At 42.2% G+C, this 72,089-nt stretch overlaps 2 protein-coding genes across 2 annotated transcripts; both read right to left on the bottom strand.

Annotated features, from left to right (window-relative positions):
• Positions 1 to 22,563: 22,563 nt before the first annotated feature.
• LOC117702949 (uncharacterized) lies at positions 22,564 to 46,215 on the bottom strand. Its single transcript, XM_076930484.1, is given in 7 exon segments — positions 22,564 to 25,895; positions 25,897 to 25,932; positions 25,934 to 28,164; positions 36,324 to 36,422; positions 41,842 to 41,968; positions 42,888 to 42,940; positions 46,011 to 46,215. Coding segments are annotated over 6 exon segments (2,583 nt in total). The 5' UTR covers positions 42,921 to 42,940; positions 46,011 to 46,215; the 3' UTR covers positions 22,564 to 25,838.
• A 2,158-nt stretch (positions 46,216 to 48,373) lies between these two features.
• Positions 48,374 to 68,538, bottom strand: LOC117702985 (uncharacterized). The gene is given in 6 exon segments (XM_034494287.3): positions 48,374 to 52,456; positions 52,458 to 54,184; positions 61,143 to 61,241; positions 62,425 to 62,551; positions 63,380 to 63,432; positions 68,455 to 68,538. Coding segments are annotated over 5 exon segments (2,097 nt in total). The 5' UTR covers positions 63,413 to 63,432; positions 68,455 to 68,538; the 3' UTR covers positions 48,374 to 52,345.
• Between the last annotated feature and the right edge of the window lie 3,551 nt (positions 68,539 to 72,089).

Genomic DNA, 72,089 nt, shown 5'->3' with positions numbered 1-72,089 from the left:
CCAAAAGCCTGACAAATACAGAGGTGGATGCTCACAGCCAACCATTGGACTGAACTTGGGGTCTTCGTTAAAGGAGTTGGAGAAGGGACTGAAGGAGCTGAGATTTGCAGCCCTGTGGGGTAGGGGGAGCGGCAGTATCAACCATCCAGACCCCCCGGAGCTCCTGGAGACTGGACCACCAACCAAAGAGTACACATGTATGGCTCCAGCCACGTACGTGGCAGATGATGGCCTTGTTGGACATAAGTGGGAGGAGCAGCCCTTGGTCCTGTGGGGATTCGATGCCCCGTGTAGGGAAATGCCAGGGTGAGAAGGCAGGAGTAGGTGTCTGGGTCGGGGAGCACCCTTATAGAGGCGAGGGAAGGAGGATGGAATAGGGGGTTTCCAGAGAGGAGACCTGGAAAGGGGATAACATTTAAAATGTAAATAAAGAAAATATCCAATAAAGGAAAAAAAGAAAAATATGAAATTTGCAGGGGAAAAAGTATACATATGGTGATAGTTTCAATAGCATTTTTTATGACATAGTGTGAGATAGCACATACCATTAAGACTGGTGAGGAACATAAAGCTGAGAAATAACTTACAATTAAAAGAATGTTAAAGTTTAGGATATAATTTTTCAATAATTTTATGGTCCAGTATAAGATGTAAATGTGAGATCTTTTGTTCAAAGTTTAATACATTTTGATGGATCAGACTCACAAAACTTTAAGCTATATAGTCCCTCTAATGCTGGAGTCATTGTGAGGATGTTGGTCACATTCCTATGAACATATTGTACACATCTGTAGCTTAAGGTTCTCGCTGCTTTATTGAAGCATGTTCGTTAATGTAATGAATCATGCAAAATGGTACCAAGACTACCTAGAACAATTCTAATTTTTACTTTTAGAATTTTTAAGAAGTTGAGCAGTTAAAATGGGTATATTGAGCTTTGTTTAACAATCTATAACATCAGTAATAATACGAGGGGATAAGGTTTCTAAAATTACGCATGATGAAGTACTGAAATGGGGCAAAAGCTGGAAGATGAGGAGACACACTTTTTTACTTCTGGTCATTTAGCAGGTAGTTAGCTCTGGAAATTCTGTTATTAACACCATATTGAGCTCTTGAATTCATTCATGATTATTTTGGGACCAGAAACTGTCTACTATTCCATATTAAATGCATATTGACCCTTGGGTCATGTTTAAATTCTATCAGTCATTACTGACATACCTTTGTTATTATATTGTGTAGACTTATACATCCTTGCCATACCACCCCTTCTCTGTATGTCTCTTATCTGTGTATTTGCCTCTAACTCTCTCTCTTTTTTAACCTCCAATAAAAATGAATGTTATTGCAAAAAAAAAAAAAAAATTGAAACTGGAGAAAGCGTCTATGTCAGAAACATACCAAATTACTAGGGTATGTATTTTACTCTATGAAACAAGTGTTTTTTTCTAGGTCTCCAAAATCACATTTCTGTACAAGTCCTTCTGTATAGTTTAGCTACTTCCAATCTTCCTGAGAGGGCTATGGTTATGTCCCTGAATGTCAGGGCACCTGAAACGGAAATTCTGTGTTCTGATAATAATTTTTTAATATACTTTCATGATGAAAATTCCTTTGCAAGAAGTAGGAAACACTTGGGCATCAAAAATGTTGAGAATTGCTCTAGCCCACGCTTGGGGGCCAAAATGTCTCAGACCGCTCTGTCAGTGTTTGAACCCACACTGCCAAAAGCCTTGGGGACTAACTTGTTAGCCTGCACTGCCCCAAGCAGCTCCGGTCTGCGGGTCGGGGTTCAGCAAGAGAGAGGACAAACTCGAGGAATGGAGACCAGAGTGTGATTCAATCCTGTTTATTCTTCAGTCTCTCTTCTTCTCCAAGTCCCAAGTCTTGAGTTCCTAGTCCCTAGTTCCTAGTCCCTAATGCCTCCAAGTTCCAAGCTTCTTTCCAAGCTCCCTTCCAAGTACCTAATACTTAATAATCATTTTTTCTGAGTTCTCTAGTCCAAGTATCTTCTTCCTCAATGCCTAATTCCTACTCCAAGTTGTATTCTAAGTTGTGTCTGATTCTCTGTTCCAAGTTGTTCTCTAAGTTGTACTCTTCTGAGTGTCTAATGTCTACCAACTACTACTTCTTCTGTCTGCCTCTCGACTTTTTTATGTCTCACTTCTAAGCCACACCTTTAAGCCATGCCTTTAAGTCATGCCCTTAGGCCTTGTCTCTAAATCTGATCTCTAAGTCACACCCTTAAGTAACACACCTTTAAGTCTCACACACCCAAGGAAAGATCCTGGGTATCTAAGACAAGATGTTATCAGAGTGTGCTGAGCTGTTGCAGGCTAATGTAATCAAATCTCTTATCAGGGTATATGGCTCAAGATGGTTGCAAGGATGATAGCCGCCTTCTGTCGGCTCCCCACAACATAGCAAACAGGAAAGATGAAGACCAGCCTAAAACATGTATGGAAAAACAAGATCAGTAGTTTTTGTTTTCCTAAAGGATACTTGTATTCCTAAAGGATAAGGTATATGCACATATCTGACTTTATAATACTTATTGTTATAAAGTGTGGTGTGTGTGCCTGTGCACATGTGTGCATTCATGTAAATTCACATATCATGGTGCACCTGTGGAGGTCAAAGGACAGCTTTGAGAACTTGGATTTTTTTTTCTTCTACCATGTGGATTTCAAAGTTTGAACTCAGGGTCTCAGACTTGTCAGTAAGTACCTCTCTTCCTGCTGGCTGCCTATATGAATTTAAAAAATACTACTGATATAAACAAAATAATATATGACATGAGATAATGTGATAGTCCAATGGAGTTAATGTAATAGTACAATGCCTGGGAATGAAGAAACAACGGAACACTCTCTGTCCAATGAAGCATTATAACTCTATATACTGTGTGTATCACATACCTGTAATTTATGTTTTGATATGTGTCATTTTCATCATTCTTTCATTCTAAGAGGAATTTAATTCCTACAGGAACTAATTTTTTTTTTTTTTACAAAAGTACTTGAAAATCACTGTTATGGAGTTTGTGACCCTGGGAAAAGACCATAGATTCAATCCAATTAAAAGATTTATTTGATTAGCTGCTAGCAGGACAAGAGCCTTAAAGCCTAATCTCAGGCACGTCATGAAGGTGGGGTAGAGTGAAGGGCTTTTAAAGGGGAAAGGCACAAGTTGGCCTTCAATATCTATGAAAACAAGCAAAACCTGGTTTGTTCTGCCAAGTTAAATACTTGAAGGTGACTTAAAACAATATTTGGGTGTTTGTGTAAGCAAGTTATAGAAGCCAAAAAAGTACAGTTGTATTATAACAAGTAGGTAGTAGTCATAGCTGCATGTTTTTAGGTAGGGGTAACTGAGTTACTGGGACCTTAACTTCCAGGGACTGGAGTCAGAGACAAATGGCTAGTGAGTACCAAGACGGATACCTAGTATAAAATAGAGTTTCTCTAGCCATCACAATGTAACCTCAGAACACAGGAATGTATTAACATTACATGAATAATAAATATTCAAATTATTTTATACAAGAGATTGTCATAAGCAATACCTGTGATAGATATATTTACCAACCAGCTAGTCATACTATCTAGTTCTATTTATTGAATCTACAGCTGTAGTGACAATTTTGGAGTTTTGGTTTCTTTGAAAAATACAAAAATATTATAAGAATATGTTTTTGTTTTAATCCCAGGTTTTGGATATGGGGCTGCATCCGATTGTCCACAGCAGTGGACTATGATTTGCTTCATGCTGCAGATAGTTTCTGTAATTATGTAACACTTAGAATTCTGGGGACTTTCAGAGGTTATATAAATGTTAGGGCCCTAAGAGATGAAGTGGGTTGTTGTTTGCTGGTTTCGGTTTATTATGTAGTTGTGGACAAAGAAGAGACAAGAAGAAAAAGAGGAGAAGAACGAAGAAGAGGAGGAGGAAGAGGAGGAAGAGGAAGAAGAAGAAGAAGAAGAAGAAGAAGAAGAAGAAGAAGAAGAAGAAGAAGAAGAAGAAGAAGAAGAAGAAGAAATATCCTGACAGTAAAGATCAAACTCGCTCTGAGGAACTTGATGTCCCTAATCAGTAGGAAGTAGTCTAAAGATAAAGTTGCCCTCATTCTGATTGTGATTCCTTTTCCTTTATACAGGAATCTCTTTCCTTTTCTCTCTATCCTTTTTTCTCTCTTATCTAGTGTTAGTGGGTTGAACGGGTGGAAGAAATGAGAACCCACGAAGTAGCAACAGCTACATCCAGCCTGCCTTTTGACACTTAATCCCTTTGTGAGGTACTGGATGAGTGGAGCTGCATACAGTGTTATGTGCCCATTGTCCTAGCTACTCAAGAAGCCCAGGAATAAGGATCACTGGGAGTTTGAGGCCAATCTTGGCAACAGTAGGAGTCCATGTCTTTGAGGGGAAAAAAAGTAGCCAATGAAAGAAAACGTAGATAGCTGACTGTGATGTTCAGAGGTTGTGCCTTGGAGATATAATTGGGACTAGATAAGATTATTATGGTGAGACTTTATGTTTAAATACTGGTGGGTGTATAAGAAGAAAAGACCAGAAGATATGACATATCTTCTGTGGACACACTGTGTTAGTTGCCTTGTGGTTCTCAGACCTATCTAGAGATTCTATCAATATAAAGGTATTTATGAGATGTGGCCCTTACACCTTCACTCTCTAGAACTGTGAATCAAACCTCATTTCTTTATAAAGTATCTTCAGTATGATGGCATGTGCATTTATTTCCAGCTACTTGGAAGGCTGACACAGGAGGATTACAAGTTCAAGGTTAGCCTCAGCTATGGAGCAAGACCCTTTCACAAAGCAACAAAGTACAGTATTTCATTGTGGTAACAGGAAAACCAATACATCTGTCTTCTGAATGTAGGACCTCATCCTTCTTTTACAGGTAAGAGTTTATCTTGAACAAAATGCTGAGTCTTTCCCAATCAGGTGACTGTATTTCTGTCCATCATTGGGAATATGGGGAAATTTTCTGTTTGCAATTCCTCCACTTTTCACCAAAACTAGCTTTATTACAGAGCTGTACAGCCATCAACACAGAGAGGTCTGCAATGAGGGATACCACTGAAAACCAGCCTAGCCTCCTCACCCACAGATGACCTTTTCCCCTATTCTTCTTCCCTCAGGGATCTTTTGTCCAGATTTCTAAGACCTCCAAAGACAGACTTCAATCACACTGCAATACAGAACGACAAGTCTCTCAATGAATGGTGAGAGCTTACCTCTTCCTGAGGCTGATGTGGAAGACAGTGTTTGAGCCATATGGGAAAGAAAATATTCTGTTGGGGTCCACATTAGCCCCACGTTGGGGCGTCCAAAATAAATGTTGCAGCCCAGGCAAAATGTTGAGGCCCAGGCTGACCCACGTTTGGGCGGCCACTGTATCCCGGCCCAAGCTGCTGCTCCTGTCTGCGGGTCGGGGTTCAGCAAGAGCAAGGGTGAGGGCAGACTCAAAGAATGGAGACCAGACAGGGTGTGATTCAATCCCGTTTATTCTTCAGTCTCTCTTCCTCTAAGTGTCTCCTGTCTGATTCTCCCTCTATAGTCTGATTCTGATCTGTTCTGTCTCTGCCTTTTATATGTCTTACTTCTAAGCCACGCCTCTAAGTTACACCTTTAATCATGCCCTTAGGTCTTGTCTCTAACTCTGATCTCTATACTTCTAAGTCACACTCTTAAGTTACACACCTTTAATCTCACGCACCTTTAATCTCAAGGCATCTAAACCAAGATTATCGGAGTGTGCTCAGCTGTTGTAGGCTATTGTAATCCAAGTCTCATGTCAGGGTATATGGCTCAAGATGGCTGCAAAGCTGATAGGCGCTTGTTGAGGACCACACTAGTCCCACGTTGGGGTGGCCAAAAAATGTCTCGGCCTGAGCAAAATGTTGAGGCCCAGGCCGATCCACGTTTGGGCGGCCACTGTATCCCGGCCCAAGCTGCCTCTCCGGTCTTTAGGTCGGGGGTTCAGCAAGAGCGAGGGTGATGGCAGATTCTACCTATTGTCTGAGATTCGTCTCTGATGATCCCTCTATAGTCTCTGATCTCTGTCTATATTCTCTGATCTCTGGTTCTGTCTTCTATTGTCTCTCTAATGTCTTCTCTCTGCTGTGTCTCCCTAACGTCTTCTCTCTGCTGTGTCTCCCTAATGTCTGAATTCTGATCTGTTCTGTCTCTGCCTTTTATATGTCTCACTTCTAAGCCACGCCTCTAAGTTACACCTTTAATCATGCCTTTAGGTCTTGTCTCTAACCCTGATCTCTATACTTCTTAAGTCACATACCTTTAATCTCACACACCTTTAATCTCAAGGTATCTAAACCAAGATTAGATTATCAGAGTGTTCTCAGCTGTTGTAGGCTATTGTAATTTAAATCTCACGTCAGGGTATATGGCTCAAGATGGCTGCAAAGCTGATAGCCGCGTTCTGCTAAAAGTCGGCCCCCAACAGGTCCCCCTTTTTAAATTTTTTATTAAAAGGGAAGGCTGGGAAAACTTACGGAAACCGTGCCTGTCCTAGGTTGGAGCAAAGGACCCCAGCCTCCCTTTCCCGTCCTTGGATACTCAACAGCCATTGGTTGAGCTCCTGTCTTAGGGTGGTGAGGCCTCCCTTCTTTTAGGGGCAAGGGTCTCGGTATGCTCTCTTACCCATCACTGACTATCCGGCTTAGCACGTAAGTTAGGGAATATACCTCATTAGTCTTGATGACAGAGGTTTTACAATCCCTTACTTCCAGCCTGTAATAATGGACCTGTGTGGGTTTCATTTGAATAGCATCTCATACAAAAGCCATCAGTTTGTTGAACTGCATGGACCCAAAAGACAAGAGACTTAACAACGCCTGAATAGTTAGTATGACAGCAACACTCTTTTTAAAGGGCAACTATCAGAGGAGTAAAAAGTGTAAGCCTCTTCTATTCTGTTTATAAATGTCTTATATCAGAATCTAAATCTATAGAAATACAAAACTGATCATAGCTTTGATCTAAAGAAAACTAAGGAAATCCATGTTCCTGCTCTAGTCCATCTCAAACCCAAAAAACAACTATAGTAACTGTGGTAGTGGGTTTTCTCCTGCGTCAAAACAATCTAAATTCCCACTAAATCTAAGTCAGGGAATCAAGAGTCCAATAGAGCCACCCTGGAGATTCAGGTGGTGATGTCTCTTTCAGCACTGATAACTTCTCAGGTCAGGTTTACTCATTGATCTGTTCCAGTTTGAAGGCAATTGTGAAGCATCTTCATGTTTCCTGTGAAGAAAAAATATGCTCCTCAGGGGGTTTCTCCTCCCTGGATTTGTTATTGTTGTCTATTTGTTTAATCAGTCTCTCTGGCAGCCAACGTGCAGCATCTGCAGTTTGGGAATATATGCAAACAGAACCTCTTCCCCAGATAAGCACTGGATCTGGCCCATTCCAGGTTCCAGTTAATGGGTCTTTCCAGAGGACTGTTGCAAAATTCTTTTTGGTATCAGGATGCCAGAATCTATCTGCAGCAGATTTTCCTTCAGAATCCAAATTTTAAAAATTTAAAATGAAGAGTGTGTGATGAAGGATATTTCTGGAGGATCCCTTGGTAGGGTACCATTCCCCCTTTTTTAATTTTTTCAAATTGACATTTAATGGTTTGATGTGCTCTTTCTACCATACCTTGGCCCTGTGGATTATATGGAATACCCGTTTTATGTAGTATTCCCAATCTTTCACAAAATTGGTGGAAACTGGAGCTTGTATAACCTGGGCCATTGTCAGTTTTTATCTGTTTAGGCACACCCAATACAGTGATTGTAGCAAGCATATGAGCAATCACATGCTTGCTTGCTTCTCCAGTTTGTAATGCTGCATAAATGAAACCACTGTATGTGTCTACACATACATGTATATATTTTTGCTTGCCAAATTTATTATAATGAGTAACATCCATTTGCCAGATACTGTTTGGTATCAGTCCCTTTGGATTTACACCCAAATGAGGAACTGGTAAAAGTTTAACACATGATTGACATTGTTTGACAATTTGTCTAGCTTGTTCTCTGGTAATTTTAAACATACCTTTTAAAGTTTTAGAATTAAGGTGATGTAACTCATGAGCCTTTATGGCCTGATCCAAATTAGATTGCTGATCTGATAGAGTCACTGCAGCTATACGAGTAGCTAGTTCTACCTTGGTATTTCCTTCAGAGAGTGGACCTGGTAGCCCTGGCTAACCTGGAACTCACTCTGTAGACCAGGCTGGCCTTGAACTCAGAAATCCACCTGCCTCTGCCTCCCAAGTGCTGGGATTAAAGGCGTGTGCCACCACTGCCCGGCCTAATCCAAGTTAGATAATCCCTTCTTCACTTTTTCCTAATCCTTTCCCTGGGGGAAAATCCAGAGTTTATCATTTGAGCTGTGATTACTTCATTAGGGCTGCACATAATCAATCCCAACTGGGATAACAGATCTCTGCCCCAGAGATTAATGGGAAGGCCTGAGATGACATAGGGTTGTATATTTCCTGTATTTCCTTCTTTATCTTTCTACATTAGCACCTTAGAGCTTTGTAGTGGGTTTTGACTTTGGCCAATACCCCTTAAATTGGTTAAGGTTGGGGTCAGAGGCCAGGTAGCAGGCCAATCACTTTGTTTTAGGACAGTCACATCAGCTCCTGTATCAACCAAGCCTTGAAATGCCTTTCCATCCAGCCATAGTGTCATCATAGGTTTTTGTTTAACTATAGGCTGTACCCAGTATGCATCAGAGGAACCAAAACCTTGATCCCCTCTTTTAGGATTCTTATATTTGTGATTAGTAGGGTACAATGGAAGTAACAATAGTTGAGCTATCCTCTTTCCTGCAGGAATGGTGACTATATTCTGAATTGCCTGTGCCATTACCTTAATCTCACCCTGATAATCATTATCTAAAACTCCAGGAAAAATTTGTAGTCTGTGCCGCGCCGACCACCCTGACCAGCAGGGAAGAAAGACTAGCACACCAGTTCCTTCCAGTGACAGTTTTACTCAGGAATTGCCTTTCAGTTACAAGATCAAGGGGTGTGCCCCCGTGCCTCCCGTGAGTGCAGCTTAAGTAGCCTCCAGTGGCCTGCCCATCAGCCCATACTACGTTTTGCTCCACCATAGGTTCACACTCATGACGAGAGATCAGGCTACCGGCAAAGTGCAACCTCCTCACCAAATAAGGACTTTTTCCCCCAAGAGGGCTAAGGCAGTAGGCACCATCTTTAGGGCGCAGCAGAAGCTTTCCACAGTAGTCCCTGCATAGTAGCACTGCTTCTTCCCACTATCAGGCCAAACACATTTGGATAGAGTGGTCCAAACACTCCAGTGGGTAAGGCCTGAGGTCCCATTTCTGGGGTTAATACTGTGTGGGTGGCAGAACTGAGGTCCAGTCCTGCACTTCCTGGTGTTGCTCGACTAAGTTCAGAAAGGGATTGGTGTTTGCTGGTAGGACACCGACTGCTCCATAAGCCTGTTTGGGCTTGCATTGGTTCGGGGCCTGGAGATGGCCCCTGTTCCCGTTTCCCTGATTATGGGAAAGGGTGTTACCTTGTGCATCTTGTTTAGACCTACAATCACTAGCCCAATGCCTTCCACATTTGCAAATTGGGCAGAGCCCAGGCTGTTTTCTGGGCTGTCTCTGGCTTAATTCATTTTCTACCCTGCAATCTCTTGCAAAGTGTCCAGGCTTGCCACATTTAAAACATGCCTTTCTGTCTTTACTTGACAAAAAAATCTCTTACTGATTTTCCTTCCATAGCAGCCGCCATAGCTAAGCCCTGTTAGTAAGAGGGACCTATGTCAGAACAGAGTCTGATATACCCCGTAAGGTCTGTCTTTTTCCTATAAGGTCTAATGGCCGCTTGGCAGGCAGGATTAGCATTTTCATATGCAAGTTGTTTCACATAGTCTACACCTGCCTCTGCATTACCAAAAATCCTTCCTGCTGTTGTCATTAATTGATGAACAAAGTCAGAAAATCGCTCACCAGGCCCTTGCCTGACTGTTGTTAAAGATGCACCAGGGTCTCCCTTTACTGGAAGTTTACTCCAAGCCTTCATGGCTGCATTTTGAATTTGAGCAAATAAACCTGGGTCATATTGCATCTGGTTATCACTAGACACAAATTGCCCTTCTCCTACTAAGGCATCAAAGGACCAACCATTGCCTGCCTGAAATTTTCTCCTAGCTGTTTCTTTGCAATTCTCATGATACTCTGATTTCCAAATTAAATAGTCTCCACCACTAAGAACTGCTCTCGCTAACGTATTCCAATCACTAGGAGTTAGCCACTCCTCTGCGGCAGACTCTAAAATTGCAAGAGTACAAGGAGCAGTGGCACAGTATTGAGATACTGCATTTTTAATTCCTCAATAATTTGAAAATTAAAACCTGTGTGATGTCTCCAAGCAACTCCTTGATTGTCTCTAGTCTCGGATACAGGGAAAGGCTGAGGCTTTTCCCTCCTCTGGCTGATCTGTGGCTAATCTTAAGCTAGGTGATAGGGACTGCCTTTGGATTCCTGGTTGAGGAATGCAAGGAGCCAGGGGATTTTCACAGTTTACCTCTTGAGACATCTTTCCTGTCTTTATTTTTTGTAGCTGATTAATTAAGTCCTGATACTCTTTTTCTAGCTCTATTTGTTGTTTAAGAACAGATATTTTTCCTGTAATTCCCTTATGGGATCTATAACCAACATCTCCATTGGGGGAGCACTTGGAGGTGGAGGTGCATAGGGAGGGGGCATTTCAGCATCATAAAATTTGACTTCCTCTTTCTCTTGGTCAGCACAATCTGGTTCTGACAAATTGTCATCAACCTTTGGTTGTATTTTGGATTCTAACTTACGCTTCCTTTTATTTTGAACAAAAAAGACAGCATTCAAGAACAAAAGCAGAAAATTAACACATGTGAGCAGCAAATAACAAAACCAAAACAGAGAGTTGAATTCAGGCTGACTAATTTCTTGTCCCATTTTCATTACCTTTCTCAACGTGGCAGATTCCTGTGATAATCAACAGATCCTTCTTCCAGTAAAGTCTGTCACTGGGTCTCTTGTTCTTGCTGTCCCACGTTCAGGCACCAAAATAATGTTGAGGCCCAAGCTCGAGTCCCTGTTCGGGCGCCAAAATAATGTTGGGGTCCACACTAGCCCCACGTTGGGGCGGTCAAAATAAATGTTGCAGCCCAGGCAAAATGTTGAGGCCCGGGCCGACCCACGTTTGGGCGGCCACTGTATCCCGGCCCAAGCTGCTGCTCTGGTCTGCGGGTCGGGGTTCAGCAAGAGCGAGGGTGAGGGCAGACTCAAAGAATGGAGACCAGACAGGGTGTGATTCAATCCCGTTTATTCTTCAGTCTCTCTTCCTCTAAGTGTCTCCTGTCTGATTCTCCCTCTATAGTCTGATGATGATCTGTTCTGTCTCTGCCTTTTATATGTCTTACTTCTAAGCCACGCCTCTAAGTTACACCTTTAATCATGCCCTTAGGTCTTGTCTCTAACTCTGATCTCTATACTTCTAAGTCATACTCTTAAGTCACACACCTTTGATCTCACACACCTTTAATCTTACACACCCAAGGTATCTAAACCAAGATTATCAGAGTGTGCTCAGCTGTTGTAGGCTATTGTAATCCAAGTCTCATGTCAGGGTATATGGCTCAAATGGCTGCAAAGCTGATAGCCGATTTCTGCTAAAAGTCGGCCCCCAACAATATTCAACACTAAATTCCACCCCCATCAGCCTGCAGTGTCTGATAGGGCCATCTCTGCTTCCCAGTATCATGCCTATAATAATGGAAGATCAAAAATTTCCCTTGAGGGACTGCATCTGTTGCTTACATACTCCTGAGAGACAATGTGGCCCATGAGTAGGTAACAAACAGTTGAGCCCAAGTGGTATAACAGAGGAGCAAAAGGAGTCATGCATCTGGTCAACATCATCCTTCATCATGGTGAGTATAACTGGGGAGCAGGGATAGTACAGGGTTGTCTTAGGAAGGAAGTCACAGATAGAAAGCATGATCATGATGACTGGAACATGTAGTTCAGTGATTATCTTCTCCTTGGCCCCTTCTCCCAAGTCTTTGTGCCAAAGGGTTAGTGATGGGGTTCAGGAGTCACCCTACAAACCACATGAACACCCACCTCAGTCAGACACATGGTTTTTTTGAACATACACCCAAAGACTGATTGACTAGGACCAGAGTGCAGAGTTAAAATCCTACAGGGTTTGTAAGCCAAAATCCACAAATATCTGTGACATGTTATTTCAAAATCAGGGTTTAGGGATAGTGGATTTCCTTAGGAACATGTCTTTGCTGTGCACTTATCCTGTTCCCATTGGTTAGGGTATTCAACTGTGGCAGGGGACTTGTCTTGTATAACATTCATGTCTCAACTTATCAACCAGGATGAAACTTGTGCAATACTCATTTCTTTACTTGCCAACCAGGATGTCAGTTACATACATGTATGTCTCTTTCTGCCAAGTAGGATGTCAGTTCCCAGGGAAGTCTTGGGAACTTAAATTTTACTTGACCCCTACTCAAAATGAAAGTATTATTCTAAGTAGGTGTAGGTGTCTCTCTTATGTTGGGGTCCATTCTGGGGCAGCTTATAAATGTAAATATCATAAAAGCTTATACACAGGTGCAGGAAGTGCTGCTGTGTGGTTGGTTCAGGTCCAAGCTTATTGTGGGTAACTATACAAAGAAGTTCTATTGACTTCTATCATGATAGATTTCCAAGGGCACAGAGCATAACAGAATATGTAATCAACTTGGGCATGAGCAAGTTTCCTAGTAACAGCAGAAACAACATATGAGCAAGTTTACTTATAATGTTTGTAACAGAGCAAAATGGTAGGATAGACAGGTAACAGTTACCTAGGCCTTCACATTTTATCTAGGTCTTAATATTTTACCTAGGTCTTAACAGCATGAAGGGGCCAGTCCTACAGACCCAAAACTACAGGATCTCCATGACACAGGGCAACAACAAGATATCTGGGAGGTTCCAGTATTGATAGAGTAGCAGAAACCAGAGACTTCATACCAGACCAATGAGTCATTGCAATGAACATTTGCAAGCAAATGTGGACAAAACGGCACACTGTAGCTTATACATGAGATTTTTTTCTTTGTTGTGTTGGGGGTAGTTTGCAAGGGTGGGTATTAGGAGAGGGAGAGATCAGTGGGATTGGATGCATGATGTGAAATACACAAAGAACCAATAAAATTAGAGTGATTTTGTGCATTGTGTAAAGGTTGTCTTTGTATTATTCAAATAATGATTTATGTGTCATCAGAGATCTGATTACAGGAGAGACTTTGGTATTTTAGAAAAGGCAGTTAACAGGTTCTGTGAGACAACAGGAGTAGACTCATGTCTTTGAGACCTAGTAAAAGCTATAGTTTGGGGTTAAAGGGCATGGAACATTTTTTTTTTCTTCTGTTTAGCAGGCTAGATTTACAGATTGAACAGAAATGTTTTTAGCATGCCCAGAAGTGCCTTTAAGTCTACATTTAGAAGAAAACCAAAGGGAATTTAAAACCCTGAGCTTGTGATTGAATTGTAAGCATCCAGTGTTCCATTTGCTTACCAGAATTCCATTATCAATATTACAATTTTGAAGTTTTGAAATCTTAGAATAATAATAGCACAGATGGGGGAAAGAAATCCAAAATATTTTCCATTTTTTTCAGATACCTTAACACACCACTTTCTTATACCTCTACAAGTTGCATTTATACACCTTAAATAATTTTCAGACCCTCAGAACGTATCTAAACTTTTACAGCCTCAGACCTTTATACACCTTAGAACACTCAGAACTTGGATATCACAGTTCCTGTGATAGACTTCAAACATTTTTCTTCCCATCTAATTTATAGAGACACTAGTTACTACTAAGAACTGTTACCGCAAAGCAAGTTTAAATAAAAAAAAATAGTAAGAAGCTACATCTGAAACCTGTTTATATTTTCATCTGAAGTCTGTTAGCAAGGCAAACCTGTCTGCCTTCTTTCGACAAGAGACCTAGTAGATCTAGAAAAACTCATGTTCAGTGTTTACATATGAGATGAACTAATAAGGTGGCTGCAACCCTGGGTGAAGGAGCTGGTGGCCTGCTGCTTCCAAGCTGACAAACCTACAGTTAGCCTAGCTGTCGAGACCATCAGACATCCGAGAAGGATAAATTATAGCAGGAAGTACAATCCAAATGGCCTATGTACCAATTAAAATGACAGATTTACCCGCTACTTAGCTACCCACCCCATTAGGTTCCTGTGATGCCGATGGCTTCATTGGGGACACAGGTCCCAAGGCAAGATCAATCTTCAACTGCCAGGCCTGGCTAAGAGGCCTTCCTGAGGAGGAGGGACTTGAGAGATGACTTCATCTTGTCAATCAATTCTCCAGGTGTTTTCAATTCTCCATGTGTTTTCTGTTTGTTCACAGTTCAAAATAGTTGTTCCCTCAACCAGCCCCATCTCCTGGCAGTGGGCAAGGCATTGAGGCAGTTATGCCCAGTGGTTAGCATACCACAACCCAGTGGTATCCGTTGCCTTTGTGCCCTTTTCATTCATCTACATACAGGTTCAAAGGTTCGTGTAGGCCCAGGAGAACCAGGGCTGCTACCTCTAACAAGGCTTTTCTCAAAGGTCTTAAAAGCCATATCCATCTCAGAGGTCCATTCTATCTTATCTTCTTGGCCCCTGGTGGCCTCATATAATGGTTTGGCTATCTCTGTGAACCTTGGCCTGGCTCTGGCTAACTCAGTCCTCTCACATCACTCCAGAACTCATGCCAAATATAATGGCTCTGCCAAAATTCTGCTACAGGTACCAATTATCTGAATTATGTCTTTGTTTTGTAAAGTTTTGTGTTTGTATGTTTTGTTTTTGTTTGCTTTACCATTATGTGCTGGTTGATCGTAAGTCAACTTGACAAACTAGTGTTATTTGAAAGAAGGGTTCTTAAGAAAAAAACACCTCTGTAAGATCCAGCTGCAAGGCATTTTCTTAATTAATTACTAATGGGTAGAGCACAGCCCCTTGTGATTGGTGCCATCCTATATAAAACATTGAGGCCTAGGTGGAGTGTTAAGGCCTAGGTAACTGTTACCTGACTAGCCTTCCATTTTGTGCTGTTCCTAATTTCATAAGGAAACTTTCCCATATGTTGTTACTGCTATTACTAAGAATCTTCCTCATGCCCAAGTTGATTACATAATCTGTTATATTCTGTGTTCTTGGAAACCAATCACAACAGAAGTCATTTACAACTGCTTTGTGTAGTTGCCTACAATAACCATGGACCTGAACCAACCACTCAGCCGCACTTCCTGTACCAGTGTATAAGTTTTTATGGTATTTGCATTTAAAAGCTGCCCCTGGGATGGACCCCCCAACATAAAAGAGACACCTGCTCCTGTTTAAAATAAGACTTCCATTTTGAGTAGGGGTCACATAAATTTTAAGTTCCCATGACATCTCTGGGAACTGACAGCCTACTTGACAGAAATATGTATGTGGTTAACTGACATCCTGGTTGGCAAGTTAGGACGTGAATTTTAGACAAGACACATCCTGATTGACAAGTTAATATGTGAATATCATATAAGGTAAGTCCCCTGCCACAGATGAATACCCCAACCAATGGGAACAGGATAATTACACAACCAAGACGTGTTTCTAAGAAAATCCCCCATCCCTAAATCTTGATTGGTGAAATAACTTAGCACAGATGTTTGTAGTTTTTAGACTTAAAAGCCATGTAGAATCTTAACTCATGTCACAGGCAGGAGAGTTGTGTTGTGTGTCTGTCTTGATAAGCCAGGCAATAGAGACTGTGATTTCTCAATCAGCTTTCCAGGGTCAGGTGGTATTGCTCAGTCTTGTCAGGGGTGGCTTAACTGGTTAGCCGAGCTTGGTGTTTAACCAATCCTAGAAGAGTGAGTTCTGCTCTCATCCCCTCGAATTTGTATTAATAATCTAAAGGATGTATCTTTTGATTGGTAGTACAACTTTCAGCTAAGCGATATTCTTCTGAAAGAGACAACAGCAACATTTTGCTGGTTGTCTGTACCCTAACTGAATCTCATCAGTAGAGAAGAGGATGACCCAGTTCATCCAAAGGGTCTTGTCACTCAGTTTGTTGTTACCTTTTAGGCTACATCCGGGAACTGGGACTTATTTCTGCCTTTAAATCCATCTAAGTTTTATAACTTTTTCCTAATAAATAATGCCAACTGGATGGAGAAGGCAATCTTTTAAGCAGCAGTCTTTAATTCTTCTAATGAAGTCTTAGAAATCCTTGGTCAGTGTTGGACAAAGGGAAAGTCCATTCTATCCCGGCTACATTCCATCAGTGTTCCCCACAACAAAACCCCCACCTAGCTCAGCCTGGAAGCAGTTTCTCTACTCTTCACAGAATGATGAGTTTTGAGTTTTCTGATTACACAGGTTGTTCCGTGCGCCTCTCGTGTCCCCTTCGCCCGTGAAAAAGGACACGGAGGCAGTGATCGGGTATTACTACAAACGAGGCTTTACTTGTAACAGCAGAAGTGGAAAGACCGCAGAAGGGCCAAAGACAGGAAGAGGCACAGCTTAAATACACCCTAGAGTGACGTGTTCACTTCTGATTGGCTATTCACTCATCACCCAATATTACACCTCGGGATTGGCCAGTGACTTTGGCGGGCTTTTTTGCCTTTGCACCTGCACAGTTAATTGTTTACTAGTGGGAGGACAAGATGTCCGCACCATCTTGGAATGGCGAATGCTGACAGGCTCACTGTGGCTCCCAACATCTCCCCCTGTTTAAATTATTAATATGGAACAGCCTTTTGCCTATTAAGCTCAGCACCAATCAAGATTCGAACTCAAGCCCAATCAAGCAAACTCCATCTTGGGGGAATAAGCGATCAAGAGCTTACAGCCCGAAGATTCTCCCTTACCCTACCAGGTGTGATGGAAACAAGTCCTCTGGGTGCAAGGGCTAAGGGGAAGTAAAGAGGAATTGACACCCATCCATGTGCAATGGAGTATAGCTCCCAGGAGTACAAGGGCTGTCAACCTACTATTCAGGTACCACAGCTATTTAGGCAAGAGCTGGCTGGACTTAGACCTCTCATCAACACAGTGCAATGGGCTGAACCCTTGGGGTGCATCGACTGAGGGCCTCAGTCATCGGCTACTTTCTTAGCCTAGATAGTCAAATTTCAGGGGGAGATCCTTGCTCCAAGGCTGCGAGTGCTTGGGCGATAGCGACCTTGTCACATTTTTGTTGGGCTCTGAGCCTACAGACCAATCATCATGAACACTAATCCACAACATAGGGCTGCATCAAACAGGCCTATCCCCACCCTTTAAGAAAGAAAGAAAAGGCAGAAGAAATTCAAGAAGTAAAATCGCCAAGGGAAACAGGGTCCATCCGCGCTCCATCAAGGCTCGAAATCCGGATCTGCAATTGCTGCTGCATCTGGTCCAGCTCCCCAGTCCACTTCTCTTTTAAATAAGCAGAAAGATTATGGCTTTGAATAAATGTATCATTCATAAATCTCAGAGGTGTAATACCTAGATGTGGGATTGCTGACACGCAGCTCACCCGAACCACATCCGTGAGCTGCTCTACATGGGCTTGGAGCAAATCAACTCTCTGATTGACCAACAGGATGCCTGATATGCATCCACTTTCTGTAGAGTGGCCAAAGCCTCAGAGGTCTTTTCTGAAATTTGATTAACAACAGTAGCTGCTGTAACTCGATTAACCATGGCTGTGCTGGCTGTCACAGCCGCAGAGATTGCAACAGCAGCGTCAATGGCTGCAGTAATGCCAAAGTCTCTTTTATGTCTCAATAATGATGTAGTAGGGAGAGTTTCAGGATCAGCTTCTACTGGGATGGGCACAAAGGTAGGCACGTGCACAACCAAGGCTAGGTCTAGTGATCCATTCCAGCATTGTGCCAAAAGGCATGTAACATTCTTACAATCCAAGATATCAGAATTATTCTGAAAGGTGGATAACATAAAGAAAAATGGGGGGGGGGGGGGTCCACACACACCGACACCGGTTGTGCAGATGCATTCCTAAACACCTTATTAATTTTAATGTTATTCAAATAGCTAGAGATATTAGATCATGTAGCTGAAACATTTTGTACTTCATGAAATATACCATTTAACAAGACAAAGGCAGATATACCTTTTTTAACATTCTAAACAGTGGCTACAACACATAATTTAATTGTGTTGAAGTAGGGTAAACTCGAGAAAATACACATATGATTTAATTTAGGACTTGCATCCCTTTGAAAACATCAAACAGAGGTTTAAATCCTCCTATGGTAAGCTTAAGATGAGGTTTTAGCCAATTGATATCTCTTAACAACTTTTAAAAATCACTAAGAGCAAATCAAGATTAAAAGTAAACCATTTTCTTTTGCATGTACATTCACAAGCCAGAAGATGGCGTTAGATCCCCACCACAAATGGTTGTGAGCTACCATGTGGTTGCTGGGAGTTCAGCTTTTATAATTTAAATTAAGTCCAGCCTTTAATGGCTGAGCCATCTCTCTAGCCCCAACTATCTATTTTTATTAGAATTTTCTGTGTCACAATCTGATTAGGATATAACTGAGGTCTCAAATATTGAAAGACACTGTCTTTGAATCCTTTTTTGGAGTAACAAGTACTCTAAAAATTTTTAAAGCTCGTTATATTGGAGCAATGGCTTGCAGAAAAAACTTTTTTAGAGAAATCCACTAATAAAGTATCACACAATGAATAATACACACCAAAAGATTTAACCTCTTAATTTTTTGTATTAAAGCAGCAACAATATTTGTATATATAAAATGTAAAACAATTAACCATTTTCTGAAGCAATTATTTCTAACAAATATCGCTTCATGGGCTCTTAAAAATTATGAATAAATTTACTAACTGTAAATCTCAACCTTTACCAGAAATGTAAAGGGATGGTATAAAAACATCTTTTATATCTATAATAATTCTATAAGCATTTACTGAAATGGCAGCTGGAGTAGGCAAGTTAGGCTGTATAAATCTTAAATTTGAACTTTATTTTGGATTAATTTAATAACCAATCTTTTTTAGTCCAATGAATATATCGGATAAAAGCCAATCTTATTCTCTAATAATTGTTACATATATTAGAGGAATCCAAGGCATCTCATTTTTAACAACTTTGAATATAAAGGAATTAAAACAATTTGAACCATATTTTATCAGCAGGTACAGTTATACTCATGGAGGGAAGTAGGCATAATTTTAATGCCTCCAGCATAATCATAACTTTTAGCCCACAGACTGTTGTAAAGTCTTTGGGTCTTAGATTTATCCCTCTTCTCACAAGAAACAATGAAGTCTCCGTAAACACATTTCTAGGGCCTGGTCTAAAGACCCAGAACCAAAGGAATGCTTAGCACCTGGACTTCTGTAGCTCAGTCTGCATTGTCTTAATTCAAATGTAAATGCGCTTAACCTCCCTCTGCCTGCTCTCTGAGGCTTGGCTAGGCCGAATTGTGCATTTTGGCTTTAACTTTGAACCTTAAATTTAAACTGTAAACCTTAAAAGACGCGTGTTGTATCTTTTCTCTATCTAAAATCAACACCAAGTAGATTACCTTTATGCTGTAAAGTTTTGCTGCCACAAAACAAGGTGTAAAATTTAATGGAAAACTTGTAGCATTGTATAACTCAGGCTGCTGGCCGGTGTGCCCTGAGGACGGGCAACCAAGTAACACTCAATAGCTGTAAACAATGGCAGTGCTGCAGCATTTGAATGTACTGGCAAGGGAACAGGCTAAGATCTATGTCCCATAGTGGTATACTTATCGCCAAATCGAACATCAGTGTCAGGAGAATCAGGGTCGTCATCTTGCAATCTGGCTTCCTTCTTCACAATCTGTACCAGCCGCGTAGGGACCCAAATTGAATTGTTTTCACCTGTGGAATAAGCACAAACAGCTTCCCACCCCGGGCCACAACAGGCCCTCAGCCAATCTTGTAGCCTCCTGTTCCTACGAGGGACAATGGCTGTACGGCATTCAGCTGTGGCATTTTCAAAGATCATCTGTTCAATTAATGTCATTGCTTGCTCTAAGCTCGTTGGGCACTCCCCGTGTGCCCGCTGGGAGGCCGCTTCCCAGGGCAGACTGTCTCCCTCCTCTGGCGGTCTTTCGCGCCACCCTCCCTTGCTCTCACTCTGCCGGGCTGCAAGCCGCCACAGGTAGCAGAGCGCAGACGGTTCCCCAAAGATTCTGTCATAAAGGAGGATCCTTTTGTCCTCCGCTCTCTCTCCACCCGCAGGTGAAGGGTCCTTAAGCTTAATGAGCTCTGCAGTAGCCCTTGTTCCTTTTGAGTACTCTGTCTCTCCAAGCTCTCTGGCCTGATCCCCAGGCCCTTTGGCCTGATCCCCAGGCTCTTTGGCCTGATGCCGGCTAACACGCTCTGGTTCTGGTATGCTAGAGTGGCCCTTTTTCTCACAACACATAAGTTAAAAACAAATGCAATGCAAGCAAGAGGCTAGCTAGTGGAGCAGCAGCGGTGAGTTTAAATCCGCTTGCCACAAATGCTTCGACCCCAGGCATATCTTCCAGAGGTGTACCTTGATCCTGTAGTCTTTTAACCCACCCCAAAACTTGGGGGCCTCCACGTCGCCTTGAAACTCTCGGGTTTCGGCACCAGTTGTTCCACGTGCCTCTCGTGTCCCCTTCGCCCGTGAAAAAGGACACGGAGGCAGTGATCGGGTATTACTACAAACGAGGCTTTACTTGTAACAGCAGAAGCGGAAAGACCGCAGAAGGGCCAAAGACAGGAAGAGGCACAGCTTAAATACACCCTAGAGTGACGTGTTCACTTCTGATTGGCTGTTCACTCATCACCCAATATTACACCTCGGGATTGGCCAGTGACTTTGGCGGGCTTTTTTGCCTTTGCACCTGCACAGTTAATTGTTTACTAGTGGGAGGACAAGATGTCCGCACCATCTTGGAATGGCGAATGCTGACAGGCTCACTGTGGCTCCCAACAACAGGTCACTTGATGAAAAGATGACATAAATCAAGAAAGGAGTTAGAAATAAAATGTCATGTCAAGAACTGAGTACAGCATTAGTTACACCATACAACTTAAACTATGGTATTCAAGTTACACCACACAACATTATTATGCTATCAATTTAAAGTTGATTTCAATTTTTATTTATATTTAACCAAGATTAAACTATAAATATGTTTGGAACTAAGTTTCCTCACTGAGACTACTAGACCTTTTAATAGAGCTCTGGCACCCACCATTTTACCCAAATGTCCGACCATAATTTCATCAGTAATATTACAGCTGATGCATAAATGTTCCTAGACATGTTGGAACAGGACATACAACCTACAAGGTTTTACCCAAAATATTTCATCTGAATCTAATTGTCCTTGGATAGAAGATACAATAAGTAATGACTGGTAATATAGCTGGATAATTGAACACCTACTGTACACAATGCCCTGGATTAAATTAACACTGAAAACTTAATATAAAACAGAGCAAGGCCAAATCTCTATCTATACAAGATTCTCCTTAGGATATATACATTTGAAAAAAAAAAGAAGTTTGGAGGCCAATAACAAACTTCTAAATGTCATAAAATTCTGAATCATTTCCTTAAGAACATTTATGGTTCTGTAGTATAGATGACATTCCATCTTGGGTGATGTAGTAAGAGATAAAATGTCATGTCTACAACTTTTACTTATTTACTTGATAAGGGGTCTCAATACTGCCACAGTTGGATTTAAAGTCAGTATAAAACTAGACTTGCATCCAACTCTTGATCCTCTTGACTCAGCTTTATACTTACTTAGGATTTGAGTATGCATTTCCACCCCAACCCTAAAACAAATTCTTAATGGTATAACCTCCTCAAATATCTATATATACAGAAAAACAGGATCAACCTTGTAAATTGACAATTTTCAATATAGGTGAAGATATAGATGTGTCTTGTTGGCTATTCCAAGTTTTTCATATGGATAAAATTTTTCAAACATTTATCTTTATAAGTGGTTTCAATTTAGTTATTTTTGTTAATGTGTTATAGGGAGCCCACCAGAAAAGATCATTCAAACACAGTTTATTTCACAATGAAACTCTTTATTCCAGCCATCTCTAAGTACATTCATGTATTTAGAACCCAAGTATAGCCCCAGCACTAAGAAACCCTGCATCCTATTATCTGGTTCAGGAGCTACAGTGGGAGCTTTTGGACAAGCAGGTAGTTTAAAATTAGCCCGCAAAAAGCAGATAGCTGAAAAGAGAGGTTTAAACCCACAGGGCACTTAACAGAAGTTAGGCTAAATTAGCAGAGGCAATTTGAACTCCACTTTCTAAATAGAGTTGGACAATTTTCTACAATATTCTCCATCAGGGAAATTCTAGTCAAATTCTAGTCAAACCTGAAGTGGCCTTAGCAAGAATAATAAATGGAGGAGCCTATAAACTTTCTTTCTTTTTTTTTTTTTTTTTTTTTTTTTTTTTGTTTTTCAAGACAGGGTTTCTCTGTGTAGCCCTGGCTGTCCTGGAACTCACTCTGTAGACCAGGCTGGCCTCGAACTCAGAAATCTGCCGGCCTCTGCCTCCCAAGTGCTGGGATTAAAGGCGTGTGCCACCACTGCCCGGCGCCTATATACTTTCTTGACCTATCAAAAATATATACTTTATCTTCACATGTAAACAGAACGCATGAATTATAAGGTTTTACATTTTGAAATGTTTATGGGTTTCACCCCTTTAGAAAGTACTTATTCATAAATGTGTTTTCTAAAATGTCCACACAATACTTAAGGAATGGGGAACAACTCAAATCCTTTCATGTTCATCCATTAGATGTATCCAGAATGAAGTTATTTAAAATGTAGTCATGAGTAAAAGCATAAGATTTTCCTAAACTATCCAAAGTACAATTAACCTTTCATGTCAGTTATACTAATGCTAGTAAGAGGAGAAAAATTTAAAAGCTCTTTTACAGACCATGGGAACTTGTGGCAAGATTTTCTCTGTCCAATCTATTTAAATATTAGTGCAGCAGGAGGCCTGTGATTAGACAGGGAAAAGGGAGGCAGAGCTAAGAGTTGCAGAGAGAGGAACATAGGGAAAGAGGAAAAGAATCAAGATGGAAGACAGACAGAGAGAAGATCCTGAACCAGTGTGGCTTTAATAGCCATAAGTAGTTATGATTTCTTATAGGAATAGAATGATTGGGGTAACCTGTCTATTCTAGGTGGGCAGCTTGTACCATTTTCAATTAGCCTTGAAATTATTGTGTGGGTATCTTGTGCACTGAGAATTTACTGACATAAATCTGACTGGTTAACTATAAGCACTTCTTATTGATATAAAAGTGGGATTAATATTTTTACTCTCATATGGGCATTGTGCCTGTATAACTCATTTAGAAATACAAGGCTTAGACACAGTCCTTCTTAAACATTAAAAAAAACTGATTTGAGATGGTTGGCTTGTGAGTCAGGGGCCTATAGCAATTGCATGGCTCAGAGCTTACTGTTAGGGTGTTTTGGTGTTTTCTAGATTTTAATTAGAGATAGTGGAAAGGAATTAACAGACAACAGTTCAGATTGCTTTACATAGATAGTTGGTTTTCAAAAACGTCAGAAGTCCACAGAATTGATGTTACAAGCATTCCTGTATAAACATTCATTTTATTGGAGACCTGTCTGCTCCTGACAGCTTCCCTGTCTTGGATTCTAAGAAGAAATTGAGCATCTTTGGAGTTACTCCAGTTGTGGTGAGACAGCCACTAGGCAAGAATTGCCCCTTTTCATCTACAAATGAAATACTGTGCAGAAAAAAAAGACACACTTGCGGAATAGTCGACTGATTATATCTGCCAAGACAGAGTAATCAGCCCTCAGTAATTCTGCATCACTAAGGTCTGTCAGATGATTCTGGGCCAGAAAGCTGAAGATTTGATGCTCCAACGTTCTGTAGTATAGGGACTGTCCAGGTGTTTAGCGGTCTCTATAAATTGGCTAAGTTTTAGAAGCTATGCTTAGTGCTTCCTATAATTTCAGTTAACCCAGTCATTCTGGATTTCTGACGGGGTTGAAAACCTATAGTCTCATAGCCAATCCTGGCTATTTACTTTGAGAGAAAAGATCTGAGTGGATGGTTTTCAGCTGACATTCATTCTGAAGACAGGACATAAGCCAGGTTCAGAACTAAGTCTTTTAGTTGAGAAAGATGGCAAAGGTTCTATTTAGTTAACAAAAATGATGGACTGGGTATTAGGCCTATCTTGTACTTTAACAATTACAACATGGTAATATAGTTTGTGATCAATTTATATTTGAGAGAAAAGAGTCTTTTAATTGGATAGAAAGAGGGAAGTGTTGTGGATAGCCCCAGCCTTTTGTTTTCATGATATTTCCACTCCTGGGAGGGGCTGCAGAGGAGGAGTGAATCTTGTGAACCTTCTGTTCAATTGAATTTGTAAAATAAAGGCTAGAGCCAGTGATTGGGCAGTAGAAGGGGAGGTGGAGAAAAAGGCTTAGGGGAGGGGTCGGAAGAGGAGGAGTCAGAAGAGGAAGTTGCCAGGAGAGAGGCTACGTAGGCGAAGAAGAGCCGGAGGAGCCGTTGGAGCCATTGGTGGAAAGACGAGGAGGAGAAGAACGTGTCTTAAAAAACCGCAGGTTTTAAGGGATCTCATAGCTGAGGAATAGAGTAGTGCAATGGTAAATCTGCCCAATCTAGGCTTGCAGTTTATAATCATAAATATTGAGTTGTGTTTTCCTTGACCGGACTTGTTTGGGTCAGAGATTTACCACAACAAGCTTCAAGAGTATTGTTTCTACCAGGCAAATGAGTGTTGTGGCAGCTGACCTGGAGTGGGGGGGGGGATGGTGGACTGTCGCTTCGGGGGGGACTGGTATGGCAGTGAAGGGAACACAGGAGCTCCAGCCCTGCTGAAGAGTAGCCTGGTGGGACCACTTCTGGACAGAAAGATGGTGGCAGTAGCACAAGAAGCCTGCCATACTATTTTCAATATTTCTAGGAACTAACCAAATACTCTCAAGGATTTTATTATCTATTTATAACTCTGTTGCCATAACTTAGGCTGGTACTGTGCTGGCCATTAACAAATTATGCAAAAAAGAAAGTAAACATCCAGTCTAATTAATCATAGGACCCATGGAATGTTAATGGTGACAAGTCCAACATCTCAGTTCCAATAACTGTTCTTCCTAAATTGATTATTCTGGATGACTATTGATTGATAAATAAAATTTATACAACTAACAAGAGGAGAGGAAATCAAGAACATGATTACTACCTTGGATTTCTGACATAAAATTCTCAACAAAGTATCTTCTCTGAACAACCAACTTTCCATCTTCTTATCCCAAAGAGTTTCTTGACATTAACAGTATATATATGAAGACACCAATGTTCACCATATCCAGGGTAGATTAAAGTTCCCACATTATTTTAAGTCATAGTATTCCCAATATGAGCACCCTGATGTTCAGTAAAATTTTCATGCAATGGCTTGTCCACCTTCCTTACATGCATAAGACTCCTGGCTATTACAGATTTTCTGATGTTGTATAAACTCACTACTTACAATAAAGACTTTTCCTGATTCTTCTCATTCACATGGTTTCAAACCTTAATGGACTCTCTGAAGAGCTTGAATTCCATAAATGTTCCTATATTCCTTGCATTCATAGTGTTTGAAACCAGGATGTGTTCCTTTATGTTAAAGAAGGCCTGAGCTCAAATTGAAGTACTTTCTACATTCTTTACAGTGATAGGGGGTTTCCTAAAGTATGAATTCTAATATGTCCAAGAAAATTGGTTATGATGTTGAAAGGACTCCCCATATTCATTACATTGAAAGGGATTCTCACTAGTATGGCTTCCCTGAGGAATGCTAAGATCTAGTCCATGAACAAAGTCCACTCCACCTTCCATGCACTGAAAGAGTTTTACATCCATATGAATTCTCTTATGTTTGTTGAGTTGGGACTTAAATCTGAAGCTTGACCCACACTGCTGACATTCAAATGATTTCTCTCCAGTATGGATGCTCTGGTGTCGAGTGAGGTATGCCAGAACAACGAAGGCCTTTCCACATTCCTGACACTTAAAAGGTTTCTCATCAGAATGAATTTTCCGATGGTGTAACAGGCTTGAGTGGTGAATAAAAGCTTTCCCACATTCTTTACATTCATATGATTTCACACCAGCATGAATGGCCAGATGTTGAATGAGGGTGGATTCACGCTTGAAGGACTTCCCACATACCTTGCATTCAAAGGGTCTTGTACTTGTATGAACAATTTGATGGTTATTAAGCTCACTGGGAAGATGAAAAGCCTTTCCACATTCTTTACACTCATAAGGTCTCTCACCACTATGAGATTTCTGATGACGAATGAGAAGTGTATTAAGTCTGTAAAACTTCCCACATTCTTTACATTGGAAGGGTTTCTTCCCCGTGTGAATACTCTGGTGATCAGTAAAATTGGACCTTTGACGAAAGCATTTCCCACATTCCTTGCACTGATAGGGTTTTTCATTAGTATGAATTGTGTGGTGTTTACTAAGTTGGTACTTACTTCTGAAGGCTGACCCACAGAGCTTACACTTGAAAGGTTTCTCTTCAGTGTGAGTTTTCTGATGCTCGGAAAGGTGTATCTGAAGTCGGAAGACCTTCCCACATATATTGCATTCAAAGTGTTTCTCTTCCATGTGAGTTTTCTGGTGCTCAGAAAGGTATACCTGAAGACGAAAAGCCTTCCCACATACATTACATTCAAAGGGTTTTTCACCAGTATGAATACTCTGGTGCTGAACAAGGTGTGTGGCAGTTCTGAATTTCTTGCCACAATCCTTGCACTCAAATGACTTCTCTCCAGTATGGATGCTCTGGTGCCTAGTGAGATGAGCCAGAACAATGAAGGCCTTTCCACATTCCTTGCACTGAAAGGGTCTCTCACCAGAATGAATTTTCTGATGTTGCATGAGGCTTTTGTGTCGTTTAAAGGCTTTCCCACACTCATGACATTCATATGGTTTCACATCAGCATGAATAAGCCTATGTTCAACAAGGTTGGAGACACGGTTGAAGGACTTCCCACATTCCCTGCATTCAAATGGTTTTGTGCCTGTATGAATGGTTTTATGGTATTTGAGTAGGTCAGGAAGATGAAAAGCCTTTCCACATTCATTACATTTGAAAGGTTTCTCACCACTGTGAGACTTCTGATGTCTTGTAAGCTGTTGGGGGAGTCTGAAGGCCTTTCCACACTCATGGCATGCAAATGACTTCTCTCCAGTATGAATATTCTGGTGCCTAGTGAGCTGTGCCAGAACAATGAAGCCCTTTCCACAGTCCTTACACTGAAAGGGTCTCTCATCAGAATGAATTTTCTCATGTTGCACGAGGTTTGAGCGACGTTTAAAGGCTTTCCCACACTCATGACATTCATATGGTTTCACATCTGCATGAATAATCCTATGTGCAACAAGGTTGGAGACACGGTTGAAGGACTTCCCACATTCCCTGCATTCAAATGGTTTTTCACCTGTATGAATGGTTTTATGGTATTTGAGTAGATCAGGAAGATGAAAAGCCTTTCCACATTCATTACACTTGAAAGGTTTCTCACCACTGTGAGATTTCTGATGTCTTGTAAGCTGTTGAGGGAGTCTGAAGGCCTTTCCACAATCTGTACATTCATAGGGCTTCTCTCCAGTGTGAATACTCTGATGCTGAATAAGAGTTGACCTACAACCAAAGCACTTCCCACACTCTTTACATTCATATGGTTTTTCTATGTTGTGAGCAAGAGTCTGGCTGGTATAAGGAGGCATTTCTTCCTTGTTAGTAAACTTTTGACCAGCACCTCCTTCTTGATAACCCTGTAGTCCATTGAATGTACTATAGTTGGGGTCATTACAAAAAGTAGAGCCCTTGAGATCAAGAATTCTATCTAATTGCTTTATGCTCTGTTTGGGAAATTTTCCATTAATATGATTTTCTGGAGACATGTTTCCAGCATTATAATCTGTCTCCAAATCTGAAAGAAAAGGAGAAAGCAAGAATACTTTATTTCCCGGTAACACACATACACACATTTTTCTGTAATATTAAAGCCATTAAATGAATGGCCAAACTAAGTATTCTCTGAGAAGCTGATGGGAGCAAGGAGAGCAGCAATAAAGAAAGTTTATGTAAGACAATACACTTTATAGAAGAATACATTGGAAATGGGAAGACATGTCTGTAGTGAGAATTCTGGTTTCCTTAAAAACATAGAAATGATATGGGAATATGTCTTTGTTTGTTTGTTTGTTTGTTTGTTTTCTGTATAACAGCCCTGGTTGTCCTGGAGTCACTTTATGATCAGGCTGGCCTCCAATTCACAGAGATCCACATGCCTCTGTGTTCCAAGTGCTAGGATTAAAGGTGTATGCAACCATGTTTTTAATCCCAGGGGTGAAATATGGGACTACTTCAGATTGTCACAGCAGGAGTCTATGATTTGCCTCATGCTCTGGTAGGGGTTTGATTTTGCCAACTATACATAGTTTCAGCAAGTTTATGGCATTTGGAACTCTGAGGACTCTTGAGGGGCTGTAGCTGCTGCTACTCCTGCTGGTTGCTGTTCTTGAGGTTTGTTGCATTTGTCATGTGGTCATGCACAGACTAGAAATGAGAAGAAGAAACTGGATATCCTCATGCCAAAGATCAAACTTCTCTCAAGAAACTCAATGCCCCAATCAGCAGGAAGTAGTCTAACAATATCAGTGCTGCTTTCACTTCTAGCTTTCTTCGTCTTCTACCTAGTGTTGGAAGATTGGAAAGAAGGATGGTAGAAAAGGAACCCATAAAGTAACAAAATTGTGTCTACACATGTCTACTTCATGATATTATAACTGTACTGAAATAATCTCATGTGTTTATTTGCATACTCCTTAAAATACACTGTCAGCAATCACACATTTGCACCAGCCAGCCCTCAGGAATTAAGCAGCAGCAGCTTATGTCATCACACACAGCCACCAGGTGTGCCAGGTATGGTCCATAAAAGGCCCCAGCCACCCCAGTTTGCTCTCCCATTCTTTCTCTCAATCTGTCTTGTATATTTTCTCAGTCCCTCTGTTTCTCCACCACCCTGATGTCCCCACTGGAGACAGCCTTTCAATTTCACCCATGCAGCTGGTCTCTGCTACTTTGTGAGTTCTTCTTTTCCTACCCTTTATCCCCCTAGTTTCACCCCTTACACTAGGTAAGAGGGAAAGAAGGATGGGGGGGGCACAGAGAATGATCCCTCAATCTAATTTCTTTCCCACCCATTCCTCTCAGTTTCCAGCCCAATCCCTTCAAGTTTCTTCCAACCATTCCTCCCTCAGTTCCCCATCAGTGTGCTTAAACAGTCACTCTCTCAGTTTCCCCAATGCTAGCAGCTCCAAACTGTAACAAGTGTTCTAGCCTATCTGCGCAGCTCAGCTTCTCCTGACTCTACTGTCTCCTAACAATGTCTTCTGTCCCAACAGCCTTCTCCTCTCACTCTGCTCAATCTCCTTTCTCAGCTTCTGTTTTATATCCTATACTGAAGGTCATAGGGTCAAGTAGTCTAACAGCTAAGATTTCTTAAAAAGCCAGTTGACTAGAAAGTGGCCCTTTAAAGGGTCAGGAACACAAGATAAATCACACTACACCCTCAACCCCCAATGAACCTCTTAAACTAGATCAAGTGTGTGGCATAATTTCTTAGCCACATACCTTGGCACAGGCCTGCCAAAGGCACCCACAACTTGCCATTTTATCTTAACACACACTCTTTGGTAAAGGTTTTGAACCAAATACTGAGGGGGAAAAAACTATACCACACAAATACATAATATTTGTTATGCTATAAGAGAACTGGCCTGGGACTGGAGAGATGACTCAGCGGTTAAGAGTACTGACTGTTCTTCCAGTGATCCCAAGTTCAATTCCCAGCCACCATGCTCTCCAGCCCCCAGCTCACAACCATCTTTAAGTAGGATCCGATGCCCTCTTCTGGCATATCTGAAGAGAGCTACAGTGTACTCACATACATAAAATAAATAAATCTTTAAGGGGAGGGAGGAGGAAGGGAGAGAGAGAGAGAGAACTGGCCTGGACTTGGAATTTTTTTTAAAAAGAAAGAAGGTAAAAATTTGTGCTGGTGGTGGTGGTGGTACATAATTATAATCCCAGCAAAAAAGAAGTCAGTGTGAACTGCATCATGAGTTCCAGACTAGCTTGGACTACATACTGAGACTCTGTGAGAAAAACAAATAAGCTGAAAGAAAAAAGAAAGAGAGAGAGAGAGAGAGAGAGAGAGAGAGGAACAAATGAACAAAGGAAGAACAAAATAAAGAAAGAAGCCAGAATTCATTAGAATTTTTAAGACTAAAGATATTCAGCCAAGGAAACAGGTAGGCTAACTGCAGATTGTTAGCTACACATTCTGTCTCATCCCTGCTCTGTGGCAGACCACCTGATTGGTCTCCTCTTCATTCCTGCCCTCATCTCCAGGCCATCACACAACTCCCTTTCCTCCACTGATTGCATTATCCTAGCCCACAACTCCAACAGGCCTTCCCTGGGAAGCCAAAGACCACTCTGGTCAGTGAAACAGGTACACTAACTGCAGATCTTCACCTCTCCCTCCATTTCTCCAAGTCCAATCTTCAGTCTCATCTCCAGCTCTGTAGCAGGTCACTTGCTGTGGCCTCCCCTCACTCTGTCCCCATTCCAAGGGGACTAAGGAGATCCTAGGGGACACCAGCTTTCCTCCTATGGACCCATCGACACCCCCCCTCCTAACCCATCCCCATTCCTAAGTGTCAGTTCTCAATACCTAGGAACACATTTTACCTGGAACTCCCAGTGGCCACACCTATCAGGATTCCACAGAATTTCCTCACAAACAACATATAGCTGTCACACTCTCCTTAAAGAACCAGAGAGGGCAACAGAAACCAAATAACAAAAATCCCACCCAACAAAGACAAAAGCAGATACTGGCAATTAGAAGTGTAGTCTTCCCAAAGGCAGATGCCTAAATGTCAGTATGAAAACACAATAAAAGTTAAAGAAATCTATGAAAACACAAGCAGTAGAAGAAAATGGATGAAACCTGAAAGCACAGACAAATCAATAAAGAAATCTAAAACTGAGATACATCTGGAAAGAAAAAGCTTAGGAATTCAAACAAGAGCCTCTGAGGCAAGCCCCTCCAACAGAATACAAGAGAGAGTAGAGAGAATTTGGGGCATTGTAGACACAATAGAAGAAATGAACACCCCATGCAAATAAAATGGTCCACCTAAAAAAACTTCCCTGCACAAATCATCTAGGAAATCAGATACACAATGAAAAAGTAAAAATCTAGGAATAAGAATAAAGAAAAAAGCATAAACTCAGGTCAAAGACAAAGGATTTTCCAGAAAATCATAGAAGAAAATTCCCCTAAAGAATAAGATGCTATTGAGGTACAAGAACCATGCAAAACACAAAATAGATTGGATCACAAAAGAAGACCCCTTTAGCACATAATAATCAAAACACTAAGCAGTCAAGAAATGTATGTATGTATATGTGTGTACATGTGTGTGTGTGTACGTGTGTGTGTGTGTGTGTGTGTGTGTGTGTGTGTATTTATTTTTGGTCCAAGGTGCATGGACCAAAAATAAAGGCACAATTATTAGAACAATATCTTACTTTTCAATGGACATTTGAAAAGTCAGAAGAGAATGGACAGATACTTTACAGACTCTGAGAGACCACAGATACCAGCCCAAACTACTATTTCCAGCAAAGTTTTCTATCACCATAGATGGAGACAAAACCAAATTTAAGCAATACCTACCTACAAATCCAGCCCTACAGAAAGCACTAAAAGGAAAACTCCAACCTAAAAAGATTAGCCATAACCAAGAAAACACAAGGGATAAATAATCCCAGACCACCAAATCAAAAAAGGACACACACATCACCATAACAAAATAACAAGAATCATCAAACACCACTCACTCATATATCTTAACATCAATGGTCTCAATTTCTCAATTAAAAAGCCACAAATTGGCAGGACATGGTGATGCATGTTCTGCCTTTATTTCTAGCACTTGAGAGGCAGAAGCACTCAGATCTCTGAGTTCTAACCCATCTTAGTCTACCATGTGAGTTCCAAGAGAGCTAAGTCTACACAGAGAAACTCTGTCTCAAAAAACCAAACCTGAAAAGAAAAAAAAATAACACTCACTAACAGAAGCTAACTAACTATATATGAAAACAGGATCGATCCTCTGCTGCACCCAATAAAAACACTGTAACACCAAGGACAGACAACATCTCAGGATAAAAGCATGGAAAATCATCTTCTAATTCCAAACAAATGGACCTAAGAACCAAGCTAGTGTAGCCATTTCAATATCTGACAAAATAGACTTCAAATTAAAACTACCTAGAAGAGATAGGAAAGGACTTAACACGTTTATCAAAGGAACAACCCACCAATATCTATGCACCAAACATGCGACATCCAATTTAGTAAAAAAACAAACAAAAAACAAAAAAAAAAACTTACAGTTTAAATCACATATTGCCTCATTGATAGTGAGAGACTGCAATATCCAACTCTCCCCAACAGATAGGTCATCCAGACAAAAATTAAACAGGGCAATGTTGGTGCTGATATAAACCAAATTGACCAGATAGGTATTTACAGAACATTGGGTCAAGACAGAGATTAAGAGAGAAATTGAAGACTTCCTAGAATGAGTGAAAATGAAGGCACAACACATGTAACCTTAAGGGACACTATGAAGTTGGTTTGAAGAGGCAAATTCATAATGGTATATATCCACATTTTAGAAAAATGGAGAGATCTCACTCTAATAACACCAGCTCTTGGTTTCATTTGTTCTTTATATTATTCTCTGTTTCTAATTGATTTCAGCCCTGAGAGAAGTGGAAGTTTCTGGTTGGGTCATGATGCAGACTCACGTGGTGTCTCACTGAGGCAAGACCTGTGGGAGGACAGGTGATGTTTGGAGAGAGTATAAATAGGACTCAGACAATGGAGTCAGCCTTGAATGGCTAGCCTTGCAATGCTTTGTTGGTCTTGCATCTTCACTTCATTGAGAGAAACATGACAGTGAACTTTTCTTGGTGTTCCAGCTGGTTCTGGTCACTCCCACTGATTTATGGCAATTCAGTGGAGGCCTGGCTGTTTCTGCTGGATCATGCCACTACTGCCAATTCATGTTGGTATCCTGACCCTACTGAACTGGACTGCTGGTATCCTGACAAATAGAGATTAAAACCATAGAAAAGAACTACTTCTAAACAGGTCCACATCCCCTTGTCCTATTCACTGTCTTTTCTCCCATACCTTTAGATGATGAGCTTCTTAGAAGAGGGGTTAAAGCATTTGAGAACCCTTATTAAAAGCAGGTTTTGAAAACTCTAAGCCTTCACCTGAGTTTGATTATCTCCTTCTGTCTACTACTCTTGGGTGTGTTTGCTTTTTTTTTCCCTAGAGCTTTCAGGGGTACTTTTAATTCATTATATTATGAGAACTCTCCAATTTCTTTATGAAAACATTTAGTGCTATAAACTTGCCTCTTAGCACTGTTTTCACTTTGAGTATGTTTTGCCCTCATTTTCATTTAAATTCTAGAAAGTCTTCAATTTCTCTTTATTTCTTCCCTTATCCAGTGATTATCTAGTAGAGAGTTGTTCAGTTTCCATGAGTTTATAGGCTTTCTGTTGTTAAATTCCAGTTTAATCCATGGTTATCCGATGAGAGGCATGGAGTTATTTCAATCTTTGTATCTGTTAAGGCTTGCTTTGTGATCAATTATATAGTCACTTCTATAGTAGGTTCCCTGGGGTGCTGGGAAGGTATATTCTTTTGTGTTTGGCTGAAATGTTCTACAGATATCTGTTAGGTCCATTTGAATCATAACCTCTGTTAGTTTCATTATGTTTCATTAGTTTCTCTAATGTCTAGTTTCTGTCTCGAGGACCTGTCAATTGGTCAGAGTGGGGTGTTGAAGACTCCCACTATGAGAGCTTCAGTATATGATTTAAGCTTTAGTAATGTTTCTTTTACTGGTGCCCCTTGCATTTGGGGCACAGATTTTCAGAATTCAGATGTCATCTTGGTGGGTTTTTCCTCTGATAAGTATGAAGTGTCCTTCCCAATCTCCTTTGACTACTTTTGGTTGAAAGTCTATTTCATTAGATATTAAAATGGTTATTCCAGTTTGTTTCTTAGTCCATTTGCTTGGAAAACATTTTCCCAGCACTTGAAGATAATGTCTACCTTCATTGCTGATATATGTTTCTGATATACAGCAGAATGATAAGTTCTGTTTAAGCATCCATTCTGTTAGCCTGTCTTTCTATTGGAGAATTGAGTCCATTGACGTTGAGAGATATTAATGATTAATCATTGCTACTTCTTGTTATTTTGATGTTGGTAGTGGTTGTGTGTGTGTGTGTGTGTGTGTGTGTGTGTGTAATGTGTCTGTGTGTGTATTTCTCTTCTATTGGCTGTAATGGGGTGAAATTATTTATTTGTGTTTTCTTGAGTGTAGTTAGCCTCATTGGGTTGGAGTTTTTCTTCTAGTATCCTCTGTAGAGCTGGGTTAGTAGAAAGATTTGTTTAAATTTGGTTTTGTCATGGAATATCTTGGTTTATCCATCTATGGTGATTGAAAGTTTTGCTAGGTATAGTAGTCTGGGTTGACATTTGTGGTCACTTAGGGTCTGCAAGATTCTATCCAGGCCCTTCTAGCTTTTAGAGTCTCAGTGGAGAAATCGGGTATAATTCTGATAGGTCTGCCTTTATATGTTACTTGGCCTTTTCCCTTTACAACTTTTAATATTCATTTTTTGTTCTGTATATTTAGTGTTGTCATTATTATGTGGCAGGAGGATTTTATTTCTCGTCTAATCTGTTTTATGTTTTTTTGTAAGCTTCTTGTACATTTAGAGACATCTTTTTCTTTAGGTTACAGAATTTTAACTATGATTTGATTGAAGATGTCTTCTGACACTTTCAGTTCTCATTCTGACGACATAACCAGAAAAAAAAGCTCAAACAAAAAAACAGAACAAAAAGATGAATTACACTCAAGACAAAAAGGATAGAACAGAAAGTCCAAGCTGTTCAGTCCGAGGCTGGATCTCTCAGCTGGTCCTCAGCACATGCTGAAGTCCTGAAGGAGTAGGCTCTCACGCCAGTGAGGCACTGGACTTGCCAGCAGAGTGAGGTAAGCAGACAGAGCACAGCTTCCTTCCCATCCTTTTCACAGGCTGCACCACCAGGTGTGGTCCAGATTTAAGGTGGATCTTCCCACCTCAAGAGATGTGGATCAAAGGTGGGTCTTCCCACTTCAGATGATTTCATTAACTAAAATCTCTCACAGATGTGCTCAGCTGCTTGGGTTCTAGTTGATTCCAAATGTGGTCAAACTGACAACCAAGAAGAGCCATCACAGCTCCCTGCCAAGCTACATAAAAGGCTGTGTTGTGTGCACTCAGATATTTCACTGGCTTGTCCATCTGTTCTTTTTGAGTCAGGGTCTATCATTTGCTTGGAGCTGCACAAGTAAACAAGGCTGACTTTCCAGCAAGCTCAAGGGATCTGCCTTTGCCACCTCCCCAGTGCTGCAGGAAGGATACACCATCACACCGTGTCTACAGTGACCATGAAGACAGAATTGAAACATTTGGCATGCCTCCCTGTGGTACAGCTTTCACTGGGGCTGAAACTGTCCTAGCTTTGGTTCAGTGTCAACAACACTGAAAGCTCTGCCAGGGGCCCTGGGTTAGAGTACCAGCAGCCACCTGTGACTCCAGCCCAGGGAGCTGACCCTCTCTATGGCCTCTGTGGACACCTGCACACATGTGTGCACACACACAACCAATAATGAGATACTTGTAAAGGTTACAGAGAGGGCACCTGCTCCAGTGGGAGGGAAGAAAAGAAGAACTGAAAGTGACTCATGAAACAGAAGCCCCTCTGACAGCTTCTGCTCTGACCTTGACTTCCTTCCCAGGCTCAGGCATGTTTCCCACAGACCCTGGGGCTTTGAAGGAAATTTGCCACATCCAGTGTCAGCTCTGTGGAGCCTCTCTGACCACATGCAGTGCCTGGCAGGGCTGCAGGCTCACCTCACTCTTACTCACCTGGGCTCAGCCTGTCTGTTTCTTCCTTCACAGCCATCCAGGGCTCTTTCTCCTGCTCTAGTAAGGTGATCAGATCTGGCTTGGAAATGCAACTTCCCACTTAAAAGAAAGACAGAAACAAACAAACAAACAAGTGAATCATAGTATTGACTTACTTTATTTATTTATTTATTTATTTATTTTTCTTTAAGACTTGGTCTCAAATAATCCAGGAATGGCCTGAAATGCGGTACCTGAACTTTTACTTGAGCTGCCTGCCTCTGTTTCCCAAATGCTGGGATTGTAGGTGTGTTCCACTATGCCCTGCCTGTGGATTCTAAAAATACAGACTTATTTATTATAAAGATATATATATATATGCCTTTGCCACTGGTGTTAGCATTCTGTCTAAGCTCTGCCCCACAGTTACTTGGCAATAGCCAGGTAGTCCTGACCCACTATAAAAGGGGCTGCTTGCCCCCTCCTTGCTCTCTTGCTTTCTCTTCTTGCTTTCCCTTCCCCGCCCCACCTTTCCCATTCCCTTCCCTCTCTCATGGCAGGCCTCTATACTTCTACTCCTCTACTTCACTTCTCTCTCCCTCTCTCTCTCCCTCTCCCTCTCCCTCTCCCTCCCCCTCTCCCTCCCCCTCCCCCTCCTCCTCCCCCCCCCCTCTCTGCCTTTCTCTGCCTCTACTACCCTCTTAACTCCTTTCCCCATGCACTTAATCAACTCTATTCTATACTATCCTGTCCTGTGGCTGGTCCCTCAGCAGGAAGGGACGGCTCAGCATAGGTCCACTGAGGCACCCCCTTCCCTCATACCTGACTACACTTCCATAGAACATATGCCCCCCTCTTTTTATTTTTTTTTATAAACACAACTGGATTTGGCAAACTCCCTTCAAAGCTTAGCACGGTGGTTCATGCCTGTTAGCCCAGCAGGTGGGGGATGAGTCAGGCTAGAGGCAGCACATAAACAGTCTAAAAGCCAAAGTAATGCTGAGGAAAGACTTCAGAGAAGAAAAAAGTCACCTGGGCAAGAAACCAGCTGCTTCTGAAAAGGGTTTTAATCTCCTTTAAATGCAGATGGGGCTTGTCACTTATGAGGACAGTATAATTGAATGAGTGAGAACATGACCCCTAAGCTATTGTCTTAGGTTTCCCTTGCTGTGAAGAGACACCATGACCAACTTATAACGCACAACATTTAATTGGGGCTAGCTTACAGGTTTAGAGATTCAGTCCATTATCATCATAGCAGGAAACATTGCAGTGTCCAGGCAGGCATAGCTCTGGAGGAGATGAGAGTTCTACTTTTTGGGATTTATTTTATTTATATGAGGACACTGTAGCTGTCTTCACACCACAAGAGGGCATCAGATCCCATTACAGATGGTTGTGACCTACCATGTGATTACTGGGAATTGAACTGAGAACATCTGGAAGAGCAGTCTCTTAACTACTGAGCTATCTCTCAAGCACAGATTTACATCTTAATCCAAAGGTAGACAGGAGAAGACTGGCTTCCACATATCTTGGAGGCAGGTCTCAAAACCCATCCCAACAGTGACTCACGTCCTCCAACAAGGCCACACCTCCTAACAGTACCACTCCCTATATGCCAAGCATATTCAAACCACCACATTCCATTCCCTGGTCCCTGTAGGCTTTTTCAAACACATGAGTTTATGGGGCCATACCTAAACATAGCAGAATGCAAAATACATTTAGTCCAACTTCAAAAGTCCCCACAGTCTATAGCAGCCTCAACAATGTTAGGAGTCCAACGTTCAAAGTCTTTTCTAAGATTCAAACACTTAAAACTGTAATCCCCTATAAAGCCAAAGTCAAAAAGCAGATCACATACCTTAAATATCACAGGATATACATTACCATTCCAAAATGTCATAGTGAGGAAATACTGGACCAAACAAGACCAAAACCCAGCTGGACTAACTCCAAACTGCATCTCCATGGCTGATGTCAAAGCAGTCTGCAGATCTCCAAGTTCTTTCATCTTTGTTGACTGCAACAAACTTCTTTCTCCTGAGCTGGTTCCACTCCCTGTTAGCAGCTTTCCTCAGCAGATAGCCTGCAGCTCTGGCATCTTGAACATCTTGGGGTCTCCAAGGCAACTTCAACTTTACAGCTTCTTGTTCCAATATCTGGGATCCACACATTATCATCTGGGCTCCTCCAAAGGGCTTGTGTCACTTCTCCAACTCTGTTCTCTGTATCACTCCAGGAACTGAGTGACTCAACTCTACTGCTGCTGCTATTCTTGGTGGTCATCTCATGGTACTGGCATCTCCAATACACTAGAGTCTTCTGTTGCAACTAGGCTTCACCAATAGCCTCTCATAGGCTCCAGACTGGAGCCTCTTACAGAGCAAAGCCTTCGCTGCTCTCCATGATCCCTTTATGCTTTCAAAATCAGTACCACCTAGGTGACTCTTATACATTACCAAGTCCAGCTGCAGTGTTAGATACAACCTTGGCTATCTCTAGCACACAGCTTCTTTGTGAGCTCAGAAAACACTTCCCAGAAGATTTCACCTCAGTGATGTTGGTCTCTTCTTAATCACCACTAATTTCTTAGCTCCAACTAACCAGCATCAATTAGCCCAGTAGTTCCTTTATTTTTGACTCTTAAGCCACATGGCCAAAGCTGACAAGTTCTGCTGCTTGCTGGAGCTGGATCATGGACCCTTTCTTCTATTGCACTGTCACCAGCTTTCTGTTTTCCAACTCCTTCACTGCCTAAGCTTGGCTGTCCTGGAACTTTCTCTGTAGATTGACCTTGAACTCAGAGACCTGCATAGCTCTGTCTCCTGAATGCTGGGATCAAAGGCATGTATTACCAAGCCTCGATTTAGGCTTTTCTTCACATAGAACTTTCTCTGTCCCAAGCTGGCCTTGAACTCAGAGATCTGCTTGCCTCTGTCTCCTGGGATTAAAGGTGTGGACCACCATGCCTGGGCCAAAGCTTCTCATAGCCTCAAGATCTTCTGTCTTCCAGCCTCAAGATTTGGATCACAGGTATGCCCTCCATATTCTGGATTGCAATTAATTTCAGATTAAAAGTCCAAAAACAAAAACAATAACCAGCTAAGAATGCCTAACATGGTATAACTATACTTTGTTCAACTGCAAACATAAAAACAATAAGCTTAGCTGGTTGGGTTCTTGCTTTCTCTGAGGTCAGCACTTCCTTAATTCCATTTAATATTCTTGAACATGGGATTAAGCTCCATTTCACTTCCTAGTCTTCTTTACTCCTTGAACCATACATTTTGTAAGTTTCCATTCTCAGCTTGCTCCTTTTCATTAAAAAAGCTCTTCATAAGAGTGAACTTTGGTAACCACATAACAGAATTTATACCAGGCTGTTTTGAGACGTCCTTTGTCAAAGCAATCAATCTAAATCTCTTCACCTTAGCCTCAGGCAGACTCTTCGGACAATGGCAAAAAGCAGCCATGTTCTTTACTAAAATGGTCTCTAGGCCACATACTAACATTCTTCTCCACTGAAACCTCTTGGACAAGTCTGCACAGTTCAAATCACCCTCAGCACCAATGTCTTCCATACTCCTACTAGGATGGTCCATTAAGCCCCACTTAAAGCATTCCACTGCTTCCTAAATCCAAAGTCCCCAAATCCACATTTCTCTAAACAAAAACATGGTCAGGTCTATCACAGTCATACCCCAGTCCCTGGTACCAACAACTGTCTTCTTAGTTAGGGTTTCCATTGCTGTCAAGAGACACCATGACCAAGGCAACTCTTCTAACAACATTTAATTGGTGCTAGTTTACAGGTTCAAATGTTCAGTCCATTATCACCATGGCAGGAAGCATGGCAGTATCCAGGCAGGCATGGCTCTGAAGGAGCTGAGAGTTCTACATCTTGATCCAAAGGCAGACAGGAAAAGACTGGCTCACATGTAGCTAGGAAGAGAGTCTCAAAGCCCACCCCCACAATGACAACCTTCCCCCAGCAAGGCTACACCTCCTAAGAGTATAACTCGCTATGGGCCAAGCATATTCAACCCAGCCCAGCTCTACTACCTAGTGTAAACCTCATTACTGCACATCACTAATGATGGCACTTATTTAGGCAACTCCCATAATATTCCATGCTTAATTTTCCCAAATAATAACTGGGTGTGGTGGCACACGCACACGGTCACAACTCCTGAAGAGTGTAAGCAAGGAGATGTGAAGTTCAAAGCTGGATTTAGTTGCATAGCTAGTCCATAGCTAGCATGCACCATAGCCGATGTGCCTTGAAAAAAGAGTTAGTAATAATAATAATAAACAATTTAGAGTGAGTTAATGCTATTCATTGGATAGGGTTGATACTAAGATTAAATACTATATTCAAATACTTTGAAGACTGTCTGACTTATACTAAAACAAAATCATTATTTTTTTAATTTGCATTTATTTATTTATTTAGTAATGCTGGGGATGGAACCAGGTCTTAAGCATGCTGGGGAAGTGTTAACATGACTGCGTTAGTCCCTCAGTCATGAAAACTGCTATCATTATTATTTATGCTGCCTTTCTTCACTTTTACACCTCATCCTTACAGATCTGCTCAATGAAAACGACAAACATCACACCCTAGAACTTCCACTACAAAGTAGTAAAGGAAGTGTTCACTGAAGGAAACAGTGTCTTCTGTCTTGAATCAACTCTACTGATTCATTAGTAAGTAAATCATAACGGCTCTTGTATTTAGTTGTGTATGTATAGTGTACATATGTGGTCACCAGGGTGTGTGCACACATGTGTGCAGGCATGCATGTCTGGATAGACAAAAGAGCAGTGTTAAGTGTCTTCACTGATTTCTCTCCACTTTAGTATTTAAGACAAAGTCTCTCCCTGAACCTAGAGCTCACTGAGAGGACCGACAAGGGGCAGACAAACACGAGCTTCATGAAGCTCTTATTTTCAACCCAACAAATCTCACATTCTTCCTTTGGAAAGAAGGAATTCAGCTCCCTCTTTTAACATTTTTATTAATTAAAATATATTTTATCTGTATGTGAGAATCTGTCTGCATGTTTGACTGAACACCACAAAAATGCATAGTGGCCATGAAAGCCAGGAAAGGACATCATATCCCTGGAACTGGGAGTACACGTGGTTGTGAGCCAAGCTGTGGTGCCAGGAATTGAACCCGGATCATCTACAAGTACAGCTGGTTCTCTTAACCACAAAGCTATTTCTCTAGGCCCTAATTCTATTTATGAATTCATCTACTTATTTATTTTATTTATGTGTTTGTTTAGTTTTGATTGAAACTAGTCCTCACCCTGTAGACTAGGCTAGCCTGGAACTCAGGATGCATCTGAGGGTGATATTGCACTCAAAACAATCTTCCTGCCTCAGCACTCTGAGTGAAGCAATAACAGGACTTGGTCACCATCCCAACTTCAACTACCCCTGGAAAATAGTACTGTCTTTTAATTCCTAGTGAGGAAAGCACACAGTGTATGGGACACATCCCCCATTCATGACACACAGGCCTTACCCACGGTGACCAGGTTGCTATAGGTCTCCAACATCGTGTCCCTGTATAAGATCTTCTGAGTAGCATCCAGGCAGGCCCACTCCTCCTGAGAGAAGTCAACAGCCACATCCCTAAATGTCACTGACCCCTGAAAGAGCAAACACAAGGAGAGTGAAATTGGGGAAGCTTTCAAGATGGACAAACAGAAGGGAAAGGACTCAAGCGTGGGAAGGGAGCCATAAGGAAATGCTCAAGGCACCTGACTGCACGAGCTCCCCATAAACGACGGCTGTGCATATCCACCTACATATCCAATAACTGCCTCTCCACTCCATCCTCATCCTTCAGGTTATCCCCACAAAGGAGAAATGTCACCTGGGTCAGGGAAATTACACAAGGAATGCTGTGGGCACTTGAGTTTATCATACTATCACATACTATCATTACGGTTTTTTTTGTCATAAGAATGATTTCTATAAACTATTTAAGAGTCCATAAACTTACTAGGCATAAGTACGTATTATGTGTATGTTAGGTTTAAATTTTTTTTACCATGAATGAAAACAAAATCTTTGAGGTGGTCAGTGTGTCTCAGGTCTTCCCTGACTCTAGAGACTTCAATCACCTCCCTATGACAGCCCAAATGACCTTTCCCTCTGATACCTGAACTCCCTCCTAAAGCCTCCTCAAGCAGGTCACCTCTTCACACACATGCACAGGGGACACTCACACCCTGGGTCATCAGCCTGACAGCACCACAGATGTCAATCAGGTTTCCTAGTGCAGTCAATGTTTCCCTGTGAGACTGATGCCTCTGCTGCAGAGACAGTCCTCCCTCACCACAGACCAAGCAGAGAGCAGACGTGCAGGAATGCATTCAAAGACAACCCCAGTACCAGCTGGGAAGAGGCTCAGACAGGAAGTGCTCAGACCTGCCTACCCTCACTGTAAAGAGGCAGACTGGGATGGGGGATTCTGGATCTGTGGGAAGCTTCAAGAGGGAAAGACAAGGAAGGAGTCACCTGACCTGAAAGTCCCCCTATGTCAAGAAGAGACATACAACTTACACAGACCATATGTTGAGAATTGGAGCTGGCCATTCTTCTTCAGGCTTCCTCCCCTGGGGACAAAAAGAAAGCCTTTCATTGGATTGTGACTTGATGTTCCCAGACTGACTTTGTCACTGTGATTTCAACAACTCCATTTATTTCTCCTGCATCCCCACTCATTCTCTCCCCTCCCATGGCTCACAGCCTCCCACACACAAATCAGAAGCACACAGGAGCCTACACAAAGCCGATCCTCTCCTAACCCCAGACAACCCATTACAAAGGGGTCATGTCAGGGTGGGAGTGCAGAGCAGACATGTCTGCCTTGAACTTCCTCCAGAAGATGCCAGCAGAAGGGACCCATCTTCCACCCTGAGATCCAGCTAGCCCTGTACCTGGGCTGCTCCTGCTATTGTGAGCAGACCTTCCTGCTGGAACCCCACCTATCAAGGCTGCCAGGGGCTTACAGCATCCAAATGGCACCTCCTTTGAAAACTCAGGGCTCAAGCACAGCAAGGCTGGAGGGGCTGCAGCTGCAATGCTCAGGCAGGGTCCAGCCTTCTGTCCCCACTTTCAGTAAATGGGACTGTGCACCATGGAACACTTTCCTGAGAGCCTTCGCTCATCTATGATAACACTTATGTTGTATTAATTAAGCCATGATCCTTTATGAAGGTAAGTAGTTATAACACATTCTGTCACAGGAAGTGGGTGTGTTTCCACCTTTCCATCTTATGGGATATTTTGAACAAAATAATACTAGATTTGTTCTGGGTGTCCTGGGTCTTTTGATACTGAACTGGGTTTCTCAGCCGCAGCACGGCTGACACAACTGTCCTGTCTTGGGCTTGTGCTCTCTGTACTACACTCAGCAGCACTGACCCTCTTCTCACAAGCTCTGAGCAGCACACACAACCCCAGACCTCCCTAAGATGCTGCCCCAGGGAACAGCCGTCACCAAATGGGGATCCAGGACCCTAGCCAACAGGTCTAAGCCTTGGTTCAATACACTGTGGGACTGTTCATCTGTTTTTGAGACAGTCTCCTGTATTCCAGCCTGGCCTTGAACACCTAATGCTCCTTCCTCCTTCTCCCTCTCAAGTACACATCTGATCTTATATAATTTTACAGTTTTGTCTGCACACAATATTTACATATGGATTTTCCTTCTTTCTTTATCCTTCCTTCCCACCCACCTCTGCATACACCAGGCTAGCCAGTCTGCCAGGGATTCTCTTGTCTCCACCCCAGTCTTGCCACAGCAGGGCTGGGACTGCAGACATGCACTGCTGCATCTGGCACTGCATAGTCCCATGCTTGCATGCACTGAGCACCTCCACCACACACATTTCCGCATTCTCTGACATTTACACTACTGTACATGTTATACACTTCCAAGAGACACGTACTCTTGCTTTCATTCCAGCATCATTTCCACAGCTGTGATACCGACCCCACCCACAGACGAATGGACAAAGCACATGGAGAACGAGGCTCACACACAGCGAACCATTTACTACAATATGGATGCACACGGAGAATAACAAGTGCAATAAGCTAAGACAGAAAGACAAACGCTGGGGCAGGGGGATGGCTCAGAGGCTGAGAGCTGCTATGGCTTTTCCAGAGGACTGAGTTCAGTCTCCTGACAGCTCACGGTGCCTGTAACTCCAGCTCCCTCGGATTCTATCCATATCTATGGTTTCTGAGACCACCTGTGGTCATGTACACATAACACAACATCCATAATTCTGAAGCCAAATACTTCATCTTTAAACAAAAAGACAGATACCCATGGTCTCACTCACGTAGACTCTGAAGCTGTTTTCTCGTAGGACAGTGAAATGCTGGTTACTGGGGTGTGCATGGGAAATGCGGACCCACAAGGGAGAGAGCTGGGAAGACACTTGATCAAAGACTACAGAATGTTAGCTACACAACAGAATTTCAGAGATGTATCTTGAAACCTGGTGACTATGATTGATAGTTTGGAAAAGACTAAAAGAGTAGACAGTAAGTGTACTCATTACAAAAATGTTATAGATTTAGTCATCTCAGGGTACATAAAGACTCCAAATTATCACACTAGATACAATACAAAAAATCATCTGAAAATTGAAAACCTCTGCTCTACATTAATACCTTCATTTTGTTTCCTTCTTGTTTGAGGCAGGTTCTCATTGTGTAGCCCAGCCCACATGGAACTTGCTATGTGGATCAAACTGATCCTTAAATTTACAGTGATCTCCTGCTTCTGCCTCCCAAATGCTGAGATTAAAATGTACACTATACAGCCTAGCTCTTATGAGTTACTTTCTTAAATACACAACCAGTAATTGCATTATTTCTAACACTCCCTTGTCCTGCACAATAGTGAGAAGAATGAACCCAAAATGACCACTATCTATCATGTGGGAATAAGAAGTGATTTTAGGGAGAAGATGTCAAGGGTCACTGAAATGATAAAGTGAACACCAGGAAAAGGCAAGGACATGAAAGGGCCACAATGGTGGGGGTATGAATTTGCATGTTCCTCCTTCATTTACTGACAATTCCATATTGTAAAACTGAATCCTTATTTCTCAAACAGAAAAGAAGAGCGTACTCATTCTTGACTCTTAGATAGGTAGAAATAATGGTCGCATCCTTCTCAAGCCCTCCTTGAATAACAGCCTCAGGAAGCATGAGATCCCAGACTGTATCCAGAGCATCCTCAGTGGGAACTCTCCTTCACTTCCCTCCGCACTCACATGGCTAAAGCGCTGAGAAAGTCGTGGAGCTCAACAAGTAGCTGCCCTCCTAGGCGACCCTCGGAGGCACTTGCAGCCTCAAATGCTCCTCCCAAGCTTAAGTCTGAACCTCAGGGAAAGCTTCCCTTCAGACTCCGCTCCAGACCTCTCCTTACTGAAGCTTGGTCCCCTGCTTCAGTCCCTGTGTCCCTGAGAGGAAGCAGGAGCAGAAAGCGGAACGCACAGAGACTCAGATAATGCAAGGGCTCAAGGTGTGGATACACTGACTGACAGACAGACAGACAGACAGACAGACACACACACACACACACACACACACACACACACATCAACATACAGCCACCCTACCCCACCGTCTGCACACGCCCACTCCCAGTCCGCTGGCTCTGACCTTACTCTGTGGAGACCGAAGCCAACCTGAAATTTCTTCCTCCGACCAGAAAGGTCGGACCTTCTGTATTAGCCGCCCCAGAACACCAAAAGCCTATGCGGTAGTTTCGGCGCGAAGGCCCTGGAAAATACAGTTGTCCCAAGGAAAGCCCCCCCTCCCCCCCCCAGAAGGCCCGCGGTTGAGGGAGATCTGCGACCCGCGAACTGCGCCCAGTGGCTTGTGGGAGTTCCCACGGGGGTGCGCATTTAAAGGGGCGGCTCCCTGCTTTGATCAAAGGTACTTCCGGTTCTGCGCCTAACTGATTTTTCGCTCCTGTAGAGAGGACAGAGGAGTCTAAATTCCCTGCTCTAGATAGAAAATGTGACTGAGGACCACAGTGCTATGTATCAACAGAACTGTGTCCGTTAGACAGGCTAGACAATAAAACTAATAAAACTAGTCGCATTAAAAGTTCTGTAAATTGTCTAAATGCTAAAGAATAGGTTTGTCACATTTCACTTGAAAAGAAGTCCGACCCAGCCATGTGATAACTACAGAAAATGTGTTAAATACTGTAGCAGATTCAAAGTGACCATCTTCGCATAATCAAAAGAAAACTCGAGTCGATTATAAAATGGAGGTAGATTAATAAAGAGGACATCAAGTGACAAACACACTGGGCATGGTAGCATATGCCTTTTATCCCATCAATAGGGAGGCAGAACAAACTGCATGCCTGTTAGAAGAGGCCACCGAGGACTACACAGTAAAACCCTGTCTAAAAACTAAAATACACTCAGATTATGGTGGCAGATGCCTTTAATCACCACCCAAGAATGACAGAGGCGTCTTGAAAAACCAAAATAATTAAACAAAAATAAACTCACAGTATACTCCTGTCTCGAAAAAAATTAATAAACTAAAATTCAGAGTATACCCCTAATGTCTCAAAATACTAAATAAAAAATAAACTAAAATAAACTCCTTTAAATATGCACATCTTTAAAGATGAGAAGAACCTGATAGAGCAATAAGGAATGCCAGCCAAATCCACCATAACATACAAACGTTTTTAATCCCAGGAACTTATAAAACAAACCCAGAAAAGCAACAGACCACAGTTGATCTGGACAGCATCTCAACCATGAACGCAGTCAGAATAAAAACTGAGACAGTTAAACTTTAGTGAAATCGGGCCGGGGGAGGGGGGGCTTGAAGGGAGGGCATCTCATACACACACCTATGGCTGAAGTGTTCATTATCCTGAGATATTTCTATTTAAAGCTTCCTTTTGTATGATTTTTAAGTAATACTTTATATATTTTCTACTGCACTTTTTGAGTTGCTATTTTGTCTTTATTACCATTACAGCATGGTAAAAGTTATTGATGAGTGTGTATACTTTTTTATAACTTTCCATTAAATTTTTTTCTATTTTATTTTTTTACAATCCAGTCACTGCCCACCTTCTGGCCCACACCCCTCCCTCCACAGTTCCTCATCCCATTCCTCTTCTCCCTTGTCTCCAAGAGGATATCCCCACCACCACCCCCATCCCATCCCACCCCACCAGGCCTCCCCATTCCCTGGGGCCTCAAGTCTCTCAAAGGTTAGTTGTGTCTTCTCTCACTGAGGCCAGATCAGGCAATTCTCTGCTGTATATGTGTCTGGGAGCTCATATCAGCTGGTGTATGCTGCCTGGTTGGTGGCTCAGTGTCTGAGAGATCTCTGGGGTCCAGGTCAGTTGAGGTTCCTGGTCTTTCTATGAGGTCACCCTCCTCCACAACTTCTTCCAGCCTTTCCCTAATTCAACCACAGGGGTCCCTAACTTCAGTTCATTGGTTGGGTGTAAGTGTCTGCTTCTGACTCATTCAGCTATTCGCTGGGCCTCTCAGAGGGCAGCCATGCAAGACTCCTGTATGTAAGCACACCATAGCATCAGTAATAGTTTCAGACCTTAGAGTCTTGAGATAGATCCCAATTTGGGTTGGTCACTGGACCTCCTTTCCCTCAATCTCTTCTCCATTTTTGTCCCTGCAGTTCTTTTAGACAGGAACAATTCTGGGTTTTGACTGTGGGATGACAACCCCATCCCTCCACTTGATGCCCTGTCTTTCTACTGGAGGTGGACTCTCCCCACTGTTGGGCATTCCCTCTAAGGTCCCTCCCTTTGAAAGTCCTAAGAGTCTCTCACCTCCCAGGTCTCTGGTACTTTCTGGAGTGTCCCCTCACCTCCTATGCCCTGTGGTTACCTATTTCCATTCATTCTGTTGGCCCTGAGGGCTTCTCTCCTGTCTTCCCCTCTCCATATCTGATCATGTTCCCCTTTTCCCCTCCGCCTCCCCTTTCCTACCCAGGCCCTCCCTCTGCCTCCTGTGATTGCTTTCTTCTCCCTTCCATTGGGACTGAGAATCCTCACTTGGGCCTTTCCGCTTGCTAAACTTCTTAAATTCTGTGGATAGTATCCTAGGTATTTTGTACTTTTTTGGCTAATATACACTTATTAGTGAGTACATACCATGCATGTCCTTTTGGGTCTGGGTTACTTCACTTGGGATGATATATTCTAGTTCCATCCATTTGCCTGCAAAACTCATGATGTGCTCATTCTTAATAGCAAATACCATTCCATTGTGTAAATGAACCACACTTTCTGTATCCACATTTTCTTCTGTTGTGGGACATCTGGGTTGTTTCCAGCTTCTGTCTATCACAAACAAGGCCACTATGAACACAGTAGGACATGTGCCCCTGTGGCATGGTGGGGCATCTTTTGGGTATATGCCAAGAGTGGTATAATAGCTGGATCTTCAAGTAGAACTATTTCCAAATTTTTGAGGAAACTCCAGATTGGTTTCCAGAGTGGTCTAGTAGTTTACAATCCCACCAGCAATGGAGGAGTGTCCAATGGCTCAGGCTCTAAGATCAAGAATTTATAAATGGGACCTCATGAAACTGAAAAGCTTCTATAAGGCAAAGGACACAGTCAATAGGACAAAACAGCAGCCCACAGATTAGAAAACAAAACGTCACTAACCCCACATCCAATAGAGAGCTAATATCCAAACTATATAAAGAACTCAAGAAGCTAAGCTCCAAAAAAAACCCAAACAACCCAACCAATAAATGAGGTACAGAGCTAAACAGAGAATTCACAGTGGCAGAATCTCAAATGGCAGAGAAGCACCTAAAGAAAAGCTCAAAGTCCTTAGCGATAAGGGAAATGCAAGTCAAAATGACCCTGAGATTACACCTTACACCAGTCAGAATGGCTAAGGAAAAAAAAAAACTTAGGTGACAGTACATGTTTCTACGGCACTTTTAAAACTTAAAGACAGCATCCCTGGCTGGTTTTGGTTGCTCCTGCTGACTCATCGATACAGCAGAGGACTGGCGGTTTCTGATGGATCTTGCCACTGCTGCTGATTCATGTTTGGTATCCTGACACTATCTTGATCAGCTGAGCATACACAGGCACTTTTGGCCTCCCCAGTCTGTGCGGCAGATGACTGTTAATGATGGTGCTCCTGCCTATAATGACCTGACCTGGCATCCAATAGAGCTAGCATTTTAAAGAGGCTATGGTGTTATATGGCTTGCAATCTCCATTTTCATCTTTGGTGAAGCTGCTCCCAATTACACAGGTCACATGATAAAAAGAAGATATAAACCAAAAAAAGTGAGGTTTTTACTAAGCATAGCACCAATTACACCACACAATTTGAATTATGGTATTCAACTTACACGATAACATTATTATGCTATCCACTTAAAGTTGATTTCAATTTTTATCTATATTTAACCAAGATTAAACTATTCATACATATCTTTGTTTGGAAGGAAGTTTCTCCACATAGATTACTTATCCACAACAAAATAGGCCTTATAATAGACCTCTGGCATCCACCATCTTATAAAAATGACCAGTCTTAATTTCATCAATAGTGTTATAACTGACACATAAATGTTTCTGGATATGTTGCAACACAATATAAAATCTATAATGTGTTATTGCCCAAAATGTTACAACTGAATCTAATCTCCCTTGGATAAAAGACACAAAATCTAAGTGCCATTGATGCAGCTGAGTGATTGAGCACATTCCTACTGTGCACAAGACCCTGTGTTAAGTCATCACTGAAAATGTAATGAGAATACTGGATTCTCCTCAGGATATATTCATTTGAAAAAGGGAGTTTGGAGGCCAACTACATAACTTCTGAATGTTGTAAAATTCTGGATAATTTCCTTAAGAGCATTTATGGTTCTGTGGTATACAAGACATTCCATCTGGGCCAATGTAGTAAGGGATAAAATGTCATGTCTACAACTTTATTTTTTCATAAAGGGACTGTATACTGCCACAGCTGGACTTAAAAGTCAGTATATAGCTAGGCTTGCCTTCAACTCTTGATCCTCCTGACTCAGCTTTGTAACAACTTAAGGATTCAGGTATGTATTACCACTTCCAACTCTAAAACTTATTCTTAATGGTACAGCCCCAAATATCTATATGTACAGAAAAATAGAATCAATCTTGTAAATTCACAATTTTCAACCTAGGTGAGGATGCAGAAGTGTGTTGACCATTCCATGTTTTTCATATGGATGAAAATTTTCACACATGTATTTAAATTAGGCTAATATTTTTTGTTAATGTGTTGCAGGGAACACACTAGATACCACTCACATATACTTTAGACCAAAATAAAAGTCTTTATTTCAGCCAGCTCTGAGTACCTTAAGGAATTGGAGCCCAATTATAGCCTCAACCATTTAGCGCAAACCCCACATCCTATTATCTTGCTCTGCAGCTGCAGGGGGAACTTTTATGCAAACAAGCATTTTAAAAGAAGCCAAAATAAACAGAGATCTGGAGGAGGTGGTTTAAATGGAAGCCAGGATAAACTATCAGAGCCGATTTGATCTCCAGTTCCTGCAACAGATTTGGGTAATATTCCATGAGATTTGCCATCAAGGAAATTAAAGTCTAGTCAAAGCTAAAATGTTTTCAGCAAGAATAAGGGATGGAGGATCCTGTGGAATTTTTTTTAAAATCTTATTACAAATGTATGGTTTATCTTGATATGTGGGCAGAGGACATAAATAATAAGGTTTTAATTTTTGAAATTTTATGGCTTTCAATACTTCAGAAAGTCACTATTCTTCACTGGCTGTGTTTTTTAAAATTGGCACACAATTACTTTAGAAATGGACACATGAAATCCTTTCATGTTCTTTTTCATCCATCAGATGTATCCAGAATGGAGTTATTTAAAATGTAATAGTAGGTAAAAGCATGCAGCTTTCCTAAACTCTCTAAAGTACCATTAGGCTTTCATGTCAGTTATACTTATACAAATAAAAGGAGAAAAATGTAAAAGTTATTTTATAGAACACAGACAATAACCATGTTGCCTCAACTTTGGTACTCTGCTGGCCATTAACAGATTATACAAAAAGAAAGCATATTCAGTATACTATCCAGGAGCCATGAGATATTAATGGTGACAACGAAGGCATCTCAGATAAAACTAGTTCCAATAACTGCTCTCCCTAAGTTGACTGTCCTGGGTGACTATTGATGAATTAAGTTTACACAACTAACAAGATGAGAGCAAATGAAGAACATGATTACTACACTGTATTTCTGACATTAAAAGACATTCTCAACAGAGTATCTTTGCTGAGCAACTATCTTCCCATATTTCCATTCCAAAGGATTTATTGTTATCAACAGTATATGAATAATCTGATGTTAATAAAATCCTAGGATATATTAAAGTTCCCATGTTCTTTTAAGGCAGTCTCCCCAGTGTGAGTTCTCTGATGTCCAGTAACATTTTTTTACAATGGCTTGTCTACCTTACTTACATTCATAGGGCTCCTGGCAATTATGGAGTTTCTGATGTTGTGTAAGCTCACCATTTACAATAAATGTTTTTCCTGAGTCTTCACATTCACAGAATTTCAGACTCTCTGACGAGCTTTAAGAGCTGAGCTAACTCTGTAAATGTTCACACAATGCTCTCATTCATAGTGCTTGACACCAGCATGGATTCTTTTACAATGAAATCCTAAGCTTCAACTGCAGGTATTTCCACTTCTTTACCCTGATAGAGTTTCCTTACAGTATGAATTTGCCACTGTGCAGTGAAGGTTGAATTAAGCTAAACATTTTTCCACCTTACTTAATTATACTCATAGACTTTTTCACCAGTAGGACTTCTCTTATATACACATAGCTTAGAATTACTGAAGGCCTTTCCACATTCCTTACATCAAAAGACTTGTTATAAATATTAAATTTAGCATGTTAGATCAAGTTTCCTATACAACTAAGGTCTCTCACATTCCTAACTGGTTACATTTCTCACTAGTGTGAATTCTTTGATGTATTTTAAGGTCTCACATTCTTTACATTCATAAGAATTCTTGCCACTATGAAATTTAAAATGTCTAAGAAAATTGGGAATGGTATTTTAGAACTTCCCCATATCCACTATGTTGAAAAGGCTTCTCACTAGTATAGATTCCCTGATGAATGCTAAGGTTTACTCCAGGAACAAAGTCCATTCTACCTTTCTTGCACTGAAAGAATTTATCAGTGTGAATTCTCTGATGTTTATTAAGTTGAGATTTAAATCTGAAAGCTGACCCACACCGCTGACATTCAAATGGCTTCTCTCCAGTATGGATCCTCTGGTGGCGAGTTAGGTATGCCAGAACAATGAAAGCCTTTCCACATTCTTGACATTTAAAAGGTTTCTCACCAGAATGAATTTTCTGATGTTGGAACAGGCTTGCCCGGTAAATAAAAGCTTTCCCACACTCATTGCATTCATATGATTTCACACCAGCATGAACAGCGCCATGTTGAACGAGGGTGGATTCACGCTTGAAGGACTTCCCACATACCTCGCATTCAAAGGGTCTTGTACTTGTATGAACAATTTTATGGTTATTAAGCTGGCTGCGAAGAAGGAAAGCCTTTCCACATTCTTTACATTCAAAAGGTCTCTCACCACTGTGAGATTTCTGATGACGAATAAGGTTTATTTTAAGTCTAAAGAACTTCCCACATTTTTCACACTGGAAGAGTTTCTTTCCAGTGTGAATACTCTGATGTTCAGTAAAACTTGACTTTTGACGAAAGCATTTCCCACATTCCTCACACTGATAGGGTTTCTCATCAGTATGAATTTTCTGATGGTCATTAAGTCGGGTCTTCCGTCTAAAGGCTGACCCACACAACTCACACTTAAAAGGTTTCTCTTCCATGTGAATTTTCTGGTGCTCAGAAAGGTATACCTGAAGACGAAAAGCCTTCCCACATACATTACATTCAAAAGGTTTCTCACCTGAATGAATACTCTGGTGCAAAACAAGGTGCATGGCAGTTCTGAATTTCTTGCCACACTCCTTGCACTCAAATGACTTCTCTCCAGTATGGATGCTCTGGTGCCTAGTGAGCTGAGCCAGAACAATGAAGCCCTTTCCACAGTCCTTGCACTGAAAGGGTCTCTCACCAGAATGAATTTTCTGATGTTGCTTGAGGCTTTTGAGTCGTTTAAAGACTTTTTCACACTCATGACATTCATATAGTTTCATATCTGCATGAACAATCCTATGTTCAACAAGGCTGGAGACACAGTAAAAGGCCTTACCACATTCTTTGCATTTAGATGGTTTTTCCCCTGTATGATTGGTTTTATGGTACTTCAGCAGGTCTGGAAGATGAAAAGCCTTTCCACATTCATTACATGTGAAAGGTTTCTCACCACTGTGAGACTTCTGATGTCGTGTAAGCTGCTGGTGGAGTCTGAAGACCTTCCCACAGTCCTTACATTCACAGGGCTTCTCTCCAGTGTGAATACTCTGATGCTGAGTAAGAGTTGACCTACAACCAAAGCACTTCCCACACTCTTTACATTCATATGGTTTTTCTATGTTGTGAGCAAGAGTCTGGCTGGTATAAGGAGGCATTTCTTCCTTGGTAGTAAACTTTTGACCAGCACCTCCTTCTTGATAAGCCTGTAGTCCATTGAATGTACTATAGGTGGGGCCATTACTAAAAGTAGAGCCCTTGAGGTCAAAAGTTCTACTTAATTGCTTTATGTTCTGTTCAGAAAATTTTCTATTATTAATATGATTTTCTGGAGATATGTTTCCAGCATTATAATCTGTCTCTAAATCTGAAAGAAAAGGAGAAAGCAGGAATACGTTATTTCCCAGTACACACATACACATTTTTCTGTAACATAAAAGCCATTAAATGAATGGCCAAACTAAGTATTCTCTGAGAAGCTGAATGGGAGCAAGAAGGGCAACAATAAGACAAGTTTAAGACAACATTCTTGCCGGGCAGTGATGGCGCACGCCTTTAATTCCAGCACTTGGGAGGCAGAGGCAGGCAGATTTCTAAGTTCGAGGCCAGCCTGGTTTACAGAGTGAGTTCCAGGACAGCCAGGGCTATACAGAGAAACCCCGTCTCAAAAAAACAAAACAAAACAAAACAAAAAAACAAAACAAAAAAAACAAAAAAACAAAAAAAAAGACAACATTCTTTATAGTAGAAGAGGTTGGAAATTGGAAGACATGCCCTTAGTGAGAATTCTGGTTTCTTTAAAAACACAGAAATGCTATGAGAATAGGGTTTTGGTTTTTTGTTTGTTTTCCTTAGTAATAGCACCAGTCATCCTGAACTCATTTTGAAGATTAGGCTGGCCTGGAACTCAGAGATATCCATCTAACTCTTCTTCTCTGCTGCTGGGATTAAAGGTGTATGTTACTACCTCTAGTATATGTGTTTAATGTGAGGGCTGGGATATGGGGCTACTTCAGACTGTCCACAGTAAAAGACTATGATTTGCCTCATGCTCTGGCAGGGCCTTGATTTAGCCAGCTCCAGATAGTTTCTACAAGTGTTTATATTTGGAATTCTGAGTTCAAGGTCAGCCTGGTCTACAAAGTGAGTACCAGGCCAGGACAACTCTATACACAGACACCCTGTTTCAAAAAAACAAAACCAAAAAGGAAAAAAAAAATGGCGCAAGCTAACAGATGCTAATAAACTAACTAACTATGAAAACAGGATCCATTCTTCTGCTGCACCCAATAGAAACACCATAATACCAAGGACAGACAGCATCTTGGGGTAAAAGCATTGAAAATGATTTTCCAATTCCAAGTAAACAGACCTAAGAAGCAAGCTGGTGTGTCCATTTTAATATCTGACAAAATAGACTTCAAACCACAACCAACCAGAGCAAATAGGACAGGTCATTCATTACATGTTTATCAAAGGAAATATCCATCAATATCTGTGCAAACATAGAACACCCAATTTAGTAAAATAAAAAAATTTACAGCTTAAATCATATATTGCCTCTCACTCACTGATAGAGGGAGACTGTAATATTCAACTCACGCCAATACATAGGTCATTCAGAAAAAACTGAACAGAGAAGTGTTGGAGCTAACTGACATTATGAACCCAATTGACCTAACAGATATCTACAGGACATTCAATCCAAACACAAAAAAAACCATACCTCCTTTTCATCACCTCATTAAATGTTTTCCAAAATTCACAAGCACAGGAAAAGACTTTCTCTTAGGAGAGAGTCAACCCTCGATACTATTAATGACACTCTGCTACGTTTGCAGACAGGAGCCTAGCATAACTGTCTTCTGAGAAGCTTCATCCAGCAGCTGATGGAAACAAATGCAGAGACCCACAGCCAGGTGGAGTTCAGAGAGTTCATCGAAGAATGGGAGGAGTAGGACTGAGGGAGCTGGAGGGGTCAAGGACACTATAAGAAGACCTACAGTCAAAGAACCTGGGCCCATGTGGGTTTGGAGAGGATGAACCACCATCTAGAGAACATGCAGGGGCTGGACCTAGAACCACAACACATCTGTAGCAGATGTCCAGTTTTGTCTTCATGTGGGTTCCCTAACAATTGGAGCAGGGGCTGTCTTTGACTCTGTTGCCTGCCCTTGCATAGGTGAGCTGCCTTGTCTGGCCTCAGTGGAAGAGGATGCTCCTAGCCCTGCTGGGACTTGATGTGCCAAGGCAAGTTGATAACCATGGAAGGCTTCCCCTGCTCTGAGGAAAAGCGGAGGGCGTAACAGGGAAAGGGGGTTGTGAGGATTGGGACTAGGAGGAGGAGAGGGTATGACTGGAATGTGAAGTGTATAAATAAATTAATGAAAAAAAGTTGGTTATCAATAATAGAAAAACAGAAAGCTTACAAATTCATGGAAATCGAATAAGTGAAAATTCAGTTAAAATTGGCTCAAGACAGAGATTCAGAGATTGAGAGAGAAATTAAGGACTTCCTAAAATTTAATGAAAATAAAGACACAATACATCCAAACTTAGGGCACATGATAAAGGCAGGCCTAAGAGGCAAGTTCATAATACTATGTACCTAAATAATAAGACACTGAAAGATCTCACTCTAACAACTTAACACCAGAACAAAAAGCTATTTTAAAAAAAACAACAAAAATAGACCATTAAGTAATGAAACTCAGGGCTGAAATCAATAAAAGAAAAACAAAGGAAAAAATGCGAAGAATCAAGGAAACAAAGAGCTGGTTCTTTGAGAAAATTATTAAGACTGACAATCCCTTAGTCAAATTAACTGAAAGGCAGAAAGAGAAGATGCAAATTCACAATATTAGAGATGAAAGGACAGAGCTGTAGCTGGTCTCTGCTGATTTGTGGGATCTTCTTTTACCTCACCCTTTACCCTCCCTGTCTCCCCATTTCATCCCCAACACTGAATATGAGAGAAAGGATACCAGACATAGAGGAATTAAGAAAATCCCTGAATCTAATTTCTTTCCATTTGTTTCTTCTTTGGCCACAGATAATAAGAAACTGCAACCAACCTCCCTAAATGACCAACAATCACCCAGCATTCCTCTCAGGGCCCTAGCATTTTTGTACCCTCTGAATAGAGCCCAGAATTCTAACTGTCACACAATCGCAGAAATTATCAACAGCAGGCAAAAATACGTTTCTGCTAGAGCATGAGGCAAATCATAGTCAGATGTTGTGGACAGTCCAAAGCAACACCACTTTCCTACAACTGGGATTAAACGAACTACATTCTTATCCTATTTCTGTGTTTTTAAGGAAAGTTCAGAATTCTCTCACTACACAAAATAACAGACACTGGAAATTCAGACAATCATTAGGACATGCAATAAAACCTGAAAGAAACTCCACCAAATTGAAAAATCTAAAATAAATGGGTGTTTTTCCAATACATACCTTTATCAAAGTCCAATGAAGATCAGATAAAAAATTTAAATAGACCTATAACACCTAGTGAAATAGAATCAGTAATTTAAAGTCTGTCAAACAAAAGAAATCTAGGGCCAGATAGCTTTAGCTCAAAATTCAACCAGACCTTCACAGACTTCATGCCAATACTCATCAAATTATTGCTCAAAACAGAAACACAAGGAACACTGCTAAATTCTTTTTAAGAGGTCACAATCACCCTGATACCCAAACAATATAAAGATTCAACAAACAGAACTACAGACCAATTTCCCTGATGAACATAGATGCAAAAATTCTCAATAAGATACTTGAAAACTGATTCCAAGACCATTCAAATAGATCATCAATCACAATCAAATAAGCTTCAACCAGAGATCCAGGGACTGTTTGACATACATAAGTCAATGAATGAAATCCACCATGTCAATCAAAGGAAAGACTAAAGCAACAGAATCATCTGATTAGATGCAGAAAGCTCCTTTGACAACATACAATAGTGATTCAAGTAAGAGTCCTAGAGAGATTAGGGACTGAAGGGAGAGACACATTGCAACACAATAAAGGCAGTATACAGCAAGCCCAAAGACAGTATCACCTTAAATGGAGAAAAACTCAAAGCAATTACATTGAAATCCAGAAGAAGACAAGGCTGTCCAAACTCTGTTCCTACTCAGGAAAGTATTTGAAGTTTTACCTAGAGCAATAAAACAACTGAAGATCAAAGGAATGCAAATTGGAAAGGTCAAAGTATCTTGATTTGCAGATGATATGACCACACACATAAGTAACCCTGAAGATTCCAACTGGGGAAGTTCTACAGCTGATAAACACATTCAGCAAAGAAGCTGAATACAAAATTAACTTGACAACAAACAGCAAATTTTCTATGTACAAATGACAAATGAACTGAGAAAGAGAAAGAAATCACAGAAACAATAACTTTCACAATACTCTCAACTAACATACAATATCATGGGGTAACTCTAACCAAGCAATTGAAAAATATATATGATATAAAATGGTAAAACACTGAAAAGAGAAACTGAAGAAGATACCTGAATATGGAAAGATCTTCCATGTCCATGGATCATGAGAATTAATTTAGTTAACTTGACCATTCTATCAAGAGCAATATACTGCCGGGCGGTGGTGGCACACGACTTTAATCCTAGCACTTGGGAGGCAGAGGCAGGCGGATTTCTGAGTTCGAGGCCAGCCTGGTCTACAAAGTGAGTTTCAGGACAGCCAGGACCACACAGAGAAACTCTGTCTGGAAAAACTCAAGTCGTACTACAGAGCTACATTAACAAAAACAACATGGTATTGGTATAGAAACAGACAAATTGATCAAGGGAAGTAAATTGAAGATATAAATCAACACCTATGGACACATGACAGTTGATAAAGAAGCCAGAAATATACACTGGAAAAAAGACAGTGTTTTCAACAAAGCACAGCTGCATGTACAAGAATGCAAATAGATCCATGCTTATCACCCTGTACAAAACTTTACTCCAGTGAATCAAATATCTCAATGTGAAACCAGATACAGTGAACTTGACAGAAGAGAAAGGAGGAATAGAGTGGCACTCATCAGCACAGAAAAAAAGACTTTCTGAAGAGAACACCATAGACACAGGCAGGGAGAACAACTAATAAATGGGGCACTGTGAAACCAAAAAGGTTCTGCACAGCAAAGGACAACGCCATTGCCACAACTCGGCGGGCTACAGAATGGAGAGAGAGTTTACCAACTACACATCTAACACAGGCCGAATATCCAAACTATACACAGAACTAAAAAATCTACATAGCTACAAAACAAATAACCCAGATCTAAAAAGAGAATTCTCAACAAGAAACTCAAATGACTGAGACACACTGTTGGGGGCCGACTTTTAGCAGAAAGCGGCTATCAGCTTTGCAGCCATCTTGAGCCATATACCCTGACATGTGACTTGGATTACAATAGGCTACAACAGCTGAGCACACTCCGATAATCTTGGTTTAGATACCTTGGGTGTGTGAGATTAAAGGTGTGTGAGATTAAAGGTGTGTAATTTAAGACCGTGATTTAGAAGTGTAGAGATCAGATTTAGAGACAAGACCTAAGGGCATGATTAAAGGTGTGACCAAAAGGCATGGCTTAGAAGTGAGACATAGAAAAGGCAGAGGCAGACATAGATCAGAGAATCAGACTGAGGAGACAGAGAAGCAGGCACTTGGGAGAGAATTTGGAAGAAGTAACTTGGAACTTGGAGGCACTAGGGACTAGGAACTAGGGACTAGGAACTTAGGACTTGAGACACTTAGAGGAAGAGAGACTGAAGAATAAATGGGATTGAAGCACACTCTGTCTGGTCTCCATTCCTCGCAACCGCCCTCACTCTCTCTCTTCCTGAACCCCCAACCCGAGGACTGGAGCAGCAGCTTGGGCCGGGATACAGTGGCCACCAAACGCGGGGCAGCCCGGGCCTCAACATTTTGCTCGGGCCGCCGCCACATTTTTTGGCGCCCGAACAGGGACCAGCTTAGGCCGCGACAACACACCAAAAAACTTTTTCAACATCTTTAGCTATCACAGAAATGTAAATCAAACTACTTTGAGCTTTCATCTTGTACCTGTCAGAATGGCTAAGATCAATAAGTGATCACGCAGGCTGGCAAACATGTGGAATAAGGGGATACATATCCATTAGGGTGGGAGTGAAAATATGTGTGCTGGTTCCTCAGTAGGTGAGAATCTATCTACATCAAGATGCAGATATACTCTTGGGCACCCAAAGGAAGTTTCATACGTTAACAGAGACACTTGCTCAAACATGTAGATTGCTGTTCAACAATAATAGCAAGAAATGGGGAAAAAAACCCAACATGTCCTTCAACAGAGGAATGCATAATGAAACTGTGGTCACTTGCACAACAGAATACTACTGGGCTATTTAAAACAATAAATAAAGAGAATCATGAAATTTGGCAGGTAAAAGGTTGGAACAGAAAGTCCCCAAATCCAATAGTTGGATCTTCCTACCTCAAAAGATCTGGATCGGAGGTGGGTCCTCTCATTTTGAATAATTTAATTAAAAAATCTCTCTCACAGGTGTACCCAGTTGCTTAGGGGTTAGTTGATGCAGATGTGCCCAAGATGACAACCAAGAAGATCAATCACAGCTCCCTGCCAAGCTGGGTAGAAGGATGTGTTGTGTGTGTGCATGTTCAGTTGTGGTCTGTTGAGGGTCTCTCATTTGCTTGGAGCTGCACAAGTAAACTAGGCTGACTTTCCAGCAAGCTCAAGGGATCTAATCTGCCTTTGCCACCTCCCCAGTGCTGCAGGAAGGATACACCATCACACCATGTCTACAGTGACCATGAAGACACAGAATTGAAACATTTGGCATGCCTCCCTGTATTACAGCTTTCACTGGGGCTGAAACTGTCCTAGCTTTGGTTCAGTGTCAACAACACTGAAAGCTCTGCCAGGGGCCCTGGGTTAGAGTACCAGCAGCCACCTGTGACTCCAGCCCAGGGAGCTGACCCTCTCTATGGCCTCTGTGGACACCTGCACACATGTGTGCACACACACAACCAATAATGAGATACTTGTAAAGGTTACAGAGAGGGCACCTGCTCCAGTGGGAGGGAAGAAAAGAAGAACTGAAAGTGACTCATGAAACAGAAGCCCCTCTGACAGCTTCTGCTCTGACCTTGACTTCCTTCCCAGGCTCAGGCATGTTTCCCACAGACCCTGGGGCTTCGAAGGAAGTTTGCCACATCCAGTGTCAGCTCTGTGGAGCCTCTCTGACCACATGCAGTGCCTGGCAGGGCTGCAGGCTCACCTCACTCTTACTCACCTGGGCTCAGCCTGTCTGTTTCTTCCTTCACAGCCATCCAGGGCTCTTTCTCCTGCTCTAGTAAGGTGATCAGATCTGGCTTGGAAATGCAACTTCCCACTTAAAAGAAAGAAAGAAGTGGCTCATTGTGTAGACATTTTTCCCCCTGAGACTCAGTGTCTATAATTATCCCAAGATGCAATGGAATGTGATAGGTAGAGCAGGCTGGCCTTGAACTTACTTGATCTGCCTGCCTCTGCCTCAAAAATGCTGGGACTGAAGGTGAGTGCCACCATGCCCTGGCTGTGCAGATTTTTTTTAAATACAGACTTATTTATTATAAAGGTCTATAGGGCATGGCACAGTGGATCATGCCTGTGAGCCCAGCAGGTGGGGGAATGAGTCAGGCTGTCACAGCTGCAAAGCAAGACCCTTGTCTCAGAAAAACAAATAAAAATTCTAAAAGCCAAACTAATGCTGAGGAAAGACTTCAGAGAAGAGAAAAGTGACCACGGCAAGAACCCAGCTGCCTCAGAAAAATGTTTCAGTCTCCCTGAAATGCAGATGGCGGTTTGTCACTTAAGAGGAGACCATAGCTGAGTACTGAGAACACGGATGCTTAGATTACACTGTCTAGTGTGACCCCATCTCTGCAGCTCATGAACAATGACATTCATTTAGGCAAGTGCTATAGGATTCTATGCTCAGTTTTCCATCTAAAACTGGGCATGGTGGCGCACACTGAGTCACACTTGAAGAGCGTAAGCAGACAGAGGAGAAGTTCAAGGCTGGGTTTAGTTTCTTGGCAAGTCTGTAGCCAACCTGCACAATGTGACACCAAGCTTCAAAAAAAAAAATTAGGAATAGTAGATTGTTATTTAGATTGAGTTAATGATATTTTTGTATGAGGTTGATATTGACATTAAAAACTTTGAAGCTGATCTGATCTATACCAATACAAAATCATAGTTTTTTTACATTTCTATTTATTTATCTACTAACAACACAACACACCTTTTAATTCAGTGTGAAGACAGCAAGGACTACAGAGGACACATCCCTAGGAAGTGACCTCTATACTGTGGTCAATGTGTAGGCCAAGCTAGCCTGGAATTCACTATGTTATCTGAGTGACCTTGAGCTCACAGAAATTTGCCTCAGTCTTCTGAATGATAGAATGACACACATGGGACAACAAACCAGCTTCAGCTACCACTGGAAAATGATACTGTCCCTTAATTCCCAGTGAGAAAAGTACACAGTGTATGGGACACATCCCCCATTCATGACACACAGGCCTTACCCACGGTAACCAGGTTGCTGTAGGTCTCCAACATCGTGTCCCTGTATAAGATCTTCTGAGTAGCATCCAGGCAGGCCCACTCCTCCTGAGAGAAGTCAACAGCCACATCCCTAAATGTCACTGACCCCTGAAAGAGCAAACACAAGGAGAGTGAAATTGGGGAAGCTTTCAAGATGGACAAACAGAAGGGAAAGGACTCAAGCGTGGGAAGGGAGCCATAAGGAAATGCTCAAGGCACCTGACTGCACGAGCTCCCCATAAACGACGGCTGTGCATATCCACCTACATATCCAATAACTGTGCCTCTCCACTCCATCCTCATCCTTCAGGTTATCCCCACAAAGGAGAAATGTCACCTGGGTCAGGGAAATTACACAAGGAATGCTGTGAGTCCCTGAGTTTATCATACTATCACATGATATCATTAAGTCAATGTGTCTCAGGTCTTCCCTGACTCTGGAGACTTCAATCACCTCCCTATCACAGCCCAAATGACCTTTCCCTCTGATACCTGAACTCTCTCCTAAAGCCTCCTCAAGCAGGTCACCTCTTCACACACATACACAGGGGACACTCACACCCTGGGTCATCAGCCTGACAGCACCACAGATGTCAATCAGGTTTCCCAGTGCAGTCAATGAGACCATCACCTCCAAGCTCAGAAGCCCCCAAAATTCCTGTTTCCCTGTGAGACTGATGCCTCTGCTGCAGTGACAGTCCTCCCTCACCACAGACCAAGCAGAGAGCACATGTCCAGGAATGCATTCAAAGACAACCCCAGTACCAGCTGGGAAGAGGCTCAGACAGGAAGTGCTCAGACCTGCCAACCCTCACTGTAAAGAGGCAGACTGGGATGGGGGATTCTGGATCCAGGGTAAGCTTCAAGAGGGAAAGACAAGGAAGAAGTCACCTGACCTGAAAGTCCCCCTATGTCAAGGAGAGACATACAACTTACACAGACCATGTGTTGAGAATTGGAGTTGGCCATTCTTCTTCAGGCTTCCTTCCCTGGGGACAAAAAGAAAGCCTTTCATTGGATTGTGACTTGATGTTCCCAGACTGACTTTGTCACTGTGATTTCAACAACTCCATTTATTTCTCCTGCATCCCCACTCACTCTCTCCCCTCCCACGGCTCACAGCCTCCCCCACACAAATCAGAAGCACACAGGAGCCTACACAAAGCCAATCCTCTCCTAACCCCAGACAACCCATTGCAAAGGGGTCAGGGTGGGAGTGCAGAGCAGACATGTCTGCCTTGAACTTCCTCCAGAAGATGCCAGCAGAAGGGACCCATCTTCCACCCTGAGATCCAGCTAGCCCTGCACCTGGGCTGCTCCTCCTACTGTGAGCAGACCTTCCTGCTGGAACCCCACCTATCAAGGCTGCCAGGGGCTTACAGCATCCAAATGGCACCTCCTTTGAAAACTCAGGGCTCAAGCACAGCAAGGCTGGAGGGGCTGCAGCTGCAATGCTCAGGCAGGGTCCAGCCTTCTGTCCCCACTTTCAGTCAATGGGACTGTGCACCATGGAACACTTTCCTGAGAGTCTTCGCTCATCTATTATTCCTAGGTTTACATTGTAGCAATTAAGCCATGATTCTTTATGATGATAATTAGCTAAAAAACATCCTGGCCCAGGAGGTGAGTATGACCTATTTCCCTCTTTCCACCCACAATGGGTCTTCCCACCCTTGATCACTAATTAAGAAAATGCCTTATAGCTGGATTTCATGGAGGCATTTTCTCAAGGGAGGCTCCTTTCTTTGTGATAACTCCAGCTTGTGTCAAGTTTACACACAAAACCAGCCAGTACAATTGACCCCTTGTCAGCTTGACACACAAACATATCACTATTAAGCCTTAAGCCTTACTGTCTTATTCATCCCCAAGATCTAAATAACACCAGAAGTCCCACAGTCTTTACATATAAAATTTTAATCCCTTTAAAAGATCCAATATCTTTTAAAATTCAGTGTCTTTTTACAATTCAGAGTCTCTTAACTGTGGACAACATAAAATACTTTCTTACTTCGAGAGGGAAAAATATCAAGGTACAGTCACAGTCAAAATCAAACTCCAACTGTCCAATGTCTGGGATCCACTCACGATCTTCTGGGCTCCTCCAAGGGCTTGGGTCACTTCTCCAGCTCTGCTCTTTGTAGCATACACCTTGTCTTCTAGCTCCAGCTGCCTGTACTCCAGTGCTGCTTTTCTTGGTCGTCACCTCATGCTACTGGCATCTCCAAAATACTGCTGTCTTCTGCTGCAACTAGGCTTCACTAATATCCTATAGGTGCTCTTCACGGTACCAGGCCTCTAATCCTTTGCATGACCCCTTCAGTCCTGGGCCATCAACTACCACACAGGCTGCACCTTCACCAATGGCCTTCCATGGCCTCTCACAGTACCAAGCCTCAGCTGCTCTTCATGACCACTTCATGCCTTCAAAACCAGTACCACCAAAGTCCAGCTTCAACAAAAGGTACAACCTTGGCTATCTCTGGCACACAGCATCTTTGTACTCTCAGAAAACACTTCCCAGAAGACTTCACCTCAATGATGATGGTCTCTTCTTAATCACCACTAATTTCTTAGCTCCAGCTAACCAGCATAATAGTCCCAGTAATGTAAAGGTTTCGATTTAGTAGTTCTGGTATCTTGTTAATCACAGCTGATTCTTCAGCCCCAGCTAACCAAAACCACAGAATCTTCACAATCAAAACAGCAAAGGCCCTGATTAAAGACTCTTGTCTTTCATCTTCCTTCTGAAATTTCACAAGCCAGGCCTCCATTGTTTGCACTGTTCTCAACATTATCTTCCAAGTTCCTATAGAATATCCCACAGAGCTCTTAACACCCAATGACTCTTGTAGCCCAAAGTTCCAAAGTCCTTCCACAATCCTCCCCAAAACATAGTCAGGTTGTCATGGGAATAACCCCACTCCTGGTACCAATTTGTCTTAAGTCAGGATTTCTTTCTTTCTTTCTTTTTTTTTTTTTTTTGTTTTGTTTTGTTTTGTTTTGTTTTGTTTTGCTTTGTTTTTGTTTTTGTTTTTCGAGACAGGGTTTCTCTGTATAGCCCTGGCTGTCCTGGAACTCACTCTGTAGACCAGGCTGGCCTTGAACTCAGAAATCCTCCTGCCTCTGCCTCTCAAGTGCTGGGATTAAAGGCGTGCGCCACCACTGCCTGGCTTTTTTAAGTCAGGATTTCTATTCCTGCACAAACATCATAACCAAGAACAAGTTGGGGAAGAAAAGATTTATTTATTCAGCTTACATTTCCACATTGCTGTTCATCACCAAAGGAAGTCAGGACTGGAACTCAAGCAGGTCAGGAAGCAGTTGATACAGAGGCCATGGAGGGATGTTAATGGCTTGGTTCCCCTGGCTTGCTCAACTTGCTTTCTTATAGAACCCAGGACTACTAGCCCAGGGATGGCACCACCCACAGTGGCCCTCCCACCCTTGATCACTAATTGAGAAAATGCTTTACAGCTGGATCTCATGGAGGCATTTCTTCAAGGGAGGTTCCTTTCTCAGTGATAACTCCAGCTTGTATCAAGTTCACACACAAAACTAGCCAGTACACCCATGATCTCAGTCTTGTAAAATCTGAAGCTGGAATAGTAAAATGCTGTTTCCTGGGGTGTGAGTGGCAGAGGCTGGATGTGCACCATCAGGGTGGAGAATGGGAGACGTAGACCCACAAGGGAGAGAGCGGGGGATGATGGTCAAGGGCTACAGAACTTCAGCCACACAACAGGAGTTCAGAGATGTGTCGGGCAACACAGTGACTGTGATTAATAGTTTGTAAAGACTAAGAGAGTATGTAGGAAGCCGCTGTTAGCGGTGGTATAATTTGCCATTCCAAGATGGCGCGGACATCATGTCCTCTCCATTAGTAAACAACTAACTGCGCAGGTGCAAAGAGGCAAAAGCGCGCCAAAGTCACTGCCCATCCCGGGGCGTATTATGGGTAATGAGTGAACAGCCAATCAGAAGTGAACAAGTCACTCTAGGGTGTATTTAAGCTGTGCCTCTTCCTGTCTTTGCCCCTTCCGCATTCTTCACTTCTGCTGATACAAGATTAAACCCTCGCTGTGGTAAGTACCCGAATACTGTCTCACGTGTCCTTGTTCTCGGGCGGAGGGGACACGGGAGGCTCGCGGAACAAGAGTAGACAGTAAGTTTACTCATTACAAAAATGTTAGCGATTTAGTCATTCCAGTGTACATACATACTCCAAATTATTATACTTTATACAGTAAAAATAATCATCTGAAAATTAAAAAAAAAAATCTGCTCTACATTAATGCATTCAGTTTGTTTTCTTGTTTTAGAAACAGGTTCTCACCATGTAGCCCAGCTAGTCTGGAACTTGCTATGTGGACCAAGCTGACCCTGAACTCAGTGATCCTCCTGTTTCTACCTCTGAAATGCTGAGATTAAAATTAAGAGAAGCTCACCACAAGGCTGAGCTTCTCTTTCTGAGTCATTTTCTTAAATATCCAACAGTAATCGCATTATTCCTCACACCCCCTTGTCCTGCAGAACACTGAGGAGAATGAACCCAAAATGGCCTCACAGAGCAATAACTAAAGCTCACCAGGTCCTTAGTATCTGGTGGCACTGCACTAACAGGCTTCACCACAGGCATCCTAAGGTTCAGGACAGGACCAGAGAGCCAGAAGGGGACAGAACCAAGACTCCAACCAGGTTACCACAGATACACACCCCACATTCAACGACAGCATTGCTCACCTGGATCTGACCAATGCTACCCATTTCATACAAACACACAGAGAATAGCCAGCCCTCAAAGATGCCAAATTCAGTGCTACTATTTTCCCACTTTCAATAATGTCACCAGTGAACAGAAACCATCTATATTCTTCCCCTACATGGAATATTTCTTAAATTCCCTGTCTAACCTTAAATGAGTGGGACTCAAACTATGATATTTATTAGGTTCCTCAAAATTACTGGGGGATTAGGCCTAATCAAAATCTCTAAATGACAGTTTGGCTACTGGCTCAACTGTGCTCTCCAAATCCTTGCTGTTTAAAACTTTCTGGGATACTTCTGCAGCAGTCTGGTGTCCTGGGGAAGCATATCACTTTGGCATGTGAGCCCGTTCTCCTCCAGGCTCCAGGTCTTTCCTCTCTTCCCCTGGTGAAGCAGACCTGTGACCTCCAGCCAGTAATTCAAACTCTGCCTCTTTCTATTTCTCCCAGCAAATGGCTATTGCCAGAATTATTTAATCAATAGTTTTAACATTTTGGGAAAAAGAAGTGATTGTAGACAGAAGACATCAAGGATCATTGAAACGATACTGTGAATACTAAGTGGACAGGGAAGGGACAATGTAAGGGCCACAGTGGTGGAAATTATCAATTGGCATGTTCCTCCTTCAGTTGCTGACAGTTCTATATTCTAAAAAGGAAAACCTTATTTCCCAGAGAGAAGGCGCAACCTCACCCTTGAATCTAGATGGGTAGTAACAATGATCTCATGCTCCTCCAGCCCTCATTTTGAATAACAGCTTACGCGGGGAGCCTGAGGAGGAAGCATGAGATCCCAGACTGTATCCGAGAGCATCCTCAGTGAGCACTTTCCTTCACACTCACATGGCTAAAGCTCTGGGAAAGTCGTGGAGCTCAACAAGTAGCTGCCCTCCTAGGCGACCCTCGGAGGCACTTCCAGGCGCACCTGCTCCTCCCAAGCTCAAGTGTGAACCTCGGGGAAACTTCCCTTCAGACTCCGCACTTTGATAGTGAGAAAAAGCAGGAGCAGAAAGCCACAAGCAGAGACACAGATAATGCAGAGAGCTCACGGTGTTATTACACAGACAGAGACAGGCAGGCAGGCAGGCACGCGCGCGCGCCACACACACACCACACACACACACAGAGAGAGACAGACACACACACGATACACCGTGGTCTGTAGTACAGTTATTCTCATATCAACGTCCATCCACCCCATACCCAGGCCCCACACCCAGTCCGATCCGATGGGTCTGGCCTTACTCTGTGGAGACCTAGAGAAAACAAGGATTTCCTCAATAACCAGGAAAAAAAAAAAAAAAAGAATTCCCGCGGTAGAGATGTACGACACCGGAATTGGGTTCCTAACTTCCGGCGCGGTGGACCCTGGGAAATACAGTTCGGCCGGCGAGCTCCGGGAAAGCACAGTACTCTGCGGTTCAGGGACATTTGGTCACGCTACTTGGGCCAGCTCACCTGGGAGCTGTATCCGGTGGTTTCAGGGATTTTGCGAAAAGGCTCAGGCTTTAAAGTTCCCTGTCGTGTGCTCAAAAGATACTTCAGTTCTGTGCCTAACTGATTTTTCTCTCCTGTGGAGTGGACTATTGAGCTGAAATTTTAAAGTTCAGAGTAGAAAGTAAGATCAGATCGGGATGGACGCTTTGCCTGAGACCCACTGAGTGGGGTTCTACCTCTCTGTGCTCTGGCAGGGGTTATGGTAAATTTGAAAACACTGAATTAAAGAATTGGTTGTGTAAAGGTCCATGATTCGCTGAAGAAAGACACCCCAGGCTCAAATAGTATGTAAATACAAAGAGTACTTAATTCTGCAGAAGTGCAGCATAGTGGGGACTTCCATTACAATGATAGAAAGACCCCGAAGTGAGCTGGCAGGCCCAATTTAAAGTACATTAGGGGAGTTCCGGAGTAGGTGGGCTTTGTCTTACTCTGTCAGATAATTGCCCTCCATTTTCTCCACAGGCGCCGTGTGGAGCTGAATACATAACTAGAGAGATTAATGTCCACCATAAATGTTTCCTTATAGTTTTCCTTAGCTACAATAACTTGAATTCCTGCTGGGGTTCTGCAGGCCACACCCCCAGTCTCAGCTCTCAGCTCTTTCTGCCTTTGTCTCCTGCTCTGTGTGTGCATAGCTTCATCCCCCTCACACAAAGATGCATCTGTGTTTCTTTTCAAATATTCTTCCCTCCTGCGTCTTAAAGGTGACAGTAGCCATGTGTTGAGAAGTCCCTCCATTCCCTTCCCCCTTCCTGATGGATCCTCACTTCACACCCACCCTCTTCTAGATCTATACTGTGAGTGAGCCGCCCCTCTCCACGCTGAACACTGATTTCCATATTTCTGTGATGCTCTTGCGTGGGGGTTTGTTGTTGCTGCTTGGTTTCTGCTTTTGTTTGGTTGGGCTTCGTTTTCTGTTTTGCTTTGTTTTTTGTTTGTTTGGTTATATTTGAGACAAGTTTTACTCTGTGGCCTTGGCTGTCCTAAACCTTTCTCTGTAGATCAAGCTGGCCTTGAACTTAGATCTGCCCGATTCTGCCTTCCAAGTGCTGGAATTAAGGTGTGCACCACCACCTGGCTGGATGTTATGTTTTGAATTAATGTTACACCTTGTGGTGCTTTGAGTAAAAATCACCCCCATAGACTCATGTGGAGTGACATTATTGGGGATGTGTCCTGAGTGGAGTATGGGTGGCTTTGTGGGAGGAAGTGTGTCACAGGGGGCGAACTGGGAAGTTTCAGGAGCTCAAGCAAGGCCCAGTGTTTCTCTGTCTTCCTAGTGCCTTGGGTCCAGATGTACAACTTTCAACTACCTCTCCAGCCCCTTGACTGCCTGAATCCTGCCATGCTTCCCACCATAATAATGAACTAAACTCCTAACTGTAAGGCAGCCTCAGTTAAATGTTTTCCATTATAAGACTTGCTGTGGTCATGGTGTCTCTTCACAGCAGTATAAAACCCTAAGTAAGACAGACCTCAATCTAATGACTTGTAAGTATGTCTGTAGTAATCAATGAGCTTGGGTTGCTGCCTTTCATCCCCATCCATGCTGAAATCTCTTTAAATCCTATGAGGTTCTGGATGGTCTGTGACAGTGCCATTTACTGAGGGAGAGCTGTTCAATCCCTACTTCATCTTTTCTTCTAGTTTTCACGTGTAGTGAGCCTGTTCGCATGTATGTGGGAAGTGGTGTACATGAAGATACACACAAGCAAATAAGGCGTCATGACCAATAAGACAGAAACAAAAATGTCAAAGCAACACAGAATGAAGAAAACGTCCACAAAAAAATACCACTGAGTTTATTTTTGCATTAGCCAACGACTCCTGGGCATGTGGCCTATCCTGAGGTTTGGTTGAGATGCCCTGTGAGACTGCATTGGAGAAAACTGTATTCTATGTAAGTTCTTACTTTACACAATAAAAGAGCAATCTGTTTAGCTGGGTATGGAAGAACCTGCAATCCCAGCATCCCAGAGCTGGAAAGATTGAGGCAAGAGACCCAGGAGTTCGAGATCAGCCTGAGCTGCAGGATGAGACCTGTCTTAAAAAACAATCAAGCAAGCAAGCGATATAGAGAGTTAGAAAGAGGAAGATAGATAGATAAGTGGGGCTGAAGAGATGGCTCAGCATTTAAGAGTGGGCACTGCTCATACAGAGGATCCCAGGTAGTCCAGGTAGGGGGGAACAGGGTCCAATAGCAAGGAGCAGAGACCCCTGCTCAACTTGTTAGGGGACCCACATAAAGACCAAGCTGCACATTTGCAACAAACATCTAGGAGACCTAAATTCAGCTCTATCATCTTCTCTGGCTGGTGGCCCAGGCTCTGTGAGCCCCCATGGTCCCGGGTTAGTTGACTCTGTAGGTTTTTTGTGGGTCGTTGACACCTCCAGCTTGCCCCCAAGCTCTGTCTGTTGTTTGGCTGTGGGTCTCTGCATCTGCTTCCATCTGCTGCTAGATGACGCTTCTGAGGAGATAGTTATGCTAGGTTCCTGTCTCCAAGAATAGTAGAGTATCATTAATGCTCTCAGGGGTTGGCTTCCTCTCATGGGATGGATGTCAAGTTGGGGTAGTCACTAGTTGGTTGTTCACTCAGTCTTTCTTCCATCTTTATTCCTGCACATCTTGTCCGCAAGACAAATTTTGGGCTGAAGGTTTTGTTGGTGGATTGATGTCACCCTCCCTCTTCTAGAATTCTCTATATCCCACTCTGGTAGGAATCTCAGCTAGGATCATTCCAGGAAACACCCCATATCCTCTCCTATGTCAGGCCTCTGGCTAGTTCTAGAGATGCCCCCAAATGTTCCCATTCTCACTCCTAGTCCTCTCTTACCCCCTTTCCTGACACCTGATCACCATTCCTGTTCCCCTCTTTGCTCTCTCTTCTACCAGGTTGCCTCTCTCCATCTACCTCTGAAGACTATTTAGTTTCCCCTTCTGAGTGAGTTTCTCACACTCTCCCTTGAGACCTCATTACTCAGTTGCTTTGGGTCTGTGGATTGTAGCATGGTTGTCCTGCACTTTATGGCTAATGTCCACTTATAATTGAGTATATACTATGCATGTCTGTCTGGATCTGGGTTAACTCACTCAGGATAATATTCTCAAGTTCCATCCATTTGCCTGCAAATTTTATTTATTTATTTATTTATTTGTTTATTTATTTATTTTTGGTTTTCTGAGGCAGGGTTTCTCTGTGTAGCCCTGGCTGTCCTGGAACTCACTCTGTAGACCAGGCTGGCCTCGAACTCAGAAATCCGCCTGCCTCTGCCTCCCAAGTGCTGGGATTAAAGGCATGTGCCACCACTGCCCGGCCCTGCAAAATTTATAATGTCTTTGTTTCTAATAGCTGAATATTATTCCATTGTGTAGACATACC

Source organism: Arvicanthis niloticus, chromosome 1, assembly GCF_011762505.2.
Source record: "Arvicanthis niloticus isolate mArvNil1 chromosome 1, mArvNil1.pat.X, whole genome shotgun sequence".
In the NCBI taxonomy this organism is placed as follows: domain Eukaryota; kingdom Metazoa; phylum Chordata; class Mammalia; order Rodentia; family Muridae; genus Arvicanthis; species Arvicanthis niloticus.
This window is presented reverse-complemented; position numbering and strand designations above follow the sequence as displayed.